Genomic DNA, 52354 nt, shown 5'->3' with positions numbered 1-52354 from the left:
CCTGAAAAGTGAACACTGAAGTCAAAATTGTTTTAATAATATAGGATGAACCCACTGATTAAACATAAGGCCACTCAAATGACCACTTAAACCTTTTCTTAACCATACAATTGCCAAGTGGGTCAGCAGCAAAATAGTCAAAGATCTAGTGGTAATGCCTTACTGAATTTCATTACAAAGATTGGACTTGTCAATCATTTGATCTTTATTAGTTGAAGTCTCCGCATGGATAGAAATGTGGAGACTCTGTTCAATGCCAACAGCAGTTTTTCCACATTAACTTCATGATCGCTTAATCTGCAACCTAACTTAAGCAAGCTTATGATTGTCACAACTCAGTTTGGTTAACAACAGAGTGAAACAAGACTAGGCCAATATGGAACTGGGAACACTACATTAGTTCCAGAGTTTTAAAATTTTGTTTACAGGGAGAGATTTCAAGTGAAACCCCACCAGAAATAACTTAAATTTCGACACGTACATCTATCATGAGCAGAAGGAAGAGGCAGAGCAGATGCAGAGGCAATTTAGGCAAAGCTTGGTCCCCCTTTCTCAAAAGTTAAATGAGGCTCACATGATTAAGACATGATCGAACAAAACAAGACGTAATGCAATGCAAACAACAGTAGTTTATAGATAAAAAGGAATCCCCTTCTTTCTCTCTCTCTCTCTCTCTCTGTGTTTCACTTAATATTCAAAATATAAACAACTGGCAGTTTAGACTGCTGGTGGGGATCATATAGTGAACCCACATAGTAAAAGATTATAAAATATAATCAAAGCTTTCAGAAGTACATCAGATGCTCGAAGTTATAAGTGGGCATCCAACAACTCATGGTTTCCATGCTTCCACTTACGGTATTTTAAAAGGAACTCCTTTGAATAACATCTCTCTCCCACCTCTTCTGCTCTCTCAGTCAGAACACTCTGTTTTCTTTAATAACAATTAACAACACTAAATTCCCCCTTTACTCACCATAAGTTTATAAATTATCACTCAATCATATAATTCACCTCAGTTTTGGAATTTATGTTCATTCAAACGTCAAATGGTCAAAAGGCCCAAATCAATTGCATTATTGTAATACCTGAGTTGAAGAGTGGGGAGACCTTAGGACTGCTTCAACCAGGCTGCTTCTCACAAAGCTCAAGAACATCATCTCACTGTAAATGCCATTAAAGTACATATAACTGTCCTTTTTTTTCCATTATAAAAATAGCATTAGGACAAATTATGAACCACTGTAATTTCCAAACTTTCCACATATATATCCACTACCAGTGAGTAGGAAATGTTGTTGGGAATTCAAATAAACAATTGTCAACCAAGAAAACAGGGCATCAAAACTTAACTGCAATAATGAATAATTAAGAAGCACCCTTGTAAAAGAAATAATGTCCATGCAAGTTGTAGAGGAAGGATGCCAAAAACATTTGCAAGCTTCATATATAGATGTATACTGCCTTCAATCTTGTGTTGTCAAGATGGTATTTGCATCCAAAGCCTCTATCCACTTTGGATTATTCTCTCCGCAATAATTTAGAAAAGAAATTAGAAAAGATGGAAGATTAGGAAGGAAATACCAATTAGTATCAATTAATTAAGGGAAAGAATCACTAATAAGAGGGGTCAGGGGCGCCAAATCGTTATTCTTCATCACTCCTCTTCAAAACTACCCACTCGCTAAACACTCTTCACTCCTTCAGCCCACTTGTGTAATAGCACCACTCTGCGTACGAAAACAGAATTCTCCGTTGCACTCGTTCTTCTTCGCTGCTGGTTGTTTATGTTAATATTTCAGTCTCTGTTTGTGTGGAGAGGCCGAGTGTTGGGGTCTTTTGATTGAACTGCCGATTGGGTTCGATGGAGAATGGTTTTGCTTCTCCTAGAGTCGATGCTTTTCCTGCTGGTCTTCGGGTTCTTGTCGTTGATGATGACCCGACTTGGCTCAAAATCCTTGAAAGGATGTTAAAGAAGTGCTCTTATGATGGTAAAGTACACTGAAACCATACTCTATTTGCGTTTAGTTTCCGATGATTTGAGGCTCCTCTCTCTCTAGTGTCCTACAATTGAAGTTTTGGGCTAACCCATTGAAGATTTAATTTAGTTTACGTCATTTCATCTATATCTGATTTGTTTTAGCATATTTGTGTATGGTTGCAAACCAATACTGATTAAATTCTGAATTCCTGTATCATGGTAACGTTTTGTTCTTGAGATTCTATTTCATTTCTGATGTTAGCTTCTATTTGGGGGATCTGAAAAGCTGGTATGGTATCAGTTTTGGTTTTTTATGGTTATCTTGTCCAGAATTGGGTTTGGGATGCTATTGGATGTACTTCCACTTCCATGTTTATGTGTGGTAGCATTTGCGTTGAGATATGGGGATAGAATTGTTGTTCTGCAAGATGGGTTCTAATGAAGGACCTTCATAATATTTAATTGCATTTGTATGCTTCATTAAACTTCTTCCTACTTGTCTGTGTTTCTCTTATGATGCAACATGGGATGGTACATGGCCAGGCTGCTATATATGACTTCAAGAAAATACATGCAGTTAGATTTCTAATATGGATTACTATTATTTACTTATCCATTATGTAGGATTTCAAGTAGAATAGGCTAGTATGGAAAATTGTGAATTTTTAACATGTTTTTGTACAATATTACAATCCTATTTTCCGTTCTTTTAATCAGATTAAGATCCATTGATGTGTTACTGACTAGGATGTGCCGTTAAATTCTGATAAGATAAAGTGTTTCCTCTATGCTGATTTGGATAAAGTGGACCACTAATACATTTGTAACTGGGATGAAGTTGTTACTTTTGTATGACTGTTGGGCTGCTGTTCCAGTTTCTAATTGGTAGGTCTATGTTTGGCACCATCTGTTTAGGGCTGCTGAACAATATATATTTTGGTTCCCAGTTAATTGACTATTGAGGGGGTTTGCTGACTAGAAAGAGTAAATGGTGAAGTAATGATTACATCAGTGATTTAACTTGAGACATACAAGATGAGATTCCTTCGTGTATGCATTTCATTGATGATATAGTGTTGCAGAGATCTACCTTAGAATCAAAAGGTTTTAAGATAAGTAGAACAAAGCCAGAGACGTTGTGCAACTAAAGCATGTTATGATGGCTGGTTAGGTGGTCAAGATTGATGATAAAGAGATGCCTTAAAGACATATAGCATGATGTTTCCTAGAGAGTAAAAGAAGTATGGTTGAATAGGAGAGGTTACAATTGGTGTTGTGGTCAGCATATTTTTGTAAAGCTCAAAGGAAAATTTTATAGGACTGCCATCCTATAGGCCATGGCGTATGGTGCACAATGTTGGGCAGTGAAGAAGTAGCACTTGAGGAAAGCATGGCAAAGATGAGAATATTGAGATGGATTTGTGGCAAGACTAGGCAGGATAAAGTAAGGAATGACCATATTAGAGCTAAGTGGGGAGTAGCCCCTACACATGACAAGTTGTGAGTTGCTTTTTTTTTGGATGATTAAATAATATATTAAAGCAAAGCACGAAGAATGACACAAATGGTACAAGAGAGGGGGGGGGGGTAGCCCCTAAATAGGGGGCTGGAAAGCGGAGCTAAGACCCTAGGAGACAACAATGAGCATGTTCCTTGGGGTCTCAGCAACCGGGGGATGGGGAATAGAGAGGAGCCTAACTGAAACATCAAATTGGATGGCATTCCAAATCGTATCTAGAGAACGGGATTTGGAAGTTCATCGCCTAAGATTACGCTCCCACCAAAGATGGTGAACCGTGGCACGAAAAACTAGCTTACCAATCTGATCACAGATAATGGTACCCGAAAAGTTCCTCAAAACCCAAGACCAGTCACGATCAAAACCAAAGGAACACCAGGAGTGGGGCCATATGGTCGCAAGGGATTTTCTCCAAAGAGAACTAGAGAAAGGGCAAGTGAAGAATAGGTGCTCAAGATCCTCCAAACCGTTAACAAAGGTATAATTGGGGTTAGTTGGGAAATGGCGACTAATAAGGAAAGCTTGGGTGGGAAGGGCTAGCTTAAGGGCTCTCTAGAGGGTGAGGGAGTGGCGGGGGATATGACCTTTAAACCAAACCAGGGGAGGCCAAGGGGGCAGGGGGAATGGGATCGGAGAAAGGTCCAAGCTGAGGACGTGGTGAAGGAATTGGTGGGGGGAGGGGAGCCAAACTAAAAGGTCACGTGGTCTATTTCAAATTTTTTTTAACAGAGGCATCAGGATGAACCAGTTCAGAGGACTGACTTGATTCAGATTGAAGGATTTAAAAGAGCTAGAGGCAGGGCAAAAATGGCCCTAGGAGAATCAGTGGGGAAAAGACATGTATAGTTTGGTCCTCCTTTCGAGCATGCAAATAGGGATGTTTGGACTGAATATCCATATTGCCAACCCCATTTAGGTAGTTCTTTTCCTGAGTCTCCGCCCAATGTTGTGCTAGTTTACTCTTGTCTTTTTAAGTTCCAGTCTTTGCAAGGATCCATGTTGCTGAACCTATTTAGTTGGGATAAGGTTGAGTAGTTGGTGGTTATTAATGGAAGATATGATGGCTAACAAATCTGTGAATTATGTACGCAAATGCTTTGACATTTCCATAACATGACAATATGTATAGTATTGGATCTGTAACATTGTTAACAGATACCCCCCCCCCCCCCCCCAAGGTTATGTGAGAATTTTATTTCACTTTAACACATTCATCTACCATGCTTTTGGAAACATTTATACACTTCTTATTGCTTTTTCTTGCTGCAGTGACTACATGTGGTCTAGCAAGAGATGCTCTTAACATGCTTCGTGAAAGAAAGGATGGATTTGACATTGTAATTAGTGATGTTAACATGCCTGACATGGATGGTTTCAAGCTGCTTGAGCATGTTGGACTTGAGATGGATCTACCTGTCATCAGTCAGTTCTCTGTGCTTAATTTTCTGTTCTTAGGCTTTTATGATGTTTTCTGATTTTCCTTTCACTTAATCTAATTGGAAAATATCTTGCTAACAAGTGTTGTGTATATATTATCTTGTACAGTGATGTCTGTTGATGGAGAAACAAGCAGGGTTATGAAAGGTGTTCAACATGGTGCTTGTGATTATCTTCTTAAGCCTGTACGGATGAAAGAACTTAGAAATATTTGGCAACATGTCTTCAGAAAGAAAATACATGAAGTGAGAGAGATCGAAAGCCTTGAAGGGCATGAGGATGCTCGTAATATGCAAAATGGATCAGAGGGATCTGATGATGGGCCATTACCAAGTGGATGTGACACAATTTTAGCAAAGAAAAGGAAAGATATGGATAATAAAGAACATGAGGACCAAGAACTAAATGATCCTTCAGCTGGAAAGAAGGCTAGGGTAGTTTGGTCCGTAGATCTTCACCAGAAATTCGTCAATGCTGTCAATCAAATTGGTTTTGATAGTGAGTATTCTTGGGTATGCTGGGTTTTTTTATTCTCCCACCCTTCCTCTCTTGAACTCTATTCAACGCAATGATGTTTCCCCCCCCCCCTATTTTCAGCTTAGTTTTGATAATATGTCCAAAGGGAGTCACCATGTTCAATTTCTTTTGGCAGAAGTTGGTCCTAAGAAAATACTTGATTTGATGAATGTTCCTTGGTTAACCAGAGAAAATGTTGCTAGCCACTTACAGGTAGATATTTCTCTCTATTTCTGGTTCCTTCTGTTGACTAGGTTGATCATGCAAAACCTTGCCTGGCATATTATATACTGGCCACCGATTGGGAATTGTTTCAAAATTGTTTATGTTGTTAAAATCATTGGGTACTTAATTCTCTCAAATCTCTGCTGATGCTACATCTTTTAAATCAAGCAGAACTTCGTTCTACATCTAATCTTTGATAATTAATTAGCAACCTCTTGTCCTGCTTGCCACCTGCTGTCTAATAATTCATATTTCCAAAAACTAGTTGTCCTATTTTTGCAATCATAGAACTCAAAAAATAGACTTGATTGCTTATGCTTGTTATTGTGCATTTTAATATTTTCCTTTGGCATTGACATAATGCCAAGCTTCTGTAGACCTTTAGTTTGAAAAAAGTTAAGTTGATCACTTTGATAGCTATTGAGGCAAGATCTTCAATTGGAAGAGGTTTTGTCTGGATAGTAATGGTTGAGGGAACAATTGATGAAGGATAGGCCACTGACAGAAATTTAGCATGTTGGTAGACCACTCCCTCTCACACAATGCTCATTGACTTAACAATCCCATCATTGATGGGAATCAATAGAGATCCCAAATTAGGTAGGAGTGTACTTAGCATTAACACTTGATTTTATTTTGTTTAGAAGCACATTTTACCAAGACTTTTGACAATGGTAAACATGCTATATGGAAACCTAAACATTGGTCCTTGGTAAGACTTTGTAAATTACAAAGGTCTATTTCCAAGATTTAGAAATAAAATTGACATTGAAAAATTCCCAGAATTCAACAGACTAAAAAACTACTATACAGCTAGATCTTTGATTTAGAACTCTAAAATAGTTTTATATGAAATAATATGAACAATACCCAGATAAGTATCAGTCCTCCACATTAAAAGTTTATAAGACAGTCTGTAGCTTAGTAAGCATATCAACACAAATAAACCCACCAAGATGCCATGCAATCACTAGCAGGTTGCAGTAACAAAACTTAACATCAGGTTCTAGAACTTTTTGAACTAGAATAAATCAGAAGGGTTACTGAAGATACTACAGAGTTTTCTCTTCCAAAAGTATGGTCAGAATTCATTTGGTCGTTCAGGACAAGTAGCACCATATGATGAAGGATCTTATACATCCATTAGCAATTTAAGTTATTTGATGCTAACAAACTGATACATATCTAGATGGCGTCTTTTCCCGGTGCATCTTAATCATTTTAATAAATTTATATTTATTTATTGTGAAAGAAAACTATCCAACATTACAGCAATTTTTTTCATTATTAAAACAGTGAATCATGAAAATCTGACAGTATTTCCTCTGTAACTTGTGTTACTTTGACACTTGGGTAGAATCTTTATAAATATATTTTTCTACAAACTAAACAGCTAAGACCATATGGCACCAAACAAAAGAAAGGGAAAAGCTTTGCAGCTTATAGTCTTTTGCCAAACTTTTGACTTTGAGAATATTTGTGCAGAAATACCGCCTCTACTTGAGTAGGTTGCAAAAGCAAAATGAACCAAAAGCTTCTTTTGTCGGGGCAAAGCAATCAGATTTGACTTCCAGAGATAACTGTAGAAGCTCCAGCCATCAGACCTCAGTTACGATGCACCAAAACAGTGTAGCTAGTGGCAACCATGGTTACTGTGGAAATAAAATTCTTGTACAAGATGTCATTCCAGAAATCCTTGATGGTGATTTGAAGGGTCTAATTTCCTTCTTACCCGTAGCAGAACCCAAACAAACTTTGCATAGTGATGCTTATGTTCCTCAAAATGCAAATAATGGTTCTCGACTAGGCCTTAGTCGTTCTTCTGGGCCACCGCGGCCAGATGCCAATTATTCATCATTTGATTCCACTATCCAACCTCAGACCTCTTGGAGTGGAGAAATTCCAGGGGTGCAATTCACGCAACAACCCAAACAAGAGCAGGATCCATATCTTATTTTTGATGATTGTGTTCATCTACCATTGCCGGGTGCACAGCATAATCAGCTACAGCCTACTTCTTTGGAAAGAGATAAAGCCAATCTCACTCAAATCAAGAGCCTGCATACTAATTACAGAGTCAACCAAGTGAAAGTGGTATCCCCAACAGGACACATGGTAGACCCTGATTCATTTCAATCTGAAGCAGATACTGTAAATCCTCAAGTTTTTGGGAACATGTTTGCTGCTGCCAGTGGTTCATCACAAATGAAAAATCAGAGTTTTGAGCCAAGTAGCACAAGTAATTCAAAACATCTCCAACAAAACAATACTCCAGGGAGCGGATTACTTTCTGCATCTTTGCACAAGGACTTGGAAGTCTGTTCATTTCCAGGTTATGTTTCTCCCCTGAATATTCAGTTCAACAACATAGATTTTCTTAACTACGATGATCCAGCTTTCAGTTCCAACCTGCCGACTCATCTCTCTGATGGACTGCGATCCGGCTGTGATTACTATGAGTCAATGGAATGTCCTGTAATGGACCACAGTCTATTTATTGCATGATCCGTTCCCTGTGAAGGATCTTATTTCAGGTAATCAATCCTGTGAGTCGAATGGAGGGACTACGATGGGGTGGCTGCCACCAAATTTGGACATTGAAATAGTACTTGTCTTTGGATGATCGACATTCTAGGTCAGATAGGCTGCTCTAACTGCAAGTTAGACAATGATATCATCATCTACTTTATCAGTTCAGGATTTATGATTGCATATTGTACACAAACTGTACCAGCTTTAATATCTACGCATTACTAATCTAACTTTTCAATGCCTTTCTACCCAAAAAAAAAAGAGCTTTTCAATGCCAAGTCATAAATTTTGTGCTGCATCTAGATATAAGATCCCGATTTATATCTGAAGTTTAGCCCTTGCTTCTATTTGGCCTAGATCAAGACGTGCTTATTGTTTTGCTCGAGATTAGAATTGGGTCCTAAGAACTTTCTCTAGCTCCTCGATTTGTGAGCAAGTGGGAAAGCTAGTCTTTGCTACTATTGTACATCACTTGTGGTGGGAACACAACATGAGAAGATGGACCTCTAAATCTAGATCCCAAATCTTGATTTGGAATGCCATCTATTTTGATGTTTTTTTAGGCTGTCTTCTATCCCCCACCCCCTATTTCTGACTCTCCAAGGAATAGGTTGATTGTTAGTTCCTGGAGTCTTGAATCCTCGCTTCAGGCGCTCCCTTGACTGCTTGCTTTCCCCCCCCCCTTTTTTCTTCCCTCTTTGTATTTCTCTTTGATTCCGGTTCTTTAATATAATTATTTATTCATCCAAAAAAAAAAAAGATCCCGATTTCATGGTCTGCCCTAAAATTTTCTAGAGGAATTGCAAGTAAGTTAACATGACTGCTGAGGACAGAATTCTGTTGCTTCATTCGGTATGATGTGTCCTACTTTTAGGTGAAGCTAGGACAGTAGCACGGCAAAGCATGATCTTAGAGAAGAAGTACTAATTTACTACTTCCCAGAGTTTGGGACATAGGTTGTGAAGAATCCCATTTACTCAAGAAATAAAGAAAGTGTTGGCAAGAAAGTGAAAAATTAGCATAATTTTTAGTAACACTCCATATACAAAATAATTTCCAACTCTATTCCATAGTTTTTCTCAGAAAACCATGGCCTGTCTTGAAAATCTTCCTGAAATACACAAAAATATAATACATCTAAAGAAACAGAAAAGGGTGAACAGGTACAAAATTTCACTTGACAGAGAAACCGTGAAAAAGTTGAGTCTCTGACAGGTAATTCCATTCCCGTGGCCATTAGTCTAAATTCATCTTTGGAAGCGCATTTCTTAACATAGCCCTGAATGGTCATCGTCATCTGTGGGCAATCAGTGGCATACTAATATTATCTGAGCCAATACAATATGTAATTCAATTTATTTCCCTTATTGCTACTCAGTCTTGTATATCTGGGGAATAATTTTCATGAGTGCCCTTAGTGGTGCAGAAATAGAATGAGTAGCGATTTGGTTACTCCCCATAATATCAATCTTGGTATTCATTCTTGACTGCAGGCCTTCTAGGAGGTTGGGAGCTTCAATACTGGATTGCATTGGAAATCGGCTTCCTTTCTAGCTTGGGTGGTCTAAGAGATCTCAGTGAAATCTGCAAAACATGATTAAGAAAAGTGTGGATAGGGATATAGGTAGAAGCTTCATACTAATGCCACCATAATTCAAAGCATAAAATGTTAAAGAAGATGAAAGTGATTTAGAGCTTTGAAAAGTGGAGAAAATGGAAAGAACACCTTCCCATTTATCCTCTAGCTCATGCACAGGCACTAGTACAAAGAGATCAAAACTGGAAACTTGATACTGAAGGAGAAAAATTGGAAATTATTTCCACACAAGGCATTGAGCTCATGTTATTGTTGTGGCACTCTGAATTTGAAACGTTTTAAGTTTTCATAATAAAGAAATACCTTCTTAAGCTGATTCTTTCCTGATTCTGTTTCATGATTAAAGTCCAGCGTTGGCTTTGCCTTGAACCCAAGGCTTTGACGCAGTTTCTTAAGCTCACTTTCTGCTTTTTCCTACATAACACCAGGATAGCTGTTGGTATTGGGTTCCTAACTGTGCTCAACTGAGCAGCTACTGATGAATAAAGAAACTCAGTCTGAATTTATGCATTCAAAGAAGAATACCACATGAATTTTGAAGCATTGTCAATCAAACACTAAATGATGTAAACAGTTAAGTTAACCATTGCAAGATAGAAATAGAGATTGATAACCTTAGATTTCATCTGAAGGTGATCATTTTGTGCTCCCTTGGCATTGTATTTGCTCTCCATCTTCTGAAATTGGGAAAGAAAATAGCCACCAAGTAAGATAACAGAGTAAAATGGGTCCGTCTGGTGTAAATATAAACAATTTAGTGTAAAAATTAAGGGGGGGGGGGGTCTTGCCTCCTTTCTTTTTGCAGCTCTTTCATCAGTTCTGAAGCTAAAAGGAGAAGGTAGAGTTGCAGACCGTCTTATGCTTCTTCCGGCATTCAAAGACTTTGAATTGTTGCTAGATGAGAATAGCCAAAGAATTGGAAGTTGGTTTTAAAGAAATACCACATAAAGAGGGTGAAGAGTTGGCTACAGCGTGTGTGTGAGGAAGACTGTAGGCAGTATACAGAAAAGGGGTGCTAGAAAGGTTTTTGATTTTGCAAGCCCCCACCAGCTCTGGAGTTTTGACTTTAGTTCAAGATTTCAAAGGCCTTCAGAATTAAATGTTCCAAAAACATCACGCAGAGAGGGATTGACTATCCCATAGAACTTGTGACCAAAAATGATCCTTATAGATGATCCTAACCACAGATTTGAAAACAAAACTACGCACTGGACCAAAAAGGTCATTGTTCTGGTTTGTTTTGTCTGGCTTGACTTGTCAAACCACAGTTCAGGACTTTGAAATGTTAAAATCCGAAGAACAAAGAAAATAATAAGAAACAGTAAAGCATGAAATATGCTTCTTTGGTTGCTGGTGTAGTGCTTTAATATAGGCTTGGTCATGGGTTCAAACTTTCTTGCACACAACATGAATTAATTCTTTAGTGGGGATAACTGGTGATGAAACCAGGTCTTCTAGAAAATACATCAGGTGGAAATCAGTAAGTCTGTACTAAGAATTCCTAAGTAGATTTCCTCAAGTGGTGGTCCCTCCTCCCATCATGTAGCCAAGATTTGAAGAGCATAATGAACAGTTCATCATCTTGGAGGATTATAAGAAGTGTTGTGGAGATGCTGATCATCTTGCATAATCTGAATTTTTTTCTTTTTTTGCACAACTCTGTAGCAAACATATATCAGATGAATCTCTGTAGTACAAACATATATCTTCTATTATCATCAGATTAATCTCTGTTCTTAAAGCCAGTGGAAGTTCTTTTCTCCTGAGTGGGGCTGTCAACAAGCCTGATACTATGATTCTTACCCTGGACTTGATTGATGTCCAACGTAGCATGTTTGACTTGATTGTCTTTCAATAAATAGTATAAGGTCCCATAGTAAACCAATGAAGTGTGCAAGTCATACTTTCAAATAGTTCAGGGGGAGGGTTGGATTGGGTTTGTCCTGACTTCCCGTATTTTTTGCATGAAGTGGATGGTTAAAAACTCATACTGCTCTTTGGTCTGTGGTCAAATACGAGTATTCTGTAGTGATATAAATAATTAGGTAGCAAAACTTACTCAATAGAAAGAGATTGCCATTTTGCACCCTCTTTATGGCATCCAATGGCTGTGAGATCAAGTTCTGTTCTGGTACTGTAATGAACAAAGACAAATTTTTAGTGAGAAGTCTTCTTACTTGCAGCAGAAACTAGTACATGAGGAATGCTACATCTTTATGAAGTTATGGAATCTTTCAATTTAGTGAGGACATACCTTCTTTTTTCTGATTGAGGAGTGACTGAAGGATTCTTTGGCAAACCATTCACAGATGCCTGCAGTATTAAAATCAAGCTAATTTAGACCTACATGACTACTCTTGAGTCTTGCCTACTGTGAAGAACACTGAAAGTAGGTAAGGAAGTAGAGTGGCACATTGAGGGAGAAAATTAAGCACCATGGTTGGAGTTCTAAGAGGAGTTGGACAGTGTTTAGCTTTGGACAAACTTCCAGATCTTCTTGAATCGACAGTCTTTTTCCAAACTGAAGATTTTGTGAAGGTTTCACCAGCAACAGATGGAGTAAAACTAATTGACATATGAAGTGATTTCTGAGTTGAACACTTCTTATTCCCCAGGTCACCTGCAGACTTTTTGTTGCTTGGAGTGCTGTTATTTTCCTTTCTGGAATGAACAGGAGCAGTGGGTTTTCCAGGGGGAGATGGAAGCTTTAATGTTCCACTACTAACTGATGGCTTTGAGGAAGAAATCACTGGTTTTGTCTTTGTCCTTGTAACTGAAGCCAGACTCTCCTGATTCACAGCATAATTACTCAAAATATGGTGCGATTTAGGAGTTGAACACTTTGTAATCCCTGGATCTTTTTCAGACTTTCTACCATCTGGTGTAGGATTGTTTTCCTTGCTGCAGTGGACTGAAGTGTGTGATTTGGAAGTTCGAGATGGTAGCCTTGACACTGCACTATAAGGTGATGGCTTTGACATAGAAACTGCTGGTTTTGTTTTGGTAGACAAAGCCAAAGTCTCTTCATTGGCAGCAAAATTAACTGACATTTGGAACCCTTTTTGCCTTGAACACTTCTTATTCCCTGGTTCTCTTTCAATATTTTTACTGTTTGGAGCGGAATTATTTTCCTTACTGTAATGCACAGTAGAGGATTTGGAAGTGGGAGATGGAAGCCCTGATAGTCTACTTTGTGCTGATGGCTTTGCCAGAGAAACTGCTGGTTTAGTCTTTGTAGCTGAAACCAGAGTCTCCTGATTAGCAGAAAAATTTATAGACATATGGAGCGATTTAGTAATTGAACACTTCTTCTGGGCTGAATCTCTTGCAGACTTCCTACTGTTTGGAGTGGCAATATTTTCCTTTTGAGAACAAATACTTGTTGATTCGGCAGAGGAAGATGAAAGGAGGGAATCTCTCCTGTAAGCTGACGGTTTTGAGGAAGACACCAGTGGTTTTGTCTTGGTCGTGGACATAGTCTCCTTACTAGCAGCATCATTCTCCTGGAACAAAACCAACTAGTGAGAAATAAATAGTAAGTGAGATCATATGGTGAAGATTGAAGAGAAAATTAAAGAAATAAATATCATTTCACCTCTTCATGAGTCTGATCCACAGATATGAGGTTCCCAACATGAGCAAGCTGGTTGGAGGGTTCAACTAGCAGGGAATTTTTCTCAAGCACCTGAATCCCTGAATCTACCATTTCCACCTCGATGGTTTCGAAGTGATTCATTTCACAATTGGAGTTACATCTGCTTGTATTAGTGATAAAACCTTCCTCGTTAGAGTGGGTTGGTACTTGCCGTGGCACATCAACAGCGACATGGCCATCAGATTCAGTCAAGTATGAAACTCGGGTAGCAACGTTCTGCATTCCATCTTGGGTAGAATTATTGCTAACAGATCCATTTTCTTGCTCGGGCAAGGCTGCCGCCTTCTTTGCAGCTATTTTCTTGTAATGGGCTTCAAAATAAGCTTTCATCTGAGCGACGGAACCAGGCCTGGAGTATTTCTGTACTTCTTCTAAATGACGGTTCCGAGAGAAGCATGACGATTTCTCCCAATCGAGGGACTCTGACAAGAACCTTCCAAAAGAGACTGATTCTGCAAGTTCATGAATGGGCTTTCCCTGTAGAGCAACGATTTCACTATCTTAACAGCTTCCGATCTTATTAAATTTCTAATATATATCAATCGATATGGAAGTAAAAAAAAAAAAAAAAACACAATATCAAGAATCAAGCTGTTTAAACTTAAGAGTTGAAGACATGATTAAATAAACAACTAGTAGTCCGAAGGAAAAACATGAAAAAGGAAAACAGCCATGTTATGCGAAACCTACCAGAAGCGGCATTGACGTTCACTATGGAAACGCAGAAATATACGTCAAAGAAGAGGTTAAGGAATTTTTACTTAAAGAAACATGAAAAGAAACAATCTTCGAACCGAAATTTTTCTGGGTTTCATAGAAATAATTTGCTCAAACAGATATTTTGTAATCTTGGACGTCTACCTCGCTAGTTTCATGGGATGTATGAGAAGCCTGAGAAGAAGTTTGCATGAGACAAGCAGAGTCTCCCATGCCTGGCTGAATTGTAACCTCACGCTAACGGAGTTCTTCGTCAAATTCTTGATTCTTCTTTTTCTTCTTGCTGCTCCTTGAAAAGTAGATGCCTCATAGAAAGCTCTACTTTGAAATTTGAATCACAAGCTTTGAAGCATGTTATGCCCAGAAAGAGAGTAACGAGAAGTGCAGAAAAGGAAAATCCTTCAGGGTCTCTGTATGTAGTAGGTCCCCAGTGATTAAACTTTAAAGGCATTTAACGTCTATTTTCCTTTCCTTGCTTTGCCCGTGAGAAATTATCAATTTCAGGCTTTAACGTCTATTTCCTTTTCTGGTTTTTTTCTTCAGAAATTCAAACTTTCGGGTGTGTCTGTTGGTGGTTGGAGAGGATACTTTCTCTTTTATGATTTTATCACAGGGAAAATTAATGTCCTTTACGATAATTATTAATTTCTCCTGCACTTTTGCCCAATTACAAGCCGGTCCCGGTTTCCAGTAATCTCTTAGTTTCAGGCTTTCAGCTTTAAAAAGACTATTTTATTTGTGCAATACTGTGTTGCAAACAGTTGAGATCTAGATCTCACCGAAACGTCGTTTCTCAAAAGTGTAAAAGCACTTTTTTTTTTAAATGGATGGTCGAGATCTCGATTTTGACCGTTTGTTGTATGTGTTGCGCATTAATTACACAATACTCAAGCAATTTCCATTTTATTCTCTTATAAAATTGAAAATTTTCCAGCTGACTTGGAAGAGGAAGAAGGGTAAAAAAGTCATTTACACGAAGTTAAGGTTAGTAAGTTGGAGGGAAGTGCAAAAAAAGGAATAATAAGCAATTAAGCATAGTATTGATAATCGTCCCTTTATTAATAAAGGTTTTTAAGAGGCTCCTTCATTTTTTGAGTATTTACTTTCTATAGACGTTAGTTACGCTTTATAGAAGGATGGAGGGAAAGGGAAATTTAATATAAATTAAGAAGTTTGAAATTGAGATTAACACGAAGCTTTTATGAGGAAAGTTTTGAAAACGAGAATCCTAAAAAAGAAAAATAACATTTAAGAAATAGAGCCGTTTACTGAAGCGATTAATTCTTCTGTGATGCTTAAATTTAATAGGAAAAAGCTTGAAATTGAGATTAACATGAAGCCTTTATGAGGAAAGTTTTTGAAAAAGAGAATCTTTTAATTAAAAAAATTATTTAAGAAACAGAGCTGTTTAATGAAGCGATAAATTCTTCTGTGGTACTTTGTTTAGTTTCCTTTGCGAAGGGTTGTAAGAACAGCGAGAAACAATGGTGGTTGCAACTTGCAACATCTCCATACAGAAAGAATGACGATGGAGACATTTTCTTAGAGAAAACATGAGTGACCACCCGGTTTCCCTTTAAGCAACAGTGAGGGAGAAAATTTTCTGTTTTCTTTAAGCCACGGTGAAAGAGATTCCTCTGCGGATGGCCATCATTGAGATTGGGATAGAAATTTCAATTTTCATTGTTTGTGAATCAATCTGGAATGACTGGACAATGGAACTAAGACCAAGTATGCTTTGATCATAGCAAATCAGGTAACTGCAGATCTGAGCAGTTTTTGGTATTATTCACCTTCAACCACAGAATACCAGTGGATAGTCGAATGCTGATGCTTGGATAAGTCCTTCAAGTTAATGTATAATCATACTACAAAGGACAGCCACCATCTTAACCACCTTAAGTCCCATCAGATACATCAGCTGTTCAATACAAGTAGGCAAGTATACAAATGTGTAATTTAAGCGAGTACAATCAGACACCACTGGATACATCTAACCAAGAGTAAATGATGTAACAGGAATGGCTTTCAGCTAAAGCATACAGATCCAAACAGCCAATCTTAGATGCACCAACCTTGAATTAACATTTTAATAACAACCCTAAAGCTGAATTTCGGATCAGTTAGGCACTTCATCTTTCAAGACACTGGCAAGAGTATCATAGAAAAAACATGTCCTATCGCCATCATGTGTTCTGTCAGAATACTTCTAGAGCTTCCTTCTTTCCCAGAAGAGCAGTCTCCTCCCAGTTTGGCAGAGCCAATATCCCACCAGTTGACTAAACATTGAATTGTTCTCCTTTACCCCTTCTGGACTTTTACGGTTTGAAGCCGCTAAAAATTTGCCTATCATGTCCATTTGAATTCAAGAAGCCAGACATACTCCTCTTATTTCTATGACCTTTATACTTTGCTCCTTCCCCTCTTCTGCCCGAGACAACCAAATACATGATTGCCAAGAAGACCAACAGGGAGAAAGCCCACAGACAAACCATCCAGACTCTAAAAGAACTAAAGGTCTGATCAACCACATTGGGATCTGAAGGCACCTTTGAACCACCAACTTCATTCGAGTTTTCAATGGATATCCCAACTTTCCTTGGCAAAGTGGTTTCCTTTGTAGCCTCCAAAATTCTGTCCGTTTGGGTAATTGAAGTGGAGCAATTCCTCCTTAGGTGATGCAAATGGAGGGCTTCATTCAGTGTCCTTGCACATTCGATGCTCAACAGGTCCCGTTGTAAGCTGTTATCATCTGTTGGATCAAGTGACACAGGATCGGGTGGGTCTGGGAACTTAGCCCAGCACTTGTTAACCAAGTCAACATTCCTCCAGTTCGCCTTATCAAAGCTCCAGTTACCAACAATAAATTCCAACCCGTAATGGAAGACTCTATACTTCACCCCAGGTTCAGGAACATACCCTGGATATATCAATATCTCACTGCTTCTGAGATGCCTCAGATTCAACTGCATTTAAGATCAGTACCCAGATGAACTCTTAGATAATAAAAAAGACAACTGGGTATAGCAATTTGCAGTTTTTGTACAAAAGGTAGAGAAGTAGCAACAGCCACTTAATGACATACCTCAGCAGCACCAAAGGAATAACCATACATCTCACTGATCCATCCGGCTTCATAAATATCCCCTGTGATGTTTTTCCCATAATGAGCCTTGTCAGCACGGACTTCCTCAGTCTTATGCAGCCACAGAAGAGCAAACTTACGCAAATCATCTATATGCATGATAATTACACCGCCAACCTTGTCACAAGCATTGGGATTCCGAGTATGTAGCTTTGCAAGCTCATTGTCACAACCAATGAGATAGCTAGCATGTAGAAAGAAAAACGATTCTAATGTCATATTCACTACCATGCAGTTAAATGTGAAACACACACAAGGACCTTGAGAAACTAATAATACAGTACATGTACACAGACCAAGACCTAATAGAAAGAAAGAAACCAGAAATTATTGTTATTCTTGTCTTACTCATAGGGGGTTGAAACTGGACGACCAAGTGCAGCTTTAAATTCCCAAGGTGTAATGGGACCCCTCATTATCATGTCTGCATCCAAAATGACTATGAACTCTGCATCTATCTTTGCATGATTAAGCCAATGGAGGACAGCTGCTGGTTTGTTGATTGCTGGGTACCTGATATAGGATCAGAAAAGTAAGTTTTATGACTTTCCAGTTTTGCTTTGACTAGTTCCTTTTCCCCCTTTTTTCTTTTGGGAGTGCTTTTGGGGTGTTATAAACAACATTCAGGGATCTAACAAACAGTGAACAGTTAGATCAGCAAGGGCATGGAAATTTGGTATACTGGTCTATTCTGATAAGCTTTGTGTCAGCAAATTAAAGGCAACCTTGCCTGTCTAGTCTGTGTACATCCATCCCCCCACCCAAAAAAAAAAGAAAGAAAAGAAGTTTGCCTGTCTTGTGGTACCTTAATGTACATACTAGGTTCTGGAAGTTGCTAAATCAGAAGCTATAAAAACCATGAATCCTCTTATACAGAGAAGCCATACCAACAGTCAAAAAGAAAATCAAAGATTTTATTGGTAGATACTGCCTCTGGCACTTTATTGGACATTGTGCGGAAAAAAAAGGGAACAAAAAGATAGTAATGAATCTGGATCATGTCCATCCCACATACTGCATGATATGTAAAACATGCCACACAAAAAACCTAAACTACAGTAAGCTGTTGAATTTGCCCCCACTTAATAAAAGGGGGAAAAGAAGTAGAAAGCGAGGAGAAACATAAAAGAAGGATAATCTCAGATACCAGTCGCCAGTTAATGGATGCCTGTTCATTGATGGAACATAATGTGTTGGAGCTAGATCATGTCCTGTATATCGCTTTAAGTCTTCCTCTGTACAGCTTAAAAGCCGTGTGATATTCCCAGGCTGGCCACTCAAATGAAAACTGTGCATGAGTCCTACAGTTTGCCAATCGAAATAAGTTGTGCACTCAGTGGAGAAAATGGTATGAATTTTTGGATATGTTCTTTTTGATCCTTCAAAGGCCTGTCTTTGTGCCACAGCTTTCTCACGTTGCAAACGATCATGAGTTAAATACTTTGGCCGAGTTAGTTCTGAAAAAGTCTTGCTCTTTAGAAAGCTCAAGTACCTTGACCATTTTGGCTTACGGCACCCCCTTGATGCATGGTGTAATAGGAGACCCTCATTTAAAGTGTTGATACATTCTAAACTCAAAAATAAGCCTCGCCTAGCGATGGGATCCGGTTCCAATAATTGAACCTACACATCGGAAAAGTCATCTCATTTACCGTAAGTTGAGGCTTAAGTGCAACTGCAGTTGGTCACATAACGAATTAGCAAGAGAAAAAAAAAGAGACTCCACTCCAAGATAGTTTGGGCTGTAAAAAACAAAAGTATGCTAATATATATGAGTTGTCCAAGTTGTATAATTTTTTTCTGCAGCACATCACTTTGTGTAGCATGAGTCCAAATGGTGCAAATTTTGGAAACTGATGCCATATCACGTGACTGTAAAAGTGCGTAGGATCAAGGATGGAGATCCCAGCACTTGAGATATCCATAACATGCCAGGTATAGTTAACATACCTCTCTAGGATAAGGAGGCTCAGGGAAGAGACGGCTACAGTCGTAAACAATTCCATCTTCATGGTGATCCAATTTGCTGAAAGACCAGTTTCCAACTGTAAATGGCAATCCGTAATGTAAAAGTATTGGTTCAACACCCACACGTGGAACATAACCTGGGTAGATCATCAAGTCATCATTAATCTTATGTCGAAGGCCCACCTGATCAAGCATGAAGAACCAATAAGAGAGAGAGAGAGAGAGAGAGAGAGAGAGAGAGAGAGAGAGAGAGAGAGAGGAAGGAATAATTTTTGAGAGGTCAAGTATTCAAATCACTCACTTCAGCTGCGCCAAATGAGTATCCATACATTTCACTGATCCACCCCTTTCCATAAATGTCACCAGTTATGTTGGTTGTCCAATGGGCCCTATCCTCCCGTACTTCTTCGGTCTTTGATAGCCACATAGGTGCCAAAGCTCTAAGGTCATCAATATGCATAGCTAAAAGCCCCCCAACTTTGTCACAAAGTTTTGGGTTCTTTGTGTGCAGTTGAGCCAGGACATTATCACATCCTATTAAGTATCTGAATTATGGTGCATCAAATATACAGATCAATTAGTGGATTCAGGGAATAATGATTTATTATGCAAAGCAAGACATATGTACAATTGGCTACTAGACTAGAGAAAGTGGAAGAAGACATGGATTTTGAGAAGTCACCAATGGGTCACAGAACTTCATTCTTAAAACCTGACTGTTGAATCCACCCCATGAACACCATTTCAAGACTTCAAAAAGTTGACTAACATCAGCATGCAAAACTGCCCACTCTTTTAACTCTTAAGAAGCCGGGAAAAAAAATGAGAAGTAAATATATCCAATTGAGGGTATAATTCCTTGCTTTTCGGTTTTCCTAGGTCGGCACCTGGAAAGAGATCAATGCTAAACCGGAAACATCTCCCATATTCAAGAATTCTGGTAAGAGAAGGCAGCAAACTAACTGATATAAGCCAATCCAGAGAGAGTTGAACCTAATGTTTGTTTCCATGCCAAATTGGCCAAGATGTAAAAGATTGATACCCAAAGGTTAGGAGGGACGAACCAGGACTGTTTGCTGTTGCTAAACAAATGATATATATCTATACAAATTAGGAGAAAAAGAAAGAAGAAATATAGATGTTCAAACAAGGAGACAGAATAAGAATAAACATTTGAAGATGGATCAAGAGGTCCAAAGGGGGGTGCAGGAGATAAATGAAAAGTCACAGCTTTCATCTTCATATTTCAGAATAGAAAGAAGGATAAGCCATCATGTTGGAAGGCATCGGAAGTCACAGGGTTACACCTTCAGAAAGGAAAGATGGATAAGCAATAATGTTGGAAGACATGAGGCCAGTTATCCAGGTCAGAATAACTGACTGTTGAATAGCTTGATCATCACATGATTTTCCATTATCTCCCTCCAGAACCACCTATCCAAATCTGAAAACAGGATACAACTATCTTAAAGACAGTAAACAATGAAAAGTTCCTCAAAGAATACTTGTCCCGTGAGAAAAGATAACTCAGACACTTTTCTGTAACCCAAACTTGGTTGAAATTCAATTTAGAATACTGTAATGCACAGTAATTTCCTTTCTGCACTCTATGAATGTGGTTGGTGGTGAGGACACATGGACATTGCATGTGAAAGCGAGGTGTTGCTAGTTGCTACCTGTAGTGTCAGTGAGGATGAATGCCCTTTTTCTTGGCCCCTGCATCGTGAGCCAAAGGTCACACAGTGAAGATGCTGTAACCAAGTATGGATGCTGAGGAAATATGAGGGGAAGATAGCACATAATTGGCCATGGAGTGACAAGGAAAGGTCATGCAGGACTGCTCCTCTTATTTTATTTCTGGGTTGATATTGGAACATGATTTTGCAGCCAAAACTGATAATCAAGAATTTAATCAATCGTGGTGCATTGCCAGTACTGACAATATATTATAACATAATGTGGCTCTTATTACCCATAGTATGCAGCAACAGCCTTGCCTTTCTCAGCGCCAAGTTCCCATGGTATGATTGGGCCTCGGATGATCATGTCTGCATCCAAAATCACAACCCAATCAACATTCTCTGCATCTTTACTATTTTTAAGCCAATGCACAATTCCCGCTGGCTTATTAATAGCAGGATACCTGAAGGAGAAAGAGCAAGGTTCAGATCAAATAAAGCCAGGGTGAAAGAAAAGAATAAGACACAAGTAAAACAGAAAAAAGTACCAATCTCCAGTCTTGGGGTGTTTACTCATGGAAGGCACCTCGAAAGTAGGAGCAAGGTTCATTCCCTTATATTGTTTCTTCTCCTCATCTGTACAACTCAGGAGCCTTGTAAGGGGACCAGGCTGATGTGCTTTCTTGAAGCTGTGGACAAGACCCACTGTCTGCCAATCGAAGTAATCCTGGCATTCCACCGAAAACAGGGTATGGATCCTAAATGGAGCCTCTTGGGATGCTTCCACACCCAGCATGCAGACACTCAAGCGCAACAACACCATTAAAAGTACGAATCTCCCCATTAGAATCATTTTCAGGGTTAAGTTACAAACTGAATTTGCTTGAGGCATGAATTTCATGTTTTCAAGAAAAGAGTCATACATAACAGGGAGGACCAAATAGAATTTTTAAGGCAAAATGTCAGATAGGATATTTTCCCCCTTTTGATGATTTTTTCACTCTTCTTCATTCAAGGGACTAGTTATTGCATGTGCAGCATTAATTATTAGAAATTTTTGACATGCTAGAAGTTTAACTGATTAAAAATGCAAAAGGCTGGGGAAAGAAGAAACAGGTATGGAGGTGGAGGCGCTTGGGTAAGGATTGGAAAAAAATTGAATCCACAATTATCCCACATTTCTCATTCTAGCAGCACCATATTCCTGAAAAGGGATAACATCAGAATTTAAAGCAGGTCAAATTTTACTCTGATCAAAGAAATATCAAGCAATTTCAAAAATGAATAAATGAGAAAATGATTCCTGCAATTTATTGCACCAAAATTTTTGCTTTATAGATCACCCAAACAAGGAAGAGGTCCAACAAATGTCATTCGTGTCTGCAGCATAGGATCCATTACTTATGGCATTGCATTTCAATAAAATGCAATGCCAGAGATCTATATATTTTGAGTATAATATTATTATTCATGTTAAGACATGAGCCCAGCTACTTCTAATGTGCACAACTGTGGTGCTGCTTCTGAATTCATTTTAATCCAAACCTGCAGCTTGGCAGTTCTTATAGAATTCAGTTTAACAATAAATTTCAAACTGGTCTCAAGAGGCCATGCAACCATGACCTACAACCCCAGGTTTATTTGTACGTCTTTCAAACTAAAAGAAGACAAAAACCAATCTTTTACCAATTACACAGCAAATATGGCGAATTAATCTTATTTGATAATAATAATATCATAAAAGGATGAAGTTATGGAGTTTTCCTCTAAGCTGTTCTCTCCTACTCTCTCCCCTGTCCTCATCTTGGACAAAAACACACACACATCCCAACACAGAGATTTGATTTGTTGGATTGTGGTGGTCCAGGGTAGCAAAGGCTTTGGTGTTACACATAAAAAATATAATAATAACTAAAACTAAAATTGTTACCTCACAGTGTCTTCCAATATCCTGGCATTCTCACACTGAAACTTCTGACTCTCAACTTTATGGCACTGTTGAAGTTTTAGGTTTTTAAGGAAAAGTCAAATTTTGTCTCCAAATCCTATCTACAAGTAAGGAAAGCTCCAGATTTGTTTTTCGTACCGAGATTGTCTATAGCAGAGAGTATCAGCAAGTAATTTTGCAGAACAACTCTATACATTGATTTCTGAACGGAAGTATGCTACTAGGAATGAATTAGACAGACAGAAGGAAAGGAGCCACACCTTTTCAACAACAACCATTCAGTCTTAACCCAACTACATGAACCCTTGCTCTCCAACCAGCTCTATTCAAGGTCAGACTCGATACAAGCCCTAAACTGTGGATGCCAAGAGTACACCTTTTAGATATATGACATTAACATGACCCCATTTATAAAGCAAGTAGTCAAGAGTCACTGCCCAAAAACATCATTTACTAAATAGGGGATAATTATGCACATCCATAGTTACGGAATAAACGCATTTATTCATGAAAGTCTCAGACGCAGATCAAGTGCATTATCCGCCTGTATGTCCATAATGAATTGTTAAAATAAGGTAAAGGCAGGTACATGCAAATGAAGTACACTGTTTTTTCGGATAATAAATATTCTCCAGGTCGACAATTTAGTTTGGGCATTCGAGATCTCATCAAAGAAGAAGAAGAAGAAGAAGAAGAAGAGAGAAAGAAAGAAGCAAAGTACATGAATAGAAAATGTAAATTGGATGTGGGTTTAAGGTTTACAGGATTTGTAGCTCGATGATATCTGCAGAAAAGAGATTCTTAGCTGTCGAGTCCGAGAAGAAACCAAGAGGAGCCGAGGAGTTTACGAAGCTTGCCTTCATCTTTTATAATTTTTCACATCCTTCATTTTCTCCACCCCCTCCTCCTCCTATAGCAACCACTGCTGAGGAGAAACCAGGAGCTTAATACCCGATTCAGAAATCTCTTATCCAACAAGTAATAAATACCGTTCCCTGCTACTGGTTTTCTCAACAGAAAGGAGAGCTGGATGCGTTTGACTTGGGACGGTGGTTGATCTTCTACTTGCCATTTTCGTTCTGTTTTTTCCAGCCTTTTCATCTTCACCGGTTCACCCAATTACACGGGCCGGATCGGTTTTCTCGAAGCAGAATTTTGAACGCTCCTGACCCCACTGAACCAAGTGTCCGAACTCCCGATCACCTCCATAAAGAATAACATGCTTTTTGTTTGTCTTTTTTTTTGGTTTAGGGTTTAGGGTTTAGGGTTTTTTATTTATTTTATTAGTATTCAAGGTGGATCCCGCCCTTTTTGTGTGGCGAAGAACATAGGAAGAGCGTGATAAAAAGATGATCAATGTCCAAATCACCAGTCAAAAAAGAACATTGTGCTCCACCAAACAACGTGAGACCCGAATAACATGGAGACACCATGGTCCCAAATCATGCGGCTCTTGATTTCTGATTCAGTTCTGATGGGTCCCATTTACCACATGGTTGCTTTTCTCTTAATTGTTGAAGTTCCACCTGGTCAGACCGGAAGGTTTAACATTTTGGATGGGTGTGTTTTGTTCGACCACATTTCAAAGAAAAAAAATTGTCGAACCGGATTAGAAATAGAGAAGAGAACCAAGCTCTAGCAGGAAGACGCCGAATCAAAGCTGGCAGAATCACAAAGCTTGTAAGGGTGGAGAGATGGGGAGAGCCACGAGGACCGGCTTTCTCCTTCTCTCGCTGTCTCTCTTGTTGCAGGAAATACAAACTTCTCCTCCTGCTTCTCAGATTAATCAGGTATTCTTTCCAGAACGTTCTATGTTTTGCTTTTAACTGTTCTTTGTCTTTTCTATGCCAATTTCTTTTTTTCAGTTTCAACACTGTAATGGATTTGAAAGGAAATGGGTTCCAGGATATAAAAACATATCGTGCCTGAATTTATACAGTCAAGTTTACAGAATTTAAGGATCCCTAATTTTTTTTTCAAGGTTCTAAATTCAATGAAGAACTTTTCTGTACAATTCTTCCTCGCTTAACCCTTATTTTCTAAGTGATTAAGAATCTGGAATGGATATTAGTGCCTGAAAGATAGATATGTAGATACTTATTGTGACATTCATCCGTATATATGATTTCTCTGTCTCTCAGTTGCATGAAGACAACTAAATAGTTTCCTCATGTGTTTTGGTCATCAATTGAAAAAGATGGTCTACTCCTTCACCGCAATACATAAAAAGATGGAGTGGTTTATGTAGTGGTTCTGTTTATTTATATTCTATCCTAATTTCTGAAAGGAAGAGAGAAAGTGAGGGGGGGGGGGGGGGAGGTCTATTCAGCATTAACGTTTTTGTGTTGTTTACGTTTCAGGAATTTGGAGAATTATTGACTTCAAGGTAATATGGTTTCCATGTTTCAAAATGTTCCATACAAACTCTGAAATGGATTCCAGTTGTTTGTTCATAGCATACTGATGTTGATGTTTAATTTTAAAATTTGGTTTAATGTTAGGATTCTTAAGCATGAGCAAGATCAAACTCATAAGGTATATTGTTCTAGAGAAAGGAGTCGTGCTGCCTGGAAAATCATTGATGAGGTATTTCCATAATACTATATGTAATTTTTCTTTTGGGGACAAACTAGTTGTGTTTTTGGTTTCTTAGTTTTTGTGACAAAGCTGTAGAGCTTAGAAATTACAAATCCAATGTTGTGCAGTATTTGATGCCTTTTGTTGAGCAAGAGCAATATCAAATTCCAAGTGAATGCAGGCTGCATCCAGACAATGACCTGTTCAGAGATCAAGAGATGCACAAGGCTCATGTGGATATAAATGAATGGCAGTGTGGATATTGTAAGAAGAGGTTCCGGGCAGAGAAGTTTCTTGACCAGCATTTTGACAATAGACATTCAAATCTACTGAATGTTGTAAGTGGACCTGGTTTCCTGTAACTTCTTTTATTTTCCTTTTGCATTACTCTGCCTCCTTGGGACTTTTGATTCCTTTTTGTTTGGAGATGCTATGGGTGAAACATTCTCAGACATATCCTGAAACAATTGACCTCTTGATGACTGAAAATATTTGTGCCATGTCCTTCATATTTCACCACTGTTGGTGAAGCCAAACACATGATATCCAATATTTTTGTAGCCATTCCACCTGATCTGGCAGACATGATAGACAATTAGACTAGGACGGATTATAGGTTAAGGTTCATCAACTTAAAGAGGAAGGGATCCAGGAATGTTCCATGATGATCTTCCTAGGTGGGGAGCATTGGTAGGGGATCTGTAGAAGTTGTAGGTCATATCTGTTAATTTGAGGTTGTCTTCAAGTTTGGTGGGCTGACCAGAGGGTTTTTCCCCTTTCTATATACATTGTTCTCCTTGAATCTGACATTACCAATTCTTGCTAAATTCAGAGTCATGGCAAGTGCTTGGCAGATTTATGTGGGGCATTGCATTGTGATTTTGTGATGAATTCAAAGCTCCAGAAAACTAAGTGTAATCCTGCAGCTGCTGCAAAGAACCTTCATCTTTGTGAGGTTGGGTTTAGTGACAATGCATATTGGAACATGAATCCCATTGAATTTTCTATACCTAAGTTCTGTTGTTCTAATGCAGAGCCTTGCCGACAAATGCTTTCCTGTCAACAAAGGCCCTTCGGCAAGCCGTCTTCATGGTTCCTTTCCTCACTATTCACAATTTCTAATTTTGCCTTGTGTTTCTGTTATTGGCATCATAATTATTCTTCTGGACAGAATTATTCTTGCGGCAATTTTGTGATGCTCACACTTGCAAAGGAAAGCTAAAACCCTTCTCAAGGGGGGGCAGGGTAAATTGAATCTCACTGTCTACTTAAATAATAAATCTTGATTTTCTGTTTATTATGAACTTCACATTTTGTGAGTAGTTTATGTATTTTTTTTGGAGACCAGAAGCATAGTGTTGCAGCTATGCCCCCTGCATACATATAGATTTGCAAGGAGGCATCCAACTATCGAAGCAGTAACCTCCTAGATGGAAAAATAAACTGATTAAATGATCATATTCCATGCAACTGACCTTTTCGTTTCTTTGGAGTTGCTTCCTTTTGACCCAGCTGGTCTTCTAGTTGGAAACAGGAAATCATTAGCAATGGCAGTTTTCTTGGTCCACAAGTTCCCCTTAATTCATGCTAGCTATTGATATATCTACATGCATCTCTGCTATGTAATTGGCTAATATTTGGCTTCTCATGTGTTAGAGATTATAGCTTTGCTGGTTTGTTTTTAATTTTAAATTTTGGTTTCTAATTGACCGTTTGTGGTTCTCCTATGCAGAAGAAGACAAGTGCCCTTTACCTTGTACTTTCAATATTGACTTTGACATTGCTTCCTATATTCTATGTTTTTGTCTATCTCTTCCGAAGGTATTGATGCGACTGATTGCTTCATGCAAAACCATGGGTGCTGTTATAAACTCTTATTTCATATGTGCTGTTCTATAATGCAGAGACATGAGAAGTGGTGTCCAAGATTTGAAGCGCATCTCAAAAGTTGGAAGCAAGACAAAGGCGTCTTAGTAGTTTGAATCATCTGCTCTTTATCAATGATGGTAGGTAGTTATATGCGAAGCCAGCATCTACTATAGGTGTTCTGAGTTGATCAAGACAGTTTAGATGGGTTGGGTCGACCCCCTTGGTTTCCCTTTACCTGGATAGGATAATCTCCATGTTATTCCAATTGATTGGATTGATAATTTCCTGATGAAATAACTGATTTAATCAATCATGCTTTCAGATGGGTAAAATATGCTTTCATTATGATTGTTGATTAAATTTACTTTCCTCTTTGACATTGTTGTAGATCAAATCTTTGAATCGAGCATTATTCAAGACAAAGGATTGTTATGGTAGCAAGGCAAGCTTTGGGTTTGCAACAGCAGAGATTTCCTATCATTGATGATTGATGATTGGATCTGTACTTTGAAAAAGCAACCGTTGATCTCTATTCTTCTGCTGTAACCTATTTGGAAGTAAAATCGAACCAACCTTCCTGGTGCTTGAAATTGCATCTGTGATGGTCAACCTTCCTCAGTTGATCCCTCCACACAAAAATGTAACATACATTATTGATGAAATGCTACAAATGTAAAATATTGTTCTCAGAAATTCCCCTTTCGATCCATTGCTAAAGCCTTTGGTCTGAGCTGAATTTCTTTGAGCCATGAACAAAGCTACCAGTAATCTGCAGCTGGAAACCAACTCCTCAGAGGTGATGACAGAAATCAAAGATCCATCTTGATAATCCAGAGGCCTGGCTCTGTTCTGATGGCTTCTGGGAGCCCTTGGTGTAAGTAGAGATTCACATTTATCACATTAAATTTTAAGTCAGTATGGTTATAGGTACACAGGTCGTTTGGGCATATGGCTGGGTATTAAGGGGATGCTTTGAGCAAAAATGCCCAACTTAGGAGGAGAAGAATGGGTAATGAAGGCTCTTCAGCCCCAAAAGGCTAAGCTATTGTTACCATCCTCTAGTCCTCATTTGCTTCTTGCACAAATGTGAGTTGTGTTTTGGTTGTATCAAAAGCTAACAACTCGGTTCTCACGTTTCCAGATTAAAAAAAAAAAAATCCCAATGTTTATCAAGCATATCGGCTGATGGCCAATGTGCAGATTCAAGGCGTATTTCCAAGACATTCAGGTGGACTTGGGAATCGTCAAGTAAAGCACACCATCTTTCATTTCCGACTTCATCTTCTCGATTTCAATGTTCCGGACAATATGCTTGCCCTTCCCAATCTGCTATCACATCTTTTTCTACTGCCTGACCACCAGTAGATTCTTCCTTCTTCTTGAGAACCTTCTCTGCTTTGACAGAGACTACATTCTCCTTCACCAGACCTTAAACATCATCTTTGTTCATGCCAGGAATATTCGTGCACCAATCTTCTGATTCCATCCAAATAACTCCACCCTGTTCAACAACTGCAATCAAGGTTACTGAAAACTCATTTTCATTAAATTTAGTCGAGGGTTTAATATGACTTACAGAAGAGGGGATCCGCGCTTTATTGGGGAAGTTGCCTCTCCTTCTTGCTGTCATGGCCTTGACATTATTCCCATTACTTCTTCCACCGGAGAATGCGAGAACAGAAGGAGACCCAGACTTGGAACCTGTGCTTATCTCTGGTGCAAACAGGAGGGAAACTCCGAGGTTTGACAAAGATGAGGAAGACATCTTGATAGCTAGAACGTAAGGTAAGGTTCTTGATGTGATTGTATTCACCGTGATACATGCTACGGTGGAGGTGGGAAGTTTATTTATATTTATAACTCAAAATATAGGAAGAAACGAACATTCAAAATGTTAATCTCTAGAGTTCTAATGAAGCACAAACACCGGTTACAATCTAGGTCAAGTGGCTATACAAAAGGGTTGGAGTTCATCTTGGGATTCAATCAGGGGGTGACACATCAATTTCTCTGACGAGTAGCCAATTCTCGTGGATCCATCTCCCATTTGTGGCTCTTTGCAGAGCACTCTTCTTTCATAAATCTTTTCCGTAATCTGTTTCACTGAATTATATTAGATAAGGAAGACGCATTAGGCTTTATAAATCTTTTGGATCTGAAATTTGATTTTTGAAACAGAATCTCTGGAGAAGCAGGAACGACGAAGAAGTATGAACAGCAGAGGCTGGAAGAAGAGTTAAGAGTTCCGTTTTCAATCCGCACCTGTACCTGATTCTGGGCTGCCCCCAAGTGTTCTAATGAACTCCGCCGGCTACCACAGAACCGCAGCTTACTCTGGCCTTTTTCAAGGTAGGTGAAAATAAAAAATTGAATGAGTCGGTGTCGATTTCAGTTTGAATTCCACAGAAATTAATGATAAAATTCGCGGGAAGCATGAAATATGATGATTGTGGATATTTTTTCTTGATAGAATGCTTGATGCATCACAATTTTAAATTTGATTCTCATGTTCATCGATATTTTTGGATATTTTTGAGAGAAGCACAAGAGGGAATCATTATGGATGAGTTGAAAAGAAGAAAAGGATCGAAGAAAATAATCCCACATCGTAAAGTCATGTCACTCAAGACGCTCCAGGGATCTTTCTTATGCAATTGTCTGACCAACGACCAACCAAATGATATTTTGTTGGATTGGAGATCCAACTGAAGGAGTTACCACTTTTTTTTTTTGGTAGAAGAAGCAGTTACCACTTGCTGGAAGCATTCCTAGCTAAATATTATTTTTTTAATAAATTATATTAGGAACTGTGCTTCGAGCATTTGGTATCTCATTGAGTCTAACATGCACCAAAATTGACAAGAGAAGTCCCCCTCCCACAACCCAAAAGCCCCCCTTACACTACCCACAAATCCCCCGCACTCATCTATGGACATGGGTCTTCCAAATGAGTCGGGATTGTTTCTCCTGTGATGGCTATTGACTATAGTTGTAAGTTTGGCTTTTAGGCTCTTATAGTCCTGACCCTCCTTAAGCCAGAATAGAGTTTGGCTCTTATAGTCCTGACCCTCCTTAAGCCAGAATAGGGATTGGGCTCAAGATTTTGGCCTTGATGACTTAGGGCCAAAATATTCTGGACAGGCTTGGGATTATTCTTTGAATCATTGGGCTTGTTCTTAATTTTTGCCCCTAACCTTAGCTCTGATTTTAATCCTAATTTTATTTTTTATGCTTGATCTCAATGAATTAGGAACAAAGACAAGGATATGACAAATCATGGCCAAGGTAGAAGTTAGGGACAATCATGGCCAAGGACTATATGGCCAATCAAAACCAGGGACAGGGCAAAATATAGGGCCAATCAAGGTTAGGGTTAAGGACAAGGCCAATCAAGTTAAAAATGGGTTTGGCTTAAACCTTTAGGGTCAGGGACAATACTCTTGAATTAGGTTCAGACGAAAATAAGCTTAGATTAGAATATATAGGGCTAGGCTTCGGATTGCAAAAGCCTGGCCCTGTTGCAACTCTATTAACCACAAATTATAGGAGGGCCCACAGGGTTAGGTGATGGAATTTATTTTCTTAAAATGTTTTATTATTTTTCAGTTGTGGATCTCACGTAATTTGTGGTTGTAAAACCGAGAGCACAGAGTGCTCCCCCATTAGGGAAGATGATCCACACTCCTCCCAAACTGACAAAGGTCCCCTACCCCATCCCTCCCCACCGCCCACAAATGCCCTTCACTCGTGACATCGAGGATCTTATACTTTTATTTGCTGAAGGCAAGAGTTACTTCATAATCTTAAGAGAAGGAAATCATGTAACTGATACATGGCATGGCTCTGTCTGTCTATGAGAATTCTCCACCCCTGATTTTATGTTGTAATTTGCCCACAGAACTTAAATTTAAATGATTTCCTCTGTTACCATGAAAAAAATCCTGAAAGATAAACCCATGGTGGAAAACTGCAGCTTGAATGTGGTAGGGGATTGAAGAGGACGCCTAGCTATTTCCCATTTGTGACTCTTAGCTGACCACTCCTCCATAAACCTTTCCATCATCTGTTGCACTGTTTTAAGAATCATATTAGATGACTAAGACACAAAGTTTTATAAATCGATTTGCAACCCAGTCGTGGATTTGGAATTAGAATCTCAGAAGAACCATGTAAGGATGAAAAAGCATGAACAACAGAACCCAATCGTACCTGATTCTGCACTGCTCACAATTGTTCTAATTCAACTTCACAAAAAACACATTCTCTAAGCAACTCAGCAACCCAGTCTAGCCTATCTTAGTCTATAGGAAAACTAAATCTTTCTCAGAGAGATTTAAATGGTAAACTACTCGATCCTGACCTCCAAGGTTTGCTTGGAATAGGAGCTCTTGGGAATGGTCACGCAGAGAACACCACGATCGATTTCTGCCTTAATCTTATGGATTTCACTGTCGTCTGGCAACTCAATTCGCTTGCTGTAGCTTACGTAGCTGTCTGCAAACCACCCTTCCCCTAAAGGACCAAGAAGTTTTTTAGTCCTCTTGGGAAAAGGAGTCCTCTCTACTTTGACCACAAGTATCTGATCCTTCACAGACACCTCAAGTTCATCTTTGGACATGCCACGAAGATAGAATCTTAGCACATAATCATGAAACTCTTCTTGAATCTCCCATGGCACTTCATCTAACATTTTAGGCAACGCGTCTAAGATGTGAGTGTAGTCATTCAACATATGTTCCTTCATCGTCATCAATCCTGGGATTCCTTTCAATTTCTTCCACATATCTGTTCAACAATCAAAATTACTCAAAACTTAATTTCTAAATTTACCCGACGATTAACTATGACTTACTTGAGCATGAGGGGAATGCGAAGTGCAAGTGCTGGATCAAATTTGTTTCCGAACTTGCTGCAATGGGCTTGACATTATTCCCATTACTTCTTCCACCGGAGATTGCGAGAACAGACAGACACCCACACTTAAAACCTGTGCTTATCTTTGGTACAAATGGGAGAGAGACTCCGAGGTTTGAGAAAGATGAACAAGACATTGTGATAGCTCAATGCAAGGTTCTTGATGTGATTGTATTCACCCAGATACATGCCACCCTGCAGGGAAGTACATTATAAGTAAAAGGTAGACTAGAAACAAACCCTAGCTAAATTGATGATGATTGACTAGGTTTGCTTTGAAATGTTCATCTGGGATTCAGTTAGAAGGTGAAAACACTATGAAATCAATTTCTCTGAACGAATCTCCAGGGATTATGAACTCTGGATTCCTAGGAGTTAAAAGAGTGTGACAATTACACTCTAGTGACTGTACATGATCAGTTCACACGGAGAGAGAAGAAAAAAAATTTTAATGTACATATTTGAATTCTGAATTGAAGATCTTTTCTCTCCTTAAATTTTTAATCTCTCTTTTTAATTGGTTTGAAAATGTCAATGTACATTAAATGTTTGACACTTGTTTAATCTAAAAGCAAAATACTTCCAAAAAAAATTATCTCAATGCAAATAGAAGATCTTCTATTCTATCCTCTCAAAATTTTGTCTTCCCTCTTTATGCATTATGGAAAATTCCAATCCACTACACTAGGGTTATATTAAAGGTATCAACTATTGGGACCACATCTCGATTGGTCGAATTGAAATCTTAATCAAGATTTCGATTTCGACAAAAAATTTCAGATCCAACTGTCCAAAATTACGCATTTAACTGAAGCAATTTCACAACTAAAGGGTTAGTTTTTTAAATAGATCTCTTTATAGAATGACGATTCAATCACAACCTCATTCACGGAAACTTTGGCTTTGACATTCAGTAACTGGATGGATTTCGACATAGAAACACTAGGGTTTTGATGGGCTTGGGATTTTCGTCTTCTCTGGTGGAGGTGGTCAGAAGTGTTGATTCAGAAAAGAAAGAAAAAAAACCATGATGTGGAAGAAGAGTAGTGTAAGAACACGTTCTCGAGATGGGGGAACGATTCATTCCCCAGAAAATGAAAACAAGAGCTAACAACGAATCGGGTTTTGTTATCGGGAGAAATTTGGGCTTGTTTTGTAAATTTGAAATCCTTTAGTGTGTGTAATGTAATTTTCTAACAATTTTAATTGAAGGCCATAATAGCAGACCTGCAAGGGTGGATGATGAAATCCGACCTCAGTCTCAAAAAGATAATCCCACATCGTAAATTAGAAGCCACACCAAACGCTCCCCTGCACTTACTTAACTCTCGCAGCTGTTGCTCTGTCATCTAAGAAACAATTCTGTAGTTGAACTGATTATTCAACTTAATGAGTTACCATTTGCTTGAAGCATAGTTGCTAATTGATTGAATATTATCTCTGCAAAAACTGTGCTTCAAGCATTGGCATCTCATTGAGCAGAATGCATATATTTGCTCTTAGAAGAGCACATCTTCCAAGTCTAATACGAAGTAGTTTATTTGTACGTATATGAGAAGATAGCTGGTTCAGCTGTGGTCAGATGAGAAGAGCTTCAAGACACTTCATCACAGCTCGCCATATGATTGATTCCCTTTTATGGATATCTTTGACAGAAGTGAATGATGAATTAGTAGCGATGACAAGTACAGAAGTAAATATTGGTAGAAGGATATAGTCCCACATCGTATAATAGGAGCGACTTTAACTCTCCAACAACATTATTTATATTAGGGACCTTCTGCAGTATTATATAGCATTTGTTAATATGGGGTTCCAACTATATGAGCCACCATTTGCTTGATGCATAGTTTGTCTTAGGTTATAAGACTCATCAGTCTTATTGAAGGAAAACTATGCACAAGCAATTGGTAGCCCATATGGATTGAACAACAAAATCTTCGTGATGAGTCTCTTATGAGACCACATCTTTAACACTAATGGTGAAGCTTATAACCATCCGTCTCTATTTCAGAACTAATAACATATATCTCCTGCCCAGAAATTGAATGATGTCTGGGTTCAAGATTCCGGTTTGGAGGAAGCGAAGTATTTTGGCTTTGAAATTTGGGATTAGTATTCCTGATTTTGGCCCTGTATTCAATCATTGATATCAGAGAGTTGAGAATGGCTCAGAAGTTCTACTATTTCTTTAATTTTTATATTTTATATCAAGCTCAATGACAGCTTGCTTGATCATTGACGTTCAATGATCAATCTTTATTTATGAATCTCGTTTTCAAACTAGTAGATATTCTTTTCTAAAAAAACATCACATTTGCTATAGACTTTATCATCATGAAGACGGTATCTCATCAAGAAGTAGACGTGATTCAAGGGGGAAAAAATCCATCTTGTTGTCACCAAGTGGATAAAGCAGACAATTAGTTAATCTCTGTTCTGACCAACCAGGCGAAAAAAGTTAACAATCTTACCCTGTTGCCTCTTATTATTCTACAAACATATTTAACAAGGATAATACTCTCAAGACATGATATTGAACATTAACAATGTATAAGAATCTCTCCCTTTTTTTATACATATAAACCACATGCAATTTTAGTAACTTGTCTAACATTTCATCATTCTCTCAGTGTTTCCTCATGGGAGAGATGCATACTCTGCCCATAGAATCATATGCATGAAGCAAGCCTGGTCACCCAAATTCCATTCAGATACCAAGAGGGGTAAAGTAATCACCTTGTCATAATGAAAGGTAAAAAATATCAGCCAATAAATCCATGTATGCTCAACTTGACCTCTGCCCTGATGCATAGGCGCACTGCCTTCCACCCTCACCCATGCAATACTTGAACAAAGGAATTTTATTGACGGATCAATTCCAAGTGAAGAACTTGCCACATTGAACAATTATGAGGAATCCTGTAAATGGCGTGACAACATAGCAGAAAAAATACAATCAATCAAATAACTGTAATGACCAGACCATCCAACAAATGATAGAAACAACCACCATTCTCAAAGCAATTTACCATTTCACTTTTTAACATTTTTTTTTTTTTAAAAAGATTCTCACTCACACTTCTTGTCAATGGAAGATGATCATATGATCTGAGAGTGCTTCTCAATCTTAAAAAACTCAATGATTGCATTGGTGCAAAATGAAATATGTCGTAAGAAGTCTTTAATAATTGAATTTGGACTTGGGAAAGCAGGCCCCTCATCTCTAATATTCCCAAGTTGTTTCCACTTTTTATTCCACCATTTCCCAAAATCTGCAACAGATTCGGGTTCAAACTTTAGGTAGAAAGAAACTTCCTCCTTTTTTCCCCCCTTCTTTCCATGTTAGTTACTGTTTCCTCCCATTTATTACCCTTTTTGGGGATCAGAGTAGTGCATGACATGAAATAATCATTATAACAAATTTACAGCAGCAAAGAAGCTCAAGACATGATAAGCCTAACAAATGGTGTACCTCTCTTAAAGAATGAACTGAACAACAGGTTCCACTCATGTCCTTTTCTTTTTCCTGCAATATCCAATCAAGAAATGAGATGGGGAATGGAAGCAAAAATGATTCAAAAATACATAGAAACATGCAAGGTGTCTGAACTAGAACTTTCTCCAAAAAAAAATTCTATTGTTGCATGAATGCTCAACAACATTTTCCTATTAGTTCATGTACACCAATGGCTAAATTTTAAATACAAGGCTGCATCACAAATCACTCGGGATATCAGGAAAGCATACAAATGAGCACGTGGGTTAAGACACAACAGTGGAGCTCCCAACCTAACAGGATATGAAAGGTCTGGATTACCAGCAACACCAGAAGCTGGAACCTGAAAGCCAAATTCAAATTCTTGGATTGCCCCACAGAAATGAAGCGACTGAATGGAAAGATTTGGAAGACAGTATCCTCCAGCCAAAAATTAAGAAAGGCAATCTTACAAAATGCCATTTCCTTGTGAATAAGATGCGTACGTTTCTTTTGGGTGAATAAAGAATTATATTAAAAGCAACCAAAAGGAAATAAGATGTGTACTTTAACATATCACAAATGACAAAAACACATCAAAATACATGCCCTTAGATCACAACATCAGATCTTGCATGTCCACAGTTAAAATCAACAAAAATGCACCTCTCTGATCTTCTGTTTTAATGCAAGAGAACAATTTCTTAAGTTACATTGTTTGACATACTTTTCCAAAGCCACCTAAATATGATTATGAACTCCTGAGATTAAGTATGCAATGATAATAAGGTACTCATGAAATAAAGATCAATACTTCACCAGCTAGATGATCGGACATCCTTGCAAAAAATTTTCAAAGTCTTTAGTACTAAACCAATTATCCTTCATCTGCAGCACAAAGGATATTTCACTTGCGAGATATAGATCTGATTCATTTGAAATATTAGAATGGACAAAGAAGAAAAGTTTGCACTTATACACCACGAACAAAGAGCTTACAAAGTTAGGGTAACCCTCAATAATGCTAAAACTTTTAGGAGCATCCTTTATGAATAAATTTATAAAATATAGAACGAAAATCCCACAATCATCGCCATTGCTCTGCTGCGGCACCTGAAAACAATATGTTTTATCTGAATAAATGAGTATCCAGGGGGATGAATCTGTAAACACTTCAAGACATTGTGACTTCCATACCTTAGGCACCAAAAAAGGTATTTTTGAAATTAAATCTTCTCTCTCTGGCCTTCCCTCTGCTTTATAAATGTCCACTAAAAACCTAACTCAGCAGAGGCGAATTTTTTTTCATTATTTGAACTAACACAATGGGACCAATAAGAAAAATCAAAGCAGTCAAAAGCTACATACTTCCGAATATCAGGTTCAAGCCGCTTTGGATTTGTCATTTCGAGTGAATCAAGAAGCAACATATATGGTGCTCTGGCCTTTGATTTTAGACTTCCTCCCAAATGACATAAGATCAGAAGGCTCCAATGGCTCCTAAAGACCACAATGCAACTCAGCAATACAAATAATATAAAACTACCATACAAAGCAGAAAACATTCAAAGGGATGATTGGGAAATGTTACCAACAGACAATGGGAACAAAAACATATTTTCTCGAGAAAACGTGTTTCTTCTTGATCCACGTCAACACCTTTGTCTTGGTGGATGCTTCCTTGTACAATGAAAACCATAAGCAGTCAAGATATGTGAAAGAGATCTTCTTATCTTCTGGAAAAGTCTTCCATAAGTTCCTACACAACAAAACACTTATCTTCAGAATGCATTAGGCAGAACCAGTTTTTGGCATTGGATATTCATGGATAACAGAACCCACTCCAAGTAGCACTCAAACACATGAGTATCTAGCTTCTGTTTTTGCTTGCCAACTCTATTCACATTGCTAGCACCTCCTTGAGACCGCCCACGGCGAGGAATGGCATCCAAAAAGCCAAGGGAGATTAAATCAGATTCCGGTCTGTCTTGATCTGCTTCCGCAGTGGGTATCCCCAAAAGTGCTAGACTACATGTTGCAGGTTCCTGTGAGCATGACAAACTGCTTGGTTTTTTATCTTCATAAAATTCTGTCAGAGCAACATAAGCAAAACATTTATCAATCTTCACTCCAACATTGGATATTCAAAACCAAAATTAAATTTGCATAGTCCTCAAATACATCAAGTCAGATACAATAATTAGCATAAACAGGAGAAACTCCAAAGTCTCAAATTTTGATAATGTGTGGGCTTTGTATAGATTAGCAACTTGAAGGTTAAACCTTCTTAGAATTCAGAAAATGAATTGAAGAGTCAGGACAACAGATATATTATGTTCAAGTAATGAAAAAACATTAAAAAAGATACCGAAATGTTTTATTGGGACCTAAACTTAAGAGTAGTTTAAAAGAACACTTAAGGCCAGTAGCAAACCAGTCCATCAAATTGGAACAAGAAGAGATTGATAGTATTAATTTGAGTGGGCAATAGATTGCATATGCCATCCATGGGCATTATACTTTTGGTTTTTACTACATCAATTGGCAAAACAATATGCCCAAATATTAGAGATTTAAGTATTAAGTAGTTAGTTCCTATTTTGTAATGTTCTAGAGTAGCTTCTATTTTGAATAGAGACTTAGGTTGTGAGGGAGTTGTAGTTAGTTCCTATTTTGTAATGTTCTAGAGTAGCTTCTACTTTGAATAGAGACTTAGGTTGTGAAGGAGTCTCCCTATCATACATATGGTTAGTATTTTTCTTATCATTGAAATGATAAATAAAATAGAGGATCATACCCACTAGGATCACTACTATTGATTTCAGAAATAATGTAGCCTTCCGCTTGTGAGCTCTATGAGAGACAAAGCATGGTTTTGTGGGATTTAAAACTGCTCTACCATGGGATCCAGTGGGGAAACCTTGATTGGATGCCAATGCTGGAACAGGTGAAATTCTTTCTTAGCAGTCAGGTTAGAGGCCTAACATGTCCTCCTACTTCATTTTCATTTCTATAACTATTCCATCTTCTCAGGTCGGTTTCTGCATTCTCTGATCCATGTACATGCTAGTGTTCTTCTGTCCTTTTGAGACTTACAAATATATAAATCATTGCAACTCAGTTCAGCCTTCACTCAGTTGCATAGTTCGCAGTTGCTGACTCTTCTACTCTATCTCAAGTCCAGAACCAGGCCATTAATTTCAGCAATAACCTATGCATCTTGTCTTGACCTGTGGCCCCTAATCTCCTGAGTTCTATCATTTCTTACGACTTGTTTTCAGTTTAATTGTTCCCAGCACTGCTTCCTAAATCTGATTACTACCCATTTTGCCTATATGTCTATTTTACATCAGCTTCTGTTTCAGAACGTTGAGTGTATTTTTATCAATTGCTATATTTTTATAGTAAATATTTTCTGAGATCCGTGTTTTTATTTCATTTATTATTCAACATATTAGTTTCTGTTTTTCCAGTGGTTACTAATTCTAAAATCTATTGTTTAACAAGTCACTAGTTTACTAATCTTAAATCCAACTCTTGGATGGAAAATCAAATTTCAGACACATTCATCAAATTTCCAAGACTACTTGACCAGAATTATGGCCACCATCAGAAGCAAAATGTTTGAGACCCAAAACAGGCATGTTTGAAAATTCTATACCCAGTTTAAAGTTCCCATGAGATTATGGAACCAGAAAAGCAACTCAACTCCATATGCTTAATCTCAAACAATGCAAAAAAGTGTGAAGAGAATTGACAACAGCCCGCATATTTTCTATTCCAACTGGTACTAGCCGTTCAGTATGTTCAATTTCTGGGTTCCCATCACCAACGAGTTACAGTTAAAAATTATTATATCCAAATTATCTTTGCTTTATTCAAGCAACTCCTCAAAACCCCAATTCTTAGTCATGTTTAGTCAAACAGAAACCAAAGGGGGCTCTCAATTTACCATTCGTCTACTAGCAAAGTGTGAAACCCTAACCCTATAAATCAAATGCTGGATTATCCAAGAAGACCAAGCGCTCAGGAAGCTTACCAGAATCAGAAGAGTCATCTATTTCTACAGTCTGACCTGCTCCAAGCTTCCTTTTGGCCATCTGTAGCTTCGTACTCGAGAAACTGCGACGTCGCCTCGACATAACAGGCGCCACTCTCTCCCCCCAGAGGCCCAGACCACCAGACCACAAACAAAGGGAAAAAAGACAATATAAAATCCACTTCCGCCCGAAACCCAACTCGTATACTTCTGTGAAAAAGCAGTTCAGGAAAGCGACTTTTTGTTATTATTATTGTTAATGAAATAACAGCTGATTGATTCCGTCTAGGAATCCCTGTCTTTCTTGATCTGGAATGCGAGTGTGTAGCGTGGAGTATCTCTTTGCCTCTTCCCTCACCTACCACTCCACTCAGTTCTCACAGCTCCTCCGTCGCCGTTCTACTAGCACACAAGCCAAGTCCCAAAGTCGTCAAATAAATAACAGTTTCGCGAACTTTCCATGACACACGTCTGGCATTAATTAAGACACATGAAGCGGGCATTTTCAGCGAAACCAACCGAATCTCGGTGCCGTACAATCTGATTCAAGTGGGGAAGGACAGGATTGCATTTGTAAAGCAGGACAATTTACTTCTTTTAGTAAATAAGCATTCTCTCTTTTCTAGATTATTACTAATAGGGCATCATCGATACCCACACACAGCAAGCATTCAATTAGAGAGTGAGAGAAAGAGAAGGGTTAGGGTTTCGAAGCATACGTGACAATGCCGGGTGATGAACTCGGAAAACATGGAGGCCATGCTCGGGTACAGATGAGAACTGTTGTGGACAAAATTGGCATCTGTAATGGCCAACGTTCTGTTGCTGGGAAATGATCTGCCTGTCGCTGTTATCGCACTTAGTCGTCGTCGTCGTCAAGTCTCTCTTCTTCTTCTTCGTCGTCGTCGTCTTTCCAATTTGCGTTTTCACTGTTCTAGGGTTTCTCTTCTTCTTCTTCATATTTTAATTTTTCCAATTTCTCTGCAATCCCAACGTATTAATGCAGCTACCAACGAATTTCACTCTTTCACTCTCACTCTCACTCTCACTCTCACTCTCGAGTGTAGGCTGCGTTTTTTGCAAAGCTGGGGTGGAAAAAAAAAAAGGCGTGAGAAGTAAAAAGAAAAGAACATGCGATTCTCATGTGTAGTAAAGTGAGGGAGAAGAAAAGGAAATGATTTGGTGGAAAAAATGTTTATGGTGGGTCCCACTTTTTATTTTTTTCAACTTTCTCACAAAGTCACACCAAATATATGACTTGGGATGAGAAAGTTGGACACATCACCAAATAAGTTTTCTTGAATCAAGGAAACTTGTTTCTCACATTCACACTCCAAACAACCAAATAATCTACCATTTTGGGATTTAAGGAAAAAGTAAGAAATTTATACATTTTTCAAGAATTTTCCCATACTTTTTTTCCCACCCCACCTTTATTCCAACAAACAAACGCAACTTAAAATTGTATATATTTTATGGAGTTTTAAAAAGGCTTGGGATTTAGGAAAATTGGCTGGCATCCAACAAATTGTGAGCATGGATGATTTATGTTTGTTTGCAGAGTTGGGGTGGGGAAACAAATATATGAGTCCCATGTATAGTGGGGTAAGGGAGAAAGAAAGAAAATGAAATGAAATGAAGAGATTTTGTGAAAAAATGTTAATTGTGGGTTTTATTTTTTTATTTTTTACGTTTTTCTACGAAGTTTCAGATATTTTGCGTGGTTTTGAAAATGCATGGGTGGAAAAATTAGCTACCACTGTCAATGCAGGGTTGATAGAGTGGTAAGATTCATACTTTTCAGTGGAGAAGTCAAAGGTTCGACCCTTACCAATGACAAAGCTCAATCTGAGGATGTAATCGAGATACGCAAAAAGCTGGCCCAGATAAACCTCAAAAAAAAAAAATTTAAAATTAAACAAACCAAATAAACCACATTTTTTAGATTTAATGAAAAAAAATATGTTTTTTCAAAATTTTACTCACCCATTTTTTTCGACCCCACCTTTATTCCAGCAAACGAATTCAAGCAAATTCGACTACAATTATATATGAATCTAAAGGACTGATTTGTAGAGGATTAGATAAAAACGGTTATTTTCTTTTTCTGAGCTCTCGTCAAAATTCTTAGAGAAATTTACATATAGATCCCCTAATCTATATTTATTATTCTAGAAAATAAATTAATTACAAATATTCACTGATAAATAGTAAAATTGAATGATAATATTAACAATAAGGAGTATTTATAATTAATTTATTTTTAAATATAGTAGATGTAATTGATTGTAAATCTAAGAAGTGTATATGTAATTTGTCCAAATTTTTATTTATTTATGTTGTAATATTCTCATATTTATTTATTTTTATTATTGTTATTATTTTTTGAATATGAGGTTCGGATGAACCAACTTATCGCGCACCACAACTACATCTTAAGGAGAATTTTTATATAATTAAGATAAAAAGGGACTTCACTATGGCCCCGAGGGATTCGAATTCTGACATCTTATGTGGAAACATTGGTCTTTTACCTCGTTCATCGTGGAACGTGTATAAGTTATTTTTCTTAAAATTGCATTGGTAAAATATATTCTAGAATATATGAGTACTAGACTATATATCAAATACATCGCTAAGAAAATAAATTGAGGATGTGTTGGCAACCACTCTTCCCTTTTCATTTTAATTTTTTTTTTAAAAGGTGTTTGCTTTATGATTGATATGATGTAAATATAGTTTTTTATTGGAAAAAAAATAGTTATATATTAAAATAAAATAAGAACACAAGAATTCCATATCATCTCTTTAGCGTAATTATAGACTAATCCAATAAGATCATCGTCGAGGTTAACAGGAAAAAAAAAAAAACTCTTAAGCCATTTTTTTTTATCATTCTAATTTTATTTTATTTTTTATGTTTTCTTATTCATGATTGATATGAGCAACATATATATATTGAAAAAAATAGCTTTATATCAAAATAAATTAAAAATACATTAATTCCATATCATTCTTTGTGGCTACAAGAAAAGTAGAGGAACAAAGTGGCTCAAATTCCAAACTGACATAAGCTTGTCAAGAAATCTGCTCCAATATTTAATTATCTAATGTGATGATGAACCACCCAATAATCAAACTCTTGCAACTTGTGAAAAATCTCTAAATGTCCGAAAGTTTCGCTGAAATTTGCACATAAATTTTCGAACTAATATGAGATTTTTACGAAGATGAAAAGTACTGCAGTTTTTGTTTCATCTTTCTAAAAGCGTCTCCGGACCACAATTTCTGCAGATTTTTGCTTAGGTCAAGGCATCTTTCTTGTTCTCTGCTCATCAAAAATTAATTCGGAATCAGTAACTCTAGCCGTGACCTCTGGTTCTAAGGCTTTGCTTCGCTCTGAGAGTAATTCGTGTTATTCTTCCTGCCATGGATGACATGAATTCGTATTATCCACCGCCGCCGTTGGCTATCCACACCTCTCCGTACCCATATTATCTCGTTCACATTGTCGCATGAAAAGCTACCGAAGACAGGTATATTCTCTGTTTATCTGCGAATATCACCCGTATTTCGCCAAATTGCTAGAAAATCAACGATTTTCTGGCGATATTCTGTCAATTCGGTTTCGGTAGTGGATTTCGGTTCACCCCCACCTAAATGGGTGAAATTCGCCAAAATTCGCCGAACTATTGCACCTTGAAAACGAAAGAGCTGAATATATTTGGTATGATTTCTTTTTCTCTCTCTTAAAAGGAATTTGATCACTAATTGAAAATTTGGAATACATGCCCTATATGATAGAGAAAAAAATAATAAAATAAGATATTGACAAACCTCGTATTCAGCTGTAGTGCCAACCACCTGAAATTGCTAGTATAAATTGCCTTGCATAATCATATCCAAAATGCTCAAATAAATAATAGTAAGATAATAAATAAAATGACTTGGAAAAAAAATATGAATACCAAAAGGACTTGAACAATGAACAGTAATTAATTGTTCAAATAATAAATACTTACAATATTATTATTAGTTTTCTCCAATGTCCTAATGTTGCTCTTGGAAATCTATCATGAGAATGCTTTTCTCTTCTTGACTAAACATAACACTTGAAATTAGAATAGAAAGAAGAACAATTGAAGATATCAAAGATTGACAATTTATGCTACCTTTATGGTGATTTTCCATTCATGTGAAAATTCAGGGTTGTAGAGAATTTTTATTAAAATAATCATCAGGCAAAAAATGTGTAATTGTGCTATAACAATTACATTGGGAGATTAGAGTCATTAAAATGTACAATAGTTTTATGATAGTTTTCTGTTTCATGTGAAAACTTTTAGGTTAACAGAAAGAAGAAAATCAGGCCAATTTTGTGTGAAGTATCATGTCATGATAATTACATTGAAATTATGATTGTTATTTTTTTTTTTTTTTTTTTTTTTTTTTTGAGCATCATTCATCTTATATGTGCATCTTTGTTATTTATTCGAACAGAGACTTTTAAGTTTTCATCTTTTGTTTGCAACCCATATAATACCAATATATATATATATATATATATATAAAATAAAAAGTAATTAAGTAAATCACTTGAAACTGAGAGTATTTTATGATGTAGTGATTTATGATTTTTTTTTTTTTTGGGTGGTAATGAGTGATTTATGAAGGTAGATCATCCATCATCGATCACAGGTTGGAGAAAAAAAATCTATCCACACATTTAGTTGTGTGACACATGTCAATTCTAAATTAGAAAAGAAAAAAAAAAACTAATCAATTTAAAACAAATCAAATTATTTAATTTTTTTTTCTATTTTCAAATTTATTGTTTCCCATTTTCCTAACATTATCAAAACGCCAAAGATGACTCTTCTTCCATATACACTCTCTTTCCTCTTTACATCCATTCATTATCTATCTTTCCTATATCTACTATTACTATTTGAAAAATATTCAAAACATATATTTTTTTTATTTAGTTCATTTGGTAAAAAAAAAGTTTAGAATAAAGAGATATTCTTATGGTTTATGAGGGGTTCTTATTAAATTTTTTTTCGTATATCCATTCATATATAATTCATCTTCAAATCCTCACATCCCAAAAAAGAAAAAAGAAATAAAATTCATCTACAAGAATCCGGATCATCACCCTAGAGTGCTCCCCGACGGGTTTTCCACCACAAAAATGGTGGGCCCCACCACTGAAAATGTTAAAAAAAAAAAAAAACCCTCCCATCACCACCCTGGGACTCCTGTTTTTAGGTCAGTTTGAGTAGGATCATCCAATTTGCCTTTTATGACACTAAGCATTAGCATTTTCATTACTTTTTTTGTTTTTTTATTTTTATTTTTATCAAATTCTGCAGGAGTTGCATCGATACCTTAGCTTATTTATTGTTTTTGAAGAAATAAATCATAGGGTTCGATTCTCTAATCATCTTAAATTAAGATCATTACTGTGCAACTCTTAGATCTGTATCCATAGAACATTAATTAAGGCTTCAAATTAATGTAATCAAGAAAAAGAGAAAATGGAAACCTGATTACAGATTATGAGGTTCATAATTAAATGTAGTCAATTTGGTCTCCCCTTCACATACTTAAATACACACCTCGTGGATTGAATGCGAGAGTATAAATTTCCAAGACTCTTGAACTGCTACTGTGATTGTAAGCACGATATATAAACAAGTCATCCCAAACATTATTTAACCATATATAAATCTCCTAATCAATTTCTCCCATTAATAGAAGGTAGCTGTATATTTCTGGTTTAAAATTAAAAACAATGGTAGTGTTTGGAATTACATCTCTAAACATAACAACTTATTTTGTAGGGGTGGAGGATGTGTCGTGTGAATATCTTCTATTGTTTTTGTTGAGACCTCAAAAGTTGTTGACAACGATAGTTTGTGGGTTCCAGAAATTGAGATTGGCCAATTTTGATTCCAAAATCTTGATTTCTATATATGTTTTTCTGAGTAAGTCGTGAAGCAGTTTTTTTTATATTTGTTTTGATTATAAACGTACACTTGGAATAAATTAAAGTTACAGTTACACAGGAAAGGTGATTCAAGACCCTTAATGCTATAGACCAATAATAGCTCATGACATTATTCCAGCAGAGAAAATGTCTTCTATGGGAAGTAATTCATCCCATGAGAGGACAGACTCCAGATCATGATCAACCCAACATTGCAGAGAATCTTCATGGAAGAGTGGGAGTTCAGCTACAGAATGATTAAGTGAGTCCTCCAAAGAAAATGAATTGGAATTAGAGCCAGGTAGAAGTTCTTGTTTTGATGGTGCAAAATCAAAATCGAACTCAATATTTTTCTCTCTTGATGAACTGCTTGAATGTGAATGTGAATGTGAAACTGATGATTCATGTTCATCACTCTTTTTGAGATGTAATGGTTTGTGGGTTGAAGGATCTAAACCAAGGTGCTTCATCTTCTTCTTGATTCGAGTGTTCCAGTGGTTCTTGATTTCATTATCTGTGCGGCCAGGTAGATGTGCTGCAATTTTTGACCACCTGCAAAAGTATATATATTATTCTTATGAAGTTGTGAGTTTCTGAAACACACAGAGAATGAGAAAATCAAAATTAATATAGCTTTTAATATGTTGCATGTAAGGACCTGTTACCCAGACGTGCATGAAGTTGGATAATTTGATCCTCTTCCATCTCTGAGAATTCCCCCCTCTTAAGATCTGGCCTTAGATAGTTGATCCATCTGAGTCTGCAACTCTTCCCACATCTCATTAAACCTTCACCATCAAACAAAATCACATCAAATTTGTTCAGAGCAAGAAAAAAAAGAGAGAGAGGGAATTAGATCATAACATATATATAAACAAATATATACCTGCAAGCTTGGGAACAAGTCTCCAGCAAAGAATGCCATTGTTGAGGATGAAGGTCATTAGCTTCTGATCTTCATCAACAGTCCAAGGCCCTCTCTTCAACCCAACCTTCTCACAGCAAGGTTTTCTTCCCATCTTACAGTTATTCAGTGAATGGCAGAGAGGAATGGAGAAATTGAAGGATGCATATGGAGTTCTTTGCAGACAAAGAAGCTTTTATAATTGAAGCAATGATGATCTGCCAGTTCATCATCCACAAAGAAGAGTGAGTAGTGTTATTTATAAGGGACAAACGATATTGAATGAAAAGGTATCAAAGTTCATAACTATATATATAAGCATTGATGTTTTTGTGATCTTTAAATACTAAAAAATATATTTGTTTTGTGATCATAAGAGAGCACACTCCGATTCTGATCATTATCACAAACATGAGAAAGCTATAAACAAAAGAGGAAGAAATAGACGTGGGTCGTTCTCACTGAGTTCTATATTTGGTGCCAAAACCATCTTATTGGGTTTTAAGGTATATAAAGCAAAAATGACAAAAGTTCAAAAATCAATTCTTTCTCTCCTTCTATGGTATCTAAGTAAACTTTGTTCTAGTAATAGAAATTAGAATTACACACAATCAATTTCAATACTATGTTTAGTATTTTATGTTTTTTGGTTGGTAGAAAACTTGTCTAGCATTTCATCATCGCATAAGTGAATTGAATCGAATCCAAATAACCATTAAGAAGTCAAGTGTTGGTAGTCTCAAGACCTAGAGATTTTAATCATATGGATCTAAGGTGGCAGGCATTAAGAAACACTTCTTTTTTTTGTTGGGGGGACCAGGGGGAGGATCTGACGTTTATAAGGAACATTCGCACAAGTGAATTGACTCCAAATAACCCTTAAGAAGTCTAGGGTTTGCAATCTTGAGACCTGGAGATTTTAATCATATGGGTCCAAATTTTTTTTTTGGATCTAAGGTTTAAAAAGAACAACGTAAGCACTCTTCGATTACATCTTCAGGAAAATTTTTACATAACTAATATAGGCATGGTGTTTATATATATATAAAAAAAAAAAAAAATATATATATATATATATATATATATATATATATATATATATATATATATATATATATATATATATATATATATATATATATTATATATATATATATAAGAGATGTATATTATTACATATGCCATTAGCAATAGTCGAACTCACAACGTCTTCACTATGAAAACTCTGCATTGGCAGTACCTTGATAAGTTTTCTCATAAGATTTTGTTATGAATTTGTAAAAGGTATTGTTTCTTCTTAATCAACACCAGGCGTGTGCAAAGGGGGGGGGAAAAAAGGGTGGGAAAAAATACAAGGTCCCATGTATAGGGGGTGAGGGAGAGGAGGGTTTTGTGGAAAAGGATAGGGGGGTCTCACTTTTACTCCCAACTTTCCCAAGCCCACCAATAGGAGGTTTAAAATAGCGGGTGGGAAAGTTGGATCGCATCGCAGACAAGTTTCTTTGATTCAAGGAAACTTGTCTCCTACTTTCCCACCCCAAACAACTAAACAATCCATCATTTTGGGATGTAAAGGATAAGTAAGAAATCTACATTTTTTTCAAGAATTTTCCCACCCCTTTTTTCCCACCCCACCTTTATTCTAGCAAACAAACGCAACCCTAATGTTTTGATTTATTCAAAACATTTTAAATTTCATATTATTAAATTTGACTCGAATTCCATTGGTCATTTCTATCACTCCTTTATGATTAATGGGGGAAGATTCGAGAATTAAATTGATTGTAATCTTCTTTGATCTCGATGGAAGTTAATCAAATCTCATCTCACCATAGATCGTTCTATAACGTTTAATGTGAATCGGCTATTCCAAAACGATGTAAACAAAGCTCGAACTCAATTGATTCATCTGTTTTTATTTCAATTCTGAAAATCATTGAAAAAAAAAAAAGAAAGCACTCTGAACTCATGAAAGAGAATTAGCAACCTTCTCTTGTTTAATGAAAATTAGGATTAGGGTTACCATAAATTATTGCTAACACTAAAAATAGAATATATTAATGGAAGATACCAATTAAGGGGACAACATTGGACCCTTGCGAAGGGATATGGAGTTAAGGTCATTCATTTATAGGCCGACCACCATGGTGATTTAGTTAGTTTATAACCATCAATTAATTTAATTATAAAATAAACCATCTCTATAAATTATGAGCTTTCACCAGCCGATCAATAAATGATTCAAATTCCCAAGTAAGATTTTCCTTAAGCTGCGTTTGTTTGCAAAGGTGGGTTGAGAAAAAAGGGTGAAAAAAAAAACATGTGGGTTCTAGTGGGGTGAAGGAGAAGAAAAGGAAAATGAAATGATTTTGGAAAAAAGTGATAGTAGTAGGTCCCACTTTTTACTTTTCTCTAACTTTCCCACAAAGTCCCACCAAATATGTGGGGTTTTAAAATGGCTTGTGGTGGAAAAGTTGTGGTGGACAAAGTTGAGCCACTTCCGGGCGGCTACATCGGGAGACAAATGGACAAATTTGACTCGCATGGTGGAGATCATTAAATTTCACACTATACTTTCCCACCCCAAGCAACCAAACAATTTATCATTTTGGGATTTAAAGGAAAAGTATGAAATCTGCACTATTTTCAAGAATTTTCCCACCCCACCTTTATTCCAGCAAACAAACGCTATAAAGATTATTAATATCTCCATTTCTTTTCACAATCATAAATTTTGGTCGGTTTGTGGTTGGTTTAACCGATCGGGTCATAGTAGAACCGCGCCCTGAAAGAGACCATGAAATAAAGTAAGGCAGTTAATTAATGATGTTTGTGTGGTAGATCTTGATCGATGGAAGCTTGGGAGTGAGGGACCCACCTCTCAATAAATCCTTTGACCCTGATTTTACTCAACCTTTAAATAAAGTTAATCTCATTCCATTATTAAACAAGATATACTATCAGTGTCGAAACTTTTTTTTTTTTTTTTTCAGAAAAAAGTGGAAACCTTTCGTTCATATATAATTAAAAAAATACATATTATACAATAAAGTTTGAGTAGGAAAAAATATTATATATACTATCAGAGAGAGTCAAACCCGTAATATCTTCACTAATAATTATATAATTCAAGCTTTCAAAGAAAGTATCCTCATGCAACCATGAAAGTGATAGGGTGAGAATAATGTTTAGGTCCCCCTAACTTTGCATTCTACCTAATTATAGCGAAAGATGCATTGATGGATAAGTATGCAATTAAGGGTTGGCAATGGAAGAAAATTTTGTTTGAGAGAAAGGAACATCGTTTATCTTTTTCTATCTAACAAGATTACTTATACGACTTTTGCAATTTGATATTACAAAACAATATAAGTAGGACCATTTCCTAAGCCATTAATGGATTAGACGTTTAATCTTAACGTTGACACCATTCTTGGGCTTAATCTTAATCCGTACTCTATATTTTTGATATATGTATTTCGCTAATGATAAGACATTGGAAAGTTAGAAATGTGAAGATTAACTTTGGAATTAAAAGATTGTAAGATAAATAGAACAAAAAGAGAGTTGAAGGAAAATTAAATGTATAAATATTTTTACTAAAAATGATAGTGACACGAATACCAATGCTTCTAATAGTCAAAATTATGATCAAATAGACCATGTATCTTTAATGCGTTATTCAATAAATGCTGCAAAGTAATTATCTTAGATATTTATTTGGATCTACCAATAACAATGAGTGTGATATAGATGAAAGGATGGAGAAGCCGAAAGGTGCTTAACGATGTTACGTGATAAACATATGCCAATTAATTTGAATGAAAATTTTATAAGATCGTCAAATTAACTATGATTTGTGAAGCATAATGTTGGACAATTAAGAAAACTCATATGAACAAAACAAGTGTAGCAAATATGAAAATGCTAAAGAGTATCCATAGCTAGCCAGGCGGTCCACGTCTGTGTTTCGGGGAGGACGTTTTGGTCACTTTCCAATCCCTTGTTCCTTAACTCGAGGAAGTTAAGTCCAGTGTGTTGTTCTCGCCTTTCTTAATAGGAGTTTAATTACCAAAAAACAAAAACGTGGAGGAAGTAACAATTTATTGGATCCGACTTGGGTATTGCACTAATTCATGATAAGATGAGATAGAGTTGCTTAGAGGTGGTATAAACATTGTCCAAAGAAGGCCCGGGAAAATTTAAAATTTATTTTTTATTTTTTTCAAAAGTGGCACTTTAGGAACGTGGGGGGATCTGATCCGGACTCGTATAAACATTGTCCAAAGAAGGTTGTTAGAGGCACAAGCTAGGAAAAATGATGGTATCCAACTAAATAGAGCTAAGAGTGATTGGGGTAAACCTAAGAAAAGATTTAATAAATAAAAAATTTAAAAAAACTGGTTTCTTCAAATATTGAACATGATACACGATTTTCCTAACACGTGTGAAATGTCGGGTAGAGACTTCAGTAACTGAAATATTCAATAAATATTCCTTTTCTTTTTTCATTTTAGATTTTTAAGGAAGACCAAATCTACTAACTCCAACGTCGGTCCAGATTTCCAGATGGAAAGCTCACAACTCGAAAAGCGAATAAACCAATCATCCTGGATTCCTCCACCTAAAAAGGGACCAGGAAAAAAAAAAATTAAATAAAAAACATATAAAAAAGGTTTTTCAACTTGACAATAAATTCTCATCACTTGCAATTTCTTGTGATCCTTTACCTAAGATTGCCATATGGGACAGTAAATTATTCAAAAGTTATAATTAAAAATCAAATAAGAATTCAATCTACTAAATCTTTAACAATTAAAATTGATTTTTTTCTTCAAATTTTATTAGATTTAATTTTTAGTTAGATTTTATCTGTGACGGTAGAATAATTACGTGTAGTTGACAAAAAAAAAAAAAAAAAAAGAATAATTACGTGTCACAATCCTAAATACGAATTATAGGATGTGAGAATCTTAGAGGATTTGAACCCATCTCTTGTTAGAGGCTTAATGTATGACGAGGTATGTGGTTACACGTTACATTCCCTCACAAGCCCCCAATCACGATGACTGACACCAAATTAGTTAAAAATGATAAATTATTAAAACGAATTATTTGATTTATTTAAATGTGAGAAAAAACAAAACACACGACCACTTGTAAGTATAACTTACTTTAAATTAAGGGCAAAATCATCTGATTAGATGTTAGATCAGTATTAGCAGGATTAATATTTAAAAGCTACTCTAATTTTAATATAATTATTTTTTGTAATGGATGATTAACACTGTAATCTTTAACCAACACTCCGCTTTATAAACCGACATTAGCGGTCTAATCTCCAAGTAGCCGCTTCTTTCTCTACCCCTTTCGTTTTCGTCTCTGGAATCTTGATCGACGCAAGCACAGAAAATGAAATAATAAAGAAACCAAAAAAGAAGAATAGAATTAAACAAAGAGATCAAGTAGCAACTGTACCAGATAGAACACATGAATTTGCAGAACAAGTTCGCTTTTCTGCAAATTTTGATCCCTCTTCGACTGCTCTAACTAAAATGAAAGATCGCAGGAGACGTGAGGTTCTGTCATGGAGCAGATTTTTCTGGTGCACTGTTATCGTTGTCTTCGTTTGTGTCGTCTTCACCGGCTTCACGTTCTCTACTTT

The 52354-nt window shown here is 37.0% G+C and overlaps 7 protein-coding genes and 1 pseudogene across 16 annotated transcripts in view; 3 read left to right on the top strand and 5 right to left on the bottom strand.

Annotated features, from left to right (window-relative positions):
- Positions 1-1864: 1864 nt before the first annotated feature.
- Positions 1865-8480, top strand: LOC149020080 (two-component response regulator ORR26-like). Of its 2 annotated transcripts, none has more exons than XM_089148117.1 (5): positions 1865-1991; positions 4770-4922; positions 5046-5435; positions 5593-5666; positions 7164-8480. In XM_089148117.1, exons 1-5 carry the CDS (start codon positions 1865-1867, stop codon positions 8181-8183), a joined length of 1764 nt encoding a protein of 587 aa, XP_089004243.1. In that variant the 3' UTR covers positions 8184-8480. The 2 variants fall into 2 exon arrangements, with proteins under 2 accessions (XP_089004243.1, XP_089004242.1); XM_089148116.1 differs by having other exon boundaries at positions 5590-5666.
- A 486-nt stretch (positions 8481-8966) lies between these two features.
- LOC149020079 (uncharacterized) lies at positions 8967-14616 on the bottom strand. 2 transcript variants are annotated; one of them, XM_089148114.1, is made up of 9 exons: positions 14324-14616; positions 13403-13939; positions 12243-13325; positions 12062-12120; positions 11867-11941; positions 10596-10701; positions 10422-10484; positions 10111-10221; positions 8967-9794 (listed from the first exon to the last, which is right to left on the bottom strand). In XM_089148114.1, exons 1-9 carry the CDS (start codon positions 14390-14392, stop codon positions 9726-9728), a joined length of 2172 nt encoding a protein of 723 aa, XP_089004240.1. In that variant the 5' UTR covers positions 14393-14616; the 3' UTR covers positions 8967-9725. The 2 variants fall into 2 exon arrangements, with proteins under 2 accessions (XP_089004240.1, XP_089004241.1); XM_089148115.1 differs by having other exon boundaries at positions 12243-13310.
- A 1228-nt stretch (positions 14617-15844) lies between these two features.
- On the bottom strand, positions 15845-23990 carry LOC149020078 (peptidyl serine alpha-galactosyltransferase). 3 transcript variants are annotated; one of them, XM_089148113.1, is made up of 11 exons: positions 23682-23990; positions 23180-23274; positions 22902-22966; positions 21520-22175; positions 21265-21435; positions 19594-19837; positions 19275-19475; positions 18472-18947; positions 17673-17837; positions 17265-17508; positions 15845-17145 (listed from the first exon to the last, which is right to left on the bottom strand). In XM_089148113.1, the coding sequence occupies exons 4-11, from the start codon at positions 21894-21896 to the stop codon at positions 16498-16500; spliced, it is 2526 nt and encodes an 841-aa protein (XP_089004239.1). In that variant the 5' UTR covers positions 21897-22175; positions 22902-22966; positions 23180-23274; positions 23682-23990; the 3' UTR covers positions 15845-16497. The 3 variants fall into 3 exon arrangements, with proteins under 3 accessions (XP_089004239.1, XP_089004238.1, XP_089004237.1); XM_089148112.1 differs by lacking the exon at positions 22902-22966; XM_089148111.1 differs by lacking the exons at positions 22902-22966; positions 23180-23274.
- A 539-nt stretch (positions 23991-24529) lies between these two features.
- LOC149020077 (uncharacterized) lies at positions 24530-30012 on the top strand. Of its 2 annotated transcripts, XR_016172149.1 has the most exons (11): positions 24530-24709; positions 25280-25305; positions 25421-25505; positions 25625-25834; positions 26329-26451; positions 26531-26588; positions 26668-26741; positions 27229-27317; positions 27401-27502; positions 27754-29150; positions 29544-30012. XR_016172149.1 is itself a non-coding variant. In XM_089148110.1 (10 exons), exons 1-9 carry the CDS (start codon positions 24614-24616, stop codon positions 27468-27470), a joined length of 831 nt encoding a protein of 276 aa, XP_089004236.1. In that variant the 5' UTR covers positions 24530-24613; the 3' UTR covers positions 27471-27502; positions 27754-29218. The 2 variants fall into 2 exon arrangements, 1 of the variants encoding a protein (XP_089004236.1); XM_089148110.1 differs by lacking the exon at positions 29544-30012 and having other exon boundaries at positions 27754-29218.
- Positions 30013-31710: 1698 nt separating this feature from the next.
- On the bottom strand, positions 31711-32416 carry LOC149020076 (26.7 kDa heat shock protein, chloroplastic-like). Its single transcript, XM_089150980.1, has 2 exons — positions 32218-32416; positions 31711-32150 (listed from the first exon to the last, which is right to left on the bottom strand). Exons 1-2 carry the CDS (start codon positions 32414-32416, stop codon positions 31711-31713), a joined length of 639 nt encoding a protein of 212 aa, XP_089007106.1.
- A 1605-nt stretch (positions 32417-34021) lies between these two features.
- On the bottom strand, positions 34022-40862 carry LOC149020075 (putative ubiquitin-like-specific protease 2A). 5 transcript variants are annotated; one of them, XM_089148107.1, is made up of 10 exons: positions 40516-40605; positions 39797-40198; positions 37600-37846; positions 37349-37516; positions 37126-37257; positions 36955-37036; positions 36757-36870; positions 36577-36645; positions 35755-35808; positions 34022-35201 (listed from the first exon to the last, which is right to left on the bottom strand). In XM_089148107.1, the coding sequence occupies exons 2-8, from the start codon at positions 39897-39899 to the stop codon at positions 36580-36582; spliced, it is 912 nt and encodes a 303-aa protein (XP_089004233.1). In that variant the 5' UTR covers positions 39900-40198; positions 40516-40605; the 3' UTR covers positions 34022-35201; positions 35755-35808; positions 36577-36579. The 5 variants fall into 5 exon arrangements, with proteins under 5 accessions (XP_089004233.1, XP_089004234.1, XP_089004235.1 ...); XM_089148108.1 differs by having other exon boundaries at positions 39797-40195; positions 40516-40603; XM_089148109.1 differs by lacking the exon at positions 39797-40198 and having other exon boundaries at positions 34023-35201; positions 37600-37802; positions 40516-40654.
- A 5045-nt stretch (positions 40863-45907) lies between these two features.
- On the bottom strand, positions 45908-46804 carry LOC149020074 (transcription factor MYB20 pseudogene; annotated as a pseudogene).
- Positions 46805-52142: 5338 nt separating this feature from the next.
- LOC149020073 (zinc finger (C3HC4-type RING finger) family protein) overlaps positions 52143-52354 on the top strand; it is a 6712-nt gene continuing 6500 nt past the window's right edge. The window contains exon 1 of the mRNA XM_089148104.1: positions 52143-52354. This exon is cut by the window's right edge and continues 14 nt beyond it. Coding sequence (XP_089004230.1) covers positions 52245-52354 — 110 coding nt within the window. The 5' untranslated portion in view covers positions 52143-52244.

Source organism: Hakea prostrata, chromosome 3, assembly GCF_041222555.1.
Source record: "Hakea prostrata isolate BN-2017 chromosome 3, UWA_Hpros_2, whole genome shotgun sequence".
Taxonomy (NCBI): domain Eukaryota; kingdom Viridiplantae; phylum Streptophyta; class Magnoliopsida; order Proteales; family Proteaceae; genus Hakea; species Hakea prostrata.
Note: the sequence above shows the minus strand (reverse complement) of the source record. Positions and strands in the feature narration are given on the sequence as shown.

Bases quoted from the DNA above. Each gene is read 5' to 3' on its own strand.
- LOC149020080 (XM_089148116.1), top strand. From the start codon at position 1,865: ATGGAGAATGGTTTTGCTTCTCCTAGAGTCGATGCTTTTCCTGCTGGT. The intron at 5,436-5,589 runs GTGAGTATTCTT...TTCTTTTGGCAG, and splicing joins CAATCAAATTGGTTTTGATA to AAGTTGGTCCTAAGAAAATA. The intron at 5,667-7,163 runs GTAGATATTTCT...ATATTTGTGCAG, and splicing joins ATGTTGCTAGCCACTTACAG to AAATACCGCCTCTACTTGAG.
- LOC149020079 (XM_089148114.1), bottom strand. From the start codon at position 14,392: ATGGGAGACTCTGCTTGTCTCATGCAAACTTCTTCTCAGGCTTCTCAT. The intron at 13,326-13,402 runs GTGAAATGATAT...ATTTCTCACTAG, and splicing joins TGGATCAGACTCATGAAGAG to TTGGTTTTGTTCCAGGAGAA. The intron at 10,222-10,421 runs GTTATCAATCTC...GGTGTTATGTAG, and splicing joins ACCTTCAGATGAAATCTAAG to GAAAAAGCAGAAAGTGAGCT.
- LOC149020078 (XM_089148113.1), bottom strand. From the start codon at position 21,896: ATGTATGACTCTTTTCTTGAAAACATGAAATTCATGCCTCAAGCAAAT. The intron at 21,436-21,519 runs GTACTTTTTTCT...TTTCTCCTTCAG, and splicing joins CACCCCAAGACTGGAGATTG to GTATCCTGCTATTAATAAGC. The intron at 19,476-19,593 runs GTGAGTGATTTG...ATGCTTGATCAG, and splicing joins ACTCATTTGGCGCAGCTGAA to GTGGGCCTTCGACATAAGAT.
- LOC149020077 (XM_089148110.1), top strand. From the start codon at position 24,614: ATGGGGAGAGCCACGAGGACCGGCTTTCTCCTTCTCTCGCTGTCTCTC. The intron at 26,452-26,530 runs GTTGGGTTTAGT...GTTCTAATGCAG, and splicing joins AGAACCTTCATCTTTGTGAG to AGCCTTGCCGACAAATGCTT. The intron at 27,318-27,400 runs GTATTGATGCGA...TCTATAATGCAG, and splicing joins TTTGTCTATCTCTTCCGAAG to AGACATGAGAAGTGGTGTCC.
- LOC149020076 (XM_089150980.1), bottom strand. From the start codon at position 32,416: ATGTCTTGTTCATCTTTCTCAAACCTCGGAGTCTCTCTCCCATTTGTA. The intron at 32,151-32,217 runs GTAAGTCATAGT...ATTGTTGAACAG, and splicing joins CGCATTCCCCTCATGCTCAA to ATATGTGGAAGAAATTGAAA.
- LOC149020075 (XM_089148105.1), bottom strand. From the start codon at position 40,756: ATGAAGAAGAAGAAGAGAAACCCTAGAACAGTGAAAACGCAAATTGGA. The intron at 37,517-37,599 runs GTGGGTTCTGTT...TTTGTTGTGTAG, and splicing joins GTGTTTGAGTGCTACTTGGA to GAACTTATGGAAGACTTTTC. The intron at 36,871-36,954 runs GTATGGAAGTCA...TATTGTTTTCAG, and splicing joins TACCTTTTTTGGTGCCTAAG to GTGCCGCAGCAGAGCAATGG.